At 32.7% G+C, this 65,514-nt stretch overlaps 2 protein-coding genes across 4 annotated transcripts; one reads left to right on the forward strand and one right to left on the reverse strand.

The window, feature by feature from the left end:
- Positions 1–1,519: 1,519 nt before the first annotated feature.
- LOC124457735 (apoptosis regulator BAX-like) lies at positions 1,520–41,551 on the forward strand. Of its 3 annotated transcripts, none has more exons than XM_047007925.1 (4): positions 1,520–1,638; positions 13,387–13,594; positions 37,025–37,303; positions 41,092–41,551. In XM_047007925.1, the coding sequence occupies exons 2-4, from the start codon at positions 13,547–13,549 to the stop codon at positions 41,209–41,211; spliced, it is 447 nt and encodes a 148-aa protein (XP_046863881.1). In that variant the 5' UTR covers positions 1,520–1,638; positions 13,387–13,546; the 3' UTR covers positions 41,212–41,551. The 3 variants fall into 3 exon arrangements, with proteins under 3 accessions (XP_046863881.1, XP_046863879.1, XP_046863880.1); XM_047007923.1 differs by lacking the exon at positions 13,387–13,594 and adding an exon at positions 32,028–32,234 and having other exon boundaries at positions 1,527–1,638; XM_047007924.1 differs by lacking the exons at positions 1,520–1,638; positions 13,387–13,594 and adding exons at positions 28,497–28,644; positions 32,028–32,234.
- Positions 41,552–42,026: 475 nt separating this feature from the next.
- Positions 42,027–60,378, reverse strand: LOC124457732. The gene is given in 17 exon segments (XM_047007919.1): positions 42,027–42,453; positions 42,856–43,052; positions 43,596–43,854; positions 44,410–44,541; positions 44,957–45,077; positions 46,005–46,159; positions 47,075–47,275; positions 48,312–48,743; positions 49,661–49,800; positions 50,581–50,828; positions 50,897–51,062; positions 51,065–51,133; positions 52,191–52,289; positions 52,292–52,382; positions 53,876–54,158; positions 59,566–59,617; positions 60,290–60,378. Coding segments are annotated over 16 exon segments (2,865 nt in total). The 5' UTR covers positions 59,589–59,617; positions 60,290–60,378; the 3' UTR covers positions 42,027–42,204.
- Positions 60,379–65,514: the final 5,136 nt, after the last annotated feature.

Below are 65,514 nucleotides of genomic sequence, written 5' to 3' on the forward strand. Positions count from 1 at the left end.
TATTGATGGAGGCTTTTTCGTTGGGGTCTCATGAGATTTCCACCGTTGATTGAAACTGATTTCTACTGGCTTTTCATGACACAATTGGCTCTCATCACTTCCCTCAATAAAACGAACATGGATTACCTTCCAGTTATTTATCTGACTCGTTTCAGTCCAAGATGGCCCTCTCTCCCCAGCTAGTACATCACAGCACAACCCGTCTTCCACGTTGAAATAGCGCTTGCATGCCTCTTTAATATTTTCGATTGTTGGTTCTCCACCAAAAGGAACACTTGCTAACGGCCCAATCCTTGCGTATTTTTGATACCTTCCTTCGACATGAGACGATAATCTTTGAACTGTGATATAGTCCATGTCCGACTTGGAACTTTTTTCTTCTTTTCTTCTCTTTTTTGAGATTCGCTCCTTAAACTTTGCAAAATCCTCCTTGAAATTTCGTTTTGACATAGTTTAGAGAAACAGCCTTCGGAATGGTAGCAATTTCAAAGTGTAAATAAATATAAATAATCAAAATTCAAAAATATATCCCACGTGCAAATATGGCCAATCATGTGCCAATCAGAGTTCCTTATGCGTTCCGCCATATTTATAAAGTATAGAGCCCACTTCATGTAATATGGAAATATAGGGTTTATGAGGTAAGAATTACAGGGAATTGTGGGCTATGGCACTCATAGGCCATGGCATATGATTGATTCAGTTTATTTTTGGAAAACTGAACTGATTTGGAGAAAAAGCCAAACTTAAACAAAACAAAACTGAAACAAAACTATAATTGAACTGTTAAAAAAATAATTAAACAAAACAAAACTGAAACAAAACTATAATTGAACTGTTAAAAAAATAATTAAATAAAACAAAACTGAAACAAAACTATAATTGAACTGTTAAAAAAATAATTAAACAAAACAAAACTGAAACAAAACTATAATTGAACTGTTAAAAAAGTAATTAAACAAAACAAAACTGAAACAAAACTATAATTAAACTGTTAAAAAAATAATTAAACAAAACAAAACTGAAACAAAACTATAATTAAACTGTTAAAAAAATAATTAAACAAAACAAAACTGAAACAAAACTATAATTGAACTGTTAAAAAAAATAATTAAACAAAACAAAACTGAAACAAAACTATAATTGTAAAATAATAGAAATGAAATAATACCAATAATGGAGTGGAAACACTAGAAATTACTATGGCACTCATAGGCCACCATACAGGAGACCATTTGTCTTTGTTTACTTGAATGCAACTATGTCGAATAACATATCAATATTATAAATATATATTATACTACAATATACTGCAATTACCTTTAAGTTTGGTTAGATCAATAGTCTGTTCAAAATACCACGACCATTTGTCTATCTGTTGTTTATATTTAAATTATATGCAGCGATATTTATCGCTCCCATACACGCAGAATCCACACAATACGAAAAATAAACCTCGGGTGTCGGAAATCATCTTCGTAAGAAGTTTCCGAATGCGCCTACTTTTGCTAGATGTCCGAGTGTGCCTTCCATTTCGGATAGGCAGAAGTTGAATTCGAACGTTATCTTTTCCATTTTCGATTATTTCAGATATGTGATTTATTTTGAAGTGCTGGTAGCGTGTTTTGATTATTTTCTGTAAGTACAATTCATTTTTGAATTAACTTTTGATCAATTGCTTTTACACTCCACATTATTGAAGACGGTCAAATCTATGTTTCAAGCACAACAAAGGACATTAGCCAAACCTATACGTATGGATTCCATTTTCTGTATCATAAGAAACTGTGATAGAACATCGTATTTATTATTATACCTCCTATATGTTTATGATTTATCAACTAAGCTATTTATTGATTATATTTTATAACTACGGTCTTAGTGTGTTTTGTGACAACTGACAAAAGCTATCGACCAACATAGTAACATGATCTAACCAAGATTTTGAAAGGCACATCTATTGAATCATTACCAGAGTTGCAAATTTAAATTTTAGTTGTAAGTACTTTATTTCTTTTGTTTGTATTCGCGTATTTGTGTGTTTAAATATTTTCCAAAGTAAGCATTAGTATAAGTCAACCACAACTTGAATATAAAATAGGATATATTTAATTAGCAATAGAGATATATCCAAACCTTACAACTTTGGTGAACAGACAATTTACCGTTTAATGGAGGTGTCAGCTTAATATGCATATGTAGGTTCATTGTGATAAAATAATTATGTGAAATGAAAGTTGGGACTCTATACACGTTCGCTTTATACAAGTTTGACTGTACTTACATACATGGAACTTATTGAATTTTTCTTTAGCTTTAAAAAAGTTTGACTGTACTTACGTCTTTGGAACTTGTTGAAATTATCTTTGGCTTTATAAAAGTTTGACTGTACTTACATCCATGGAACTTGTTGAATTTATCTTTAGCTTTATACAAGTTTGACTGTACTTACATTCGTGGAACTTGTTGAATTTGTCTTTAGCTTTATACAAGTTTAACTGTACCTACATTCGTGGAACTTGTTGAATTTATCTTTAGCTTTATAAAAGTTTGACTGTACTTACATCCATGGAACTTGTTGAATTTATCTTTAGCTTTATACAAGTTTCACTGTACTTACATCCGTGGAACTTGTTGAATTTATCTTTAGCTTTATACAAGTTTGATTGTACTTACATCCATGGAACTTGTTGAATTTATCTTAAGCTTTATACAAGTTTTACTGTACTTACATACATGGAACTTGTTGAAATTATCTTTAGCTTTATTAAAGTTTGACTGTACTTATATCTGTGGAACTTGTTGAATTTATCTTTAGCTTTATACAAGTTTCACTGTACTTACATCCGTGGAACTTGTTGAATTTATCTTTAGCTTTATACAAGTTTGATTGTACTTACATCCATGGAACTTGTTGAATTTATCTTAAGCTTTATACAAGTTTACTGTACTTACATACATGGAACTTGTTGAAATTATCTTTAGCTTTATTCAAGTTTGACTGTACTTATATCTGTGGAACTTGTTGAATTTATCTTTAGCTTTATAAAGTTTGACTGTACTTACATACATGTAACTTGTTGAAATTATCTTTAGCTTTATAGAAGTTTGACTGTACTTACATACATGGAACTTGTTGAATTTATCTTTAGTTTTATACAAGTTTGAATGTACTTACATACATGGAACTTGTTGAATTTATCTTTAGCTTTATAAAAGTTTGACTGTACTTACATACATGTAACTTTGTTGAAATTATCTTTAGCTTCATACAAGTTTGACTGTACTTACATCCGTGGAACTTGTTGAATTTATCTTTAGCTTTATACCAAGTTTGACTGTACTTACATCAATGGAACTTGTTGAATTTATCTTTAGCTTTATACAAGTTTGACTGTTCTTACATCCATGGAACTTGTTGAATTTATCTTTAGTTTTATACAAGTTTGACTGTCCTTACATACATGGAACTTGTTGAATTTATCTTTAGTTTTATACAAGTTTGACTGTACTTACATACGTGGAACTTGTTGAAATTATCTTTACCTTTATACAAGTTTGACTGTACTTACATACATGGAACTTGTTGAATTTATCTTTAGTTTTATACAAGTTTGACTGTCCTTACATACATGGAACTTGTTGAATTTATCTTTAGTTTTATACAAGTTTGACTGTACTTACATACATGGAACTTGTTGAATTTATCTTTAGTTTTATACAAGTTTGACTGTACTTACATACATGGAACTTGTTGAAATTATCTTTAGCTTTATACAAGTTTGACTGTATTTACATACATGGAACTTGTTGAATTTATCTTTAGTTTTATACAAGTTTGACTGTCCTTACATACATGGAACTTGTTAAATTTTTCTTTAGTTTTATACAAGTTTTACTGTACTTACATACATGGAACTTGTTGAAATTATCTTTAGCTTTATTCAAGTTTGACTGTACTTACATCTGTGGAACTTGTTGAATTTATCTTTAGCTTTATAAAGTTTGACTGTACTTACATACATGTAACTTGTTGAAATTATCTTTAGCTTTATACAAGTTTGACTGTACTTACATCCGTGGAATTTGTTGAATTTATCTTTAGCTTTATACAAGTTTGACTGTCCTTACATCCATGGAACTTGTTGAATTTATCTTTAGCTTTATAAAGTTTGACTGTACTTACATACATGGAACTTTTGTTTATCTTTAGCTTTATACAAGTTTGACTGTTCTTACATCCATGGAACTTGTTGAATTTATCTTTAGTTTATACAAGTTTGACTGTCCTTACATACATGGAACTTGTTGAATTTATCTTTAGCTTTATACAAGTTTGACTGTCCTTACATACATGGAACTTGTTGAAATTATCTTTAGCTTTATACAAGTTTGACTGTACTTACATACATGGATCTTGTTGAATTTATCTTTAGTTTTATACAAGTTTGACTGTCCTTACATACATGGAACTTGTTGAAATTATCTTTAGCTTTATACAAGTTTGACTGTATTTACATACATGGAACTTGTTGAATTTATCTTTGGCTTTATACCAGTTTGACTGTACTTACATCCGTGGAACTTGTTGAATTTATCTTTAGCTTTATACAAGTTTGACTGTACTTACATCCGTGGAACTTGTTGAATTTATCTTTAGCTTTATACAAGTTTGATTTTACTTACATCCATGGAACTTGTTGAATTTATCTTATGCTTTATACAAGTTTGACTGTACTTACATACATGGAACTTGTTGAAATTATCTTTAGCTTTATTCAAGTTTGACTGTACTTACATCTGTGGAACTTGTTGAATTTATCTTTAGCTTTATAAAGTTTGACTGTACTTACATACATGTAACTTGTTGAAATTATCTTTAGCTTTATAAGTTTGACTGTACTTACATCCGTGGAACTTGTTGAATTTATCTTTAGCTTTATACAAGTTTGACTGTCCTTACATACATGGAACTTGTTGAATTTATCTTTAGTTTTATACAAGTTTGACTGTACTTACATACATGGAACTTGTTGAAATTATCTTTACCTTTATACAAGTTTGACTGTCCTTACATACATGGAACTTGTTGAATTTATCTTTAGTTTTATACAAGTTTGAATGTACTTACATACATGGAACTTGTTGAATTTATCTTTAGCTTTATAAAAGTTTGACTGTACTTACATACATGTAACTTTGTTGAAATTATCTTTAGCTTTATACAAGTTTGACTGTACTTACATCCGTGGAACTTGTTGAATTTATCTTTAGCTTTATACCAAGTTTGACTGTACTTACATCCATGGAACTTGTTGAATTTATCTTTAGCTTTATACAAGTTTGACTGTTCTTACATCCATGGAACTTGTTGAATTTATCTTTAGCTTTTTACAAGTTTGACTGTACTTACATACATGGAACTTGTTGAATTTATCTTTAGTTTTATACAAGTTTGACTGTACTTACATACATGGAACTTGTTGAAATTATCTTTAGCTTTATACAAGTTTGACTGTACTTACATACATGGAACTTGTTGAATTTATCTTTAGTTTTATACAAGTTTGACTGTACTTACATCCATGGAACTTGTTGAATTTATCTTTAGCTTTATACAAGTTTGACTGTACTTACATACATGGAACTTGTTGAAATTATCTTTAGCTTTATACAAGTTTGACTGTACTTACATACATGGAACTTGTTGAATTTATCTTTAGCTTTATACAAGTTTGACTGTTCTTACATACATGGAACTTGTTGAAATTATCTTTAGTTTTATACAAGTTTGACTGTACTTACATACATGGAACTTGTTGAATTTATCTTTAGCTTTATACAAGTTTGACTGTACTTACATACATGGAACTTGTTGAAATTATCTTTAGCTTTATACAAGTTTGACTGTACTTACATACATGGAACTTGTTGAATTTATCTTTAGCTTTATACAAGTTTGACTGTTCTTACATCCATGGAACTTGTTGAAATTATCTTTAGTTTTATACAAGTTTGACTGTCCTTACATACATGGATCTTGTTGAATTTATCTTTAGTTTTATACAAGTTTGACTGTCCTTACATCCATGGAACTTGTTGAATTTATCTTTAGCTTTATAAAAGTTTGACTGTACTTACATACATGTAACTTTGTTGAAATTATCTTTAGCTTTATACAAGTTTGACTGTACTTACATCCGTGGAACTTGTTGAATTTATCTTTAGCTTTATACAAGTTTGACTGTACTTACATCCATGGAACTTGTTGAATTTATCTTTAGCTTTATACAAGTTTGACTGTTCTTACATCCATGGAACTTGTTGAATTTATCTTTAGTTTTATACAAGTTTGACTGTCCTTACATACATGAAACTTGTTGAATTTATCTTTAGCTTTATACAAGTTTGACTGTCCTTACATACATGGAACTTGTTGAAATTATCTTTAGCTTTATACAAGTTTGACTGTACTTACATACATGGAACTTGTTGAATTTATCTTTAGTTTTATACAAGTTTGACTGTCCTTACATACATGGAACTTGTTGAAATTATCTTTAGCTTTATACAAGTTTGACTGTATTTACATACATGGAACTTGTTGAATTTATCTTTAGCTTTATACCAGTTTGACTGTACTTACATCCGTGGAACTTGTTGAATTTATCTTTAGCTTTATACAAGTTTGACTGTACTTACATCCGTGGAACTTGTTGAATTTATCTTTAGCTTTATACAAGTTTGATTTTACTTACATCCATGGAACTTGTTGAATTTATCTTATGCTTTATACAAGTTTTACTGTACTTACATACATGGAACTTGTTGAAATTATCTTTAGCTTTATTCAAGTTTGACTGTACTTACATCTGTGGAACTTGTTGAATTTATCTTTAGCTTTATAAAAGTTTGACTGTACTTACATACATGTAACTTGTTGAAATTATCTTTAGCTTTATAGAAGTTTGACTGTACTTACATCCGTGGAATTTGTTGAATTTATCTTTAGCTTTATAAAAGTTTGACTGTCCTTACATACATGGAACTTGTTGAATTTATCTTTAGTTTTATACAAGTTTGACTGTACTTACATACATGGAACTTGTTGAAATTATCTTTACCTTTATACAAGTTTGACTGTCCTTACATACATGGAACTTGTTGAATTTATCTTTAGTTTTATACAAGTTTGAATGTACTTACATACATGGAACTTGTTGAATTTATCTTTAGCTTTATAAAAGTTTGACTGTACTTACATACATGTAACTTTGTTGAAATTATCTTTAGCTTTATACAAGTTTGACTGTACTTACATCCGTGGAACTTGTTGAATTTATCTTTAGCTTTATACCAAGTTTGACTGTACTTACATCCATGGAACTTGTTGAATTTATCTTTAGCTTTATACAAGTTTGACTGTTCTTACATCCATGGAACTTGTTGAATTTATCTTTAGCTTTTTACAAGTTTGACTGTACTTACATACATGGAACTTGTTGAATTTATCTTTAGTTTTATACAAGTTTGACTGTACTTACATACATGGAACTTGTTGAAATTATCTTTAGCTTTATACAAGTTTGACTGTATTTACATACATGGAACTTGTTGAATTTATCTTTAGTTTTATACAAGTTTGACTGTCCTTACATACATGAAACTTGTTGAATTTATCTTTAGCTTTATACAAGTTTGACTGTCCTTACATACATGGAACTTGTTGAAATTATCTTTAGCTTTATACAAGTTTGACTGTACTTACATACATGGATCTTGTTGAATTTATCTTTAGTTTTATACAAGTTTGACTGTCCTTACATACATGGAACTTGTTGAAATTATCTTTAGCTTTATACAAGTTTGACTGTATTTACATACATGGAACTTGTTGAATTTATCTTTGGCTTTATACCAGTTTGACTGTACTTACATCCGTGGAACTTGTTGAATTTATCTTCAGCTTTATACAAGTTTGACTGTACTTACATCCGTGGAACTTGTTGAATTTATCTTTAGCTTTATACAAGTTTGATTTTACTTACATCCATGGAACTTGTTGAATTTATCTTATGCTTTATACAAGTTTTACTGTACTTACATACATGGAACTTGTTGAAATTATCTTTAGCTTTATTCAAGTTTGACTGTACTTACATCTGTGGAACTTGTTGAATTTATCTTTAGCTTTATAAAAGTTTGACTGTACTTACATACATGTAACTTGTTGAAATTATCTTTAGCTTTATAGAAGTTTGACTGTACTTACATCCGTGGAATTTGTTGAATTTATCTTTAGCTTTATAAAAGTTTGACTGTCCTTACATACATGGAACTTGTTGAATTTATCTTTAGTTTTATACAAGTTTGACTGTACTTACATACATGGAACTTGTTGAAATTATCTTTACCTTTATACAAGTTTGACTGTCCTTACATACATGGAACTTGTTGAATTTATCTTTAGTTTTATACAAGTTTGAATGTACTTACATACATGGAACTTGTTGAATTTATCTTTAGCTTTATAAAAGTTTGACTGTACTTACATACATGTAACTTGTTGAAATTATCTTTAGCTTTATACAAGTTTGACTGTACTTACATCCGTGGAACTTGTTGAATTTATCTTTAGCTTTATACCAAGTTTGACTGTACTTACATCCATGGAACTTGTTGAATTTATCTTTAGCTTTATACAAGTTTGACTGTTCTTACATCCATGGAACTTGTTGAATTTATCTTTAGCTTTTTACAAGTTTGACTGTACTTACATACATGGAACTTGTTGAATTTATCTTTAGTTTTATACAAGTTTGACTGTACTTACATACATGGAACTTGTTGAAATTATCTTTAGCTTTATACAAGTTTGACTGTATTTACATACATGGAACTTGTTGAATTTATCTTTAGTTTTATACAAGTTTGACTGTCCTTACATACATGGATCTTGTTAAATTTTTCTTTAGTTTTATACAAGCTTGACTGTACTTACATACATGGAACTTGTTGAAATTATCTTTAGCTTTATACAAGTTTGACTGTACTTACATACGTGGAACTTGTTGAATTTATCTTTAGTTTTATACAAGTTTGACTGTACTTACATACATGGAACTTGTTGAATTTATCTTTAGCTTTATACAAGTTTGACTGTACTTACATACATGGAACTTGTTGAAATTATCTTTAGCTTTATACAAGTTTGACTGTACTTACATACATGGAACTTGTTGAATTTATCTTTAGCTTTATACAAGTTTGACTGTTCTTACATCCATGGAACTTGTTGAAATTATCTTTAGTTTTATACAAGTTTGACTGTCCTTACATACATGGATCTTGTTGAATTTATCTTTAGTTTTATACAAGTTTGACTGTCCTTACATACATGGATCTTGTTGAAATTATCTTTAGCTTTATACAAGTTTGACTGTACTTACATACGTGGAACTTGTTGAATTTATCTTTAGTTTTATACAAGTTTGACTGTCCTTACATACATGGAACTTGTTGAAATTATCTTTAGTTTTATACAAGTTTGACTGCCCTTACATACATGGATCTTGTTGAATTTATCTTTAGTTTTATACAAGTTTGACTGTACTTACATCCATGGAACTTGTTGAATTTATCTTTAGTTTTATACAAGTTTGACTGTCCTTACATACATGGAACTTGTTGAAATTATCTTTAGTTTTATACAAGTTTGACTGTCCTTACATACATGGATCTTGTTGAATTTATCTTTAGTTTTATACAAGTTTGACTGTCCTTACATACATTATACTTGTGTAAATTATCTTTAGCTTTATACAAGTTTGACTGTATTTACATACATGGAACTTGTTGAATTTATCTTTGGCTTTATACCAGTTTGACTGTACTTACATCCGTGGAACTTGTTGAATTTATCTTTAGCTTTATACAAGTTTCACTGTACTTACATCCGTGGAACTTGTTGAATTTATCTTTAGCTTTATACAAGTTTGATTGTACTTACATCCATGGAACTTGTTGAATTTATCTTAAGCTTTATACAAGTTTGACTGTACTTACATACATGGAACTTGTTGAAATTATCTTTAGCTTTATTCAAGTTTGACTGTACTTACATCTGTGGAACTTGTTGAATTTATCTTTAGCTTTATACAAGTTTGACTGTACTTACATCCATGGAGCTTGTTGAATTTATCTTTAGCTTTATAAAAGTTTGACTGTACTTACATCCATGGAACTTGTTGAATTTATCTTTAGCTTTATACAAGTTTCACTGTACTTACATCCGTGGAACTTGTTGAATTTATCTTTAGCTTTATACAAGTTTGATTGTACTTAAATCCATGGAACTTGTTGAATTTATCTTAAGCTTTATACAAGTTTGACTGTACTTACATACATGGAACTTGTTGAAATTATCTTTAGCTTTATTCAAGTTTGACTGTACTTACATCTGTGGAACTTGTTGAATTTATCTTTAGCTTTATAAAAGTTTGACTGTACTTACATACATGTAACTTCTTGAAATTATCTTTAGCTTTACAGAAGTTTGACTGTACTTACATCCGTGGAACTTGTTAAATTTATCTTTAGCTTTATACCAAGTTTGACTGTACTTACATCCGTGGAACTTGTTAAATTTATCTTTAGCTTTATACAAGTTTGACTGTCCTTACATACATGGAACTTGTTGAATTTATCTTTAGTTTTATACAAGTTTGACTGTACTTACATACATGGAACTTGTTGAAATTATCTTTACCTTTATACAAGTTTGACTGTCCTTACATACATGGAACTTGTTGAATTTATCTTTAGTTTTATACAAGTTTGAATGTACTTACATACATGGAACTTGTTGAATTTATCTTTAGCTTTATAAAAGTTTGACTGTACTTACATACATGTAACTTTGTTGAAATTATCTTTAGCTTTATACAAGTTTGACTGTACTTACATCCGTGGAACTTGTTGAATTTATCTTTAGTTTTATACAAGTTTGACTGTACTTACATACATGGAACTTGTTAAATTTATCTTTAGCTTTATACCAAGTTTGACTGTACTTACATCCGTGGAATTTGTTGAATTTATCTTTAGTTTCATACAAGTTTGATTGTACTTACATACATGGAACTTGTTGAATTTATCTTTAGTTTTATACAAGTTTGACTGTCCTTACATACATGGAACTTGTTGAAATTATCTTTACCTTTATACAAGTTTGACTGTACTTACATTCATGGAACTTGTTGAATTTATCTTTAGTTTATACAAGTTTGATTGTACTTACATACATGGAACTTGTTGAAATTATCTTTAGTTTTATACAAGTTTGACTGTCCTTACATACATGGAACTTGTTGAAATTATCTTTAGCTTTATACAAGTTTGACTGTATTTACATACATGGAAGTTGTTGAATTTATCTTTAGCTTTATACAAGTTTGACTGTACTTACATCCGTGGAACTTGTTAAATTTATCTTTAGCTTTATACCAAGTTTGACTGTACTTACATTCGTGGAATTTGTTGAATTTATCTTTAGCTTTATACAAGTTTGACTGTACTTACATCCATGGAGCTTGTTGAATTTATCTTTAGCTTTATACAAGTTTGACTGTACTTACATACATGGAACTTGTTGAATTTATCTTTAGCTTTATACAAGTTTGACTGTAATTACATCCATGGAGCTTGTTGAATTTATCTTTAGCTTTATACAAGTTTGACTGTACTTACATACATGGAAGTTGTTGAATTTATCTTTAGCTTTATACAAGTTTGACTGTACTTACATCCGTGGAACTTGTTAAAATTATCTTTAGCTTTATACCAAGTTTGACTGTACTTACCTCCGTGGAATTTGTTGAATTTATCATTAGCTTTATACAAGTTTGACTGTCCTTACATACATGGAACTTGTTGAATTTATCTTTAGTTTTATACAAGTTTGACTGTACTTACATACATGGAACTTGTTAAAATTATCTTTACCTTTATACAAGTTTGACTGTACTTACATGGAACTTGTTGAATTAATCTTTAATGTAAAATGTTTTAGCCCAATCTTACATGGTAAACTTTTGCTGGCAAAATTTGGAATGTTCCTAAATGTAATAAAAATTTTGGAAAGGTTACATATATTATTAAAATTAGGGAAAGTTTACATATATTACATAATTTATTATAGTTATATACATTTAAAACTGAAATTTTCCTGTTAAATTATTTTTTTAGATTTAGGCTTCATTTTAGATAAGATATTATACTTTATGCAGTATTAATTAATTTTTAACAATTCTATACATTGACTTGTTTGATCATCAGTATTTTTTATTTAGCAATTACAACTATTTATTATTACATATTGTTTATTGAAATATAGTTAAAGAATACCAGTCTTAATTGGTAAGACTTGATTTTAGCCCATTGAAAAGGTTTCAATTGTAGTATTTTCGACATGGTTCTTTGTGATATGCGGCAGTTGTCTTAATGCATTGCTATGGGCACTTATTTTCTCCAAAGATTTTCAAATATACTTCACAGTACTTAATTTCTTAGGCACATTCTTATGAATTAGTTATTACTGTTAGGAAGTTTCTCTCAACATTTACTGTTTGGAAGTTTCTCTCAACATTTCGTATTTTGTAAGAAGAAAAACTTGTTAAAATTGGCAGAATGTCATTTAATTTTGAGAAAAAATTTTGAAAATACATATTTATGAAAATGAACAAAAATAAGATTCATTGTTACGTCCTTTCAAAATACTCCTTATGTTTTGAATTCAGACCCACTCATACCTGTTGTGGCTATTCTTGCAATATTTATTAGGTTAGGTCTGACGAGCAGCGAGCTTAAAATAGGGGGAGTATTTTAGGTCATTTGACCAAATCTGGTATAAAATTGTGTATATTATCCCAGTGGTCATACCTTAGAAATTTTGTGAGCTAGACAGTATTCACCAATAAAGAATTTCTTTGGTAATGCTCTATGGAGTAATTTGTCAGTCTTGCAGGAGGGTAGGAACATGTTTGAAGTCAGGTTCGCTCAACAGTGATCGCCAAAGATGCAAGTCTTTGAAGATTTATAATTTTAACTTTTTACATGAATTTTTTCTGTAATTACTACTTAGAGGTTTTATCTTGTAGGTTGTCTCAGCTTCTAAAAGTTAGGGGGTATCCAGCCTCCCCCTCCCCCAGTGCTTTCTACGCCCATGATGTCCTGAGTGCTCGCTCTACCCTCGTACGTAGTTATAAAAAACTTCTTATATACTTATATCGTGCAACTGCAGTGATTTTAAGTTTACACATTTCTTTCATCCTGCGTTGTACAATCTAAACGTTAAAGTTTATGTTCTTTATATCATTGTTTTTTTAGTTTCTCTAAAACATGGATGTGCCCGATGGTGGTGATCAATGTCAAATTTTAAATCAAAGGCAAATAAGCACTGACTAAGTAGTGTCAGAAACACCGGACATTGTAACATTTTTTTATTGCGAATCATGTTCAAGCTCAAGGACATGTTGTACCGCCAGAAATGATAAATGCCAAAGTTAATGACGAAGTTGCTTCATGTTTACGGCAGGTTGGTGATTTAATCATTGCTTTAAGATACTGGGAATACTAATGTGTAGCAAAATAAATGTTGATGGCTAAAATAACCAAAAATTTTACAAAGAGCTATTTTTTAACCAAAATACCAACGCAATAGTTTTAAGAACTGTTTTAAAGCTAGAAGACATCATGTAACCATATTTTTATTACTAGTGTGTCAGCACAACCAATTATTTGCTGTTTAAGACGTGAATGTGCATTTTGTACTTAATAAGTAGCTATAAACACTGGGAAATTTTCATTATGATGTCGATGTTGAATAACATAACATTATTTTCAATTACCGCGTTTAATATTGTTCATGCAATAAGGCTATAGTCGCTGACCAATATACTTTTATACGTAATTGAATATACTTTTATCGAATATTTCTAGAAATAAATCTTGATCATATTTGAGAAATAGTGCGAGTGAGGGTTTTGCGTGTATATAGAATGATCAAACATTATTTCAATGGTAAACAAATGTTAGTAATAATCATAAACCTTGCCAATACATGCGGTAATTCAACTGTGAAATACGTAATATCTATCATTATAAAGATTTGCAATACGATCAATAAATTTTAAAATCAATAAATATTAAAGTAAATGTAGCTAAGACAAACGACATTGTAATTTAAACAACAAATACGAAATTTCTATGAGTGAGAATTATTCTTCTATTTACGACGCCAGTGAAGGTCAATAGAACTCCAAGATTTTGTGATTACCATAATGTTTATGAATAATTTAAATCATTCTGAAATAATTGAGTAATGTTTTTAAGTAAATATTCACTTGATTACAAGCTTTCTCAAAACAGTAGATTTGTTACAAAAGCTTGAAGTTATCGGGTTTTCAAGAATTCTACTGTAGCTCATTGGAATTTTAATGTATTTTAACGAATAGAGCATCGATGTTGACCCCGGTATCTTTAAACTACTAACATTGCTTCCTTCCTTTTTATGTGATAAGAAAATATTGCCAAAAATCAGAAATGAAGCAAATGCAAACACACTGTGGCCAAATCAACTCGCTACAATTCTTGATCAACTTGGTTTTACAGCACCTAACGATACATTTCGAGATATTTCTCCACTGTGATTGGCTTGCGGTGAGCATAATCTATCTCATACGACTCGAGAAATATAGCATTGGTGAGAAATTTAAGTTTGAAAGAACTATGAATAACGTTTACTGTAAGTCATTGTAAATTGTTAAAACGTGCGTTTCTACATATATTACGCATCGTACTATAAGTAAACTGGAGTTATAGCTGCACCAAGTTTTATCTAAGTGGCATTGTTGATCGAGATGTGTTGCCACATTAGGGTGTTTTTCGATATTGATTTATAATGTAATGAAACGTCGCGTATCATAATAGTATAGATTTCTCAAAAAATATAACATCCGGCTAGAGATAATCAATATTAATCAGTTAATAAAGAAAAGAGTTGTTTCAAATAACTTTGCCAACCAAGTTGAATGCTGAAAGCTCATTCTCTGATTATCTATTTTATATCTTTATTAACAAATTTTTGGCACTTTGCTGACTGAAATATATAAGTCGTAATAGATCGTCCTTATTTTTACACGAATAATTACGCGTATTTAAAAGTGTAATTATGATATAATCAAGGATTAGACGTACAGGAAACTGTCTGCAGTGTTGCCACAGTAGGGTGTTTTTCGATATTGATTTATAATGTAATGAAACGATGCGTATCAAAATAGTATAAACTTCTCTAAAAATACAACAACATTTGGCTAGAGATAATCAATATAAATCATTGAATAGAGAAAAGAGTTGTTTCAAATAACTTTGCCAACCAAGGGGAATGCTGAAAGCTCATACTCTGATTATCTATTTTATATCTTTAAAAACAAATTTTTGGCACTTTGCTGACTAAAATGTTTAAGTCGTAATAGATCGTCCTTATTTTTTACACGAATAATTACAAAAAGACTAATTGTATCAATGATTAAAACTATTAATCGTTTATAAAAGTTAATCTAAATGAGGATTTTTTGGATAAAATTAAACTGATAAAAATTATATTGCATTAATGCTATGAGGCGGTAGAAATGAGGTTACTTTTAGCATTGGCATTAAGGTGTCTCCTGATTAAAATTCCTCGTGAATTTTATAGAGCATAGCGCCAGTAGGGGCTCCAGGTTGTTCAGAATGGTGCGGACGACGCAACCGTCAAAGATTTGAGACCTAAATGTTAGTACCAAAGCATGCGCTTTTAGAAATATCTTAAGTGTAGCTATATGTTCACTATGACGCTATTCCATTCAGACAGGTTTCACAAAGATATAACTTTAGCTCTACGTATTTAAAAGGGTAATTATGATAAAATCAAGGATTAGACGTGCAGGAAACTGCCTGCAGTAAGTCCTTCTGGGAATACAGTGGTCTACTGCCAATCGAGTCATACCACGCAATAGTCTTGCAAGTGTGTAATTTAACTAGTTTAACAAGTACAATAGTGTTTTAAATATTTGCAGATGCAAAAGGCTATACACGCTGACAAATATAGATGTATAGGTATCTAATTTTTATCATATATTTCTGGAAACAAATCTTGACCATATTTGAATAATCGTGTTAGAATATTATGCGTATATAGCACACGATGAAATATTATTTAACAGTACCAAAATGTTTGTAACATTATTAAATATAGCATTTAATGCGGTCATATAGTGATACAACTATGAAATACGTGGTATCTATCTTATGTATGTTGACTCTTTTATACTTAAACTTTCATTTGCTTAATGATGTCTTTTTTTATAAAGATTTGCATTATGATCAATAAATTTTAAAATCAATAAATATTAAAGTAAATGTAGCTAAGAGAAACGACATTGTAGTTAAACAACAAATACGAAATTTCTATCAGTGAGAATTCTTCTATTTACGACGCCAGTCAAGGTCAACAGAACTCCAAGCTTTTGTGATTACCATGTTTATGAATAATTTAAATCATTCTGAAATAATTGAGTAATGTTTTTAAGTAAATATTCACTTTGTTTTTCCTTTTCATTGCCATCAGAAATTCATCATACAAATGATTACAAGCTTTCTCAAAACAGTTCATTTGTTACAAAAGCTTGAAGTTATCGGGTTTTCAAGAATTCTAATGTAGCTCATTGGAAGTCATGTATTTTAACGAGTATAGCATCGATGTTGACCACGGTATCTTTGAACTACTAACATTGCTTCCTTCCTTTTTATGTGATAAGAAAATATTGCCAAAAATCGGAAATGAAGCAAATGCAAACACACTGTAGCCAAATCAACTCGCTACAATTCTTGATCAATTTGGTTTTTCAACACCTAACGATATATTTCGAGATATTTCACCACTGTGATTGGCTTGCAGTGAACATAATCCATGTCATACGTCCTGAGAAATATAGCATTGGTGAGAAATTAAGTTTGGAAGAACTATGAATAACGTTTATTGTAAGTCATTGTAAATCGTTAAAACGTGCGTTTCTACATATATTACGCATCGTACTATAAGTCAACTGGAGTTATAGCTGCACCAAGTTTTATCTAAGTGGCATTGTTGATTGAGATATGTTGCCACAGTAGGGTGATTTTCGATAATGATTTGTAATGTAATGAAACGACGCGTATCATAATAGTATAGATTTCTCTAAAATTACAACAACATCTGCTAGAGATAATCAATATAAATCAGTGAATAAAGAAAAGAGTTGTTTCAAATAACTTTGCCAAACAAAGTGAATGCTAAAAGCTCATTCTCTGATTATCTATTTTATATCTTTAAAAACAAATTTTTGGCACTTTGCTGACTAAAATATATAAGTCGTAAAAGATCGTCCTTATTTTTACACGAATAATTACGTGTAATTGAAAGGGTAATTATGATACAAACAATGACTAGACTTACAGGAAACTGTCTGCAGTGTTGCCACAATAGGGTGTTTTTCGATATTGATTTATAATGTAATGAAACGACACGTATCATAATAGCTGAGATTTCTCTAAAAGTACAACAACATCGCCTAGAGATAATCAATATAAATCAATGAATATAGAAAAGAGTTGTTTCAAATAACTTTGCCAACCAAGGTGAATGCTGAAAGCTCATTCTCTGATTATCTATTTTATATCTTTAAAGACAAACTTTTGGCACTTTGCTGACTGAAATATTTAAGTCGTAATAGATCGTGCTTATTTTTTACACGAATAATTACAAAAAGACTAATTGTATCAATGATTAGAACTATTAATCGTTTATAAAAGCTAATCTAAGTGAGGATTTTTTGGATAAAATTCGTACTGATAAAAATTATTTTTGCATTAATGTTGTGAGGCGGTAGAAATGAGGTTACTTTTAGCATTGGCATTTAGGTGTCTCCTGATTAAAAGTCCTCGTGAATTTTATAGACGCATAGCCCCAGTAGGGTTACCGGGGTTCTTCAGAATAGTGGGGACGACGCAACCGTCAAAGATGTGAGACTTAAATGGTAGTACCAAAGCATGCGCTTTTAAAAGTCTTTAGTGTAGCTATATGTTCGCTATGACGCTATTCCATTCAGACAGGTTTCACAAAGATATAACTTTAGCTCTACGTATTTAAAAGAGTAATTATGATAAAATCAAGGATTAGACGTGCAGGAAACTGTCTGCAGTAAGTCCTTCTGGGAATACAGTGGTCTACTGCCAATCGAGTCATACCACGCAATAGTCTTACAAGTGTGTAATTTAACTAGTTTAACAAGTACAATAGTGTTTTAAGTATTTGCAGATGCAAAAGGCTATACACGCTGACAAATATAGATGTATAGGTATCTATTTTTTATCATATATTTCTGGAAACAAATCTTGACCATATTTAAATAATCGTGGTAGAATATTATGCGTATATAGCACAGGATGAAATATTATTTAACGGTACCAAAATGTTTGTAACATTATTAAATATAGCATTTAATGGGTTCATATAGTGATACAACTATGAAATATGTGGTATCTATCTTATGTATGTTGACTCTTTTGTACTTAAACTTTCATTTGCTTAATGATGTCTTTTTTTATAAAGATTTGCATTATGATCAATAAATTTTAAAATCAATAAATATTAAAGTAAATGTAGCCAAGAGAAACGACATTGTAGTTAAACAACAAATACGAAATTTCTATCAGTGAGAATTCTTCTATTTACGACGCCAGTCAAGGTCAACAGAACTCTAAGCTTTTGTGATTACCATGTTTATGAATAATTTAAATCATTCTGAAATAATTGAGTAATGTTTTTAAGTAAATATTCACTTCGTTTTTCCTTTTCATTGCCATCAGAAATTCATCATACAAATGATTACAAGCTTTCTCAAACAGTTCATTTGTTACAAAAGCTTGAAGTTATCGGGTTTTCAAGAATTCTAATGTAGCTCATTGGAAGTCATGTATTTTAACGAGTATAGCATCGATGTTGACCACGGTATCTTTGAACTACTAACATTGCTTCCTTCCTTTTTATGTGATAAGAAAATATTGCCAAAAATCGGAAATGAAGCAAATGCAAACACACTGTAGCCAAATCAACTCGCTACAATTCTTGATCAATTTGGTTTTTCAACACCTAACGATATATTTCGAGATATTTCACCACTGTGATTGGCTTGCAGTGAACATAATCCATGTCATACGTCCTGAGAAATATAGCATTGGTGAGAAATTAAGTTTGGAAGAACTATGAATAACGTTTATTGTAAGTCATTGTAAATCGTTAAAACGTGCGTTTCTACATATATTACGCATCGTACTATAAGTCAACTGGAGTTATAGCTGCACCAAGTTTTATCTAAGTGGCATTGTTGATTGAGATGTGTTGCCACAGTAGGGTGATTTTCGATAATGATTTGTAATGTAATGAAACGACGCGTATCATAATAGTATAGATTTCTCTAAAATTACAACAACATCTGCTAGAGATAATCAATATAAATCAGTGAATAAAGAAAAGAGTTGTTTCAAATAACTTTGCCAAACAAAGTGAATGCTAAAAGCTCATTCTCTGATTATCTATTTTATATATTTAAAAACAAATTTTTGGCACTTTGCTGACTAAAATATATAAGTCGTAATAGATCGTCCTTATTTTTACACGAATAATTACGTGTATTTAAAAGGCTAATTATGATATAATACTACATATATAATACTACATATATTGTGTGTCGTAATATAAAATCTAACTCAATGCAAGTATTATCCACACAAAGTATTATCAAAGTGAAATTGTTGATTGAGATGTGTAGTCACAGTAGGTTGATTTTCGATATTGATCTGTATGGCAATAAAACGCCACGTATAATAATAGTTGAGATTTCTCTAGAAACATAACATCATCTGGCTATAGATAATAAATATAAATCAATAAACAAAGAAAAGAGTCGTTGCAATGCAAACAATAAATGCACAAAAAAGTTTTTCTTTGCCTCAAATAATATTGCAAACTAAGGTGATTACAAAAAGCTAAAATTCTGACTATCCATTCCGTATCTGTATAACATTTTTTTATACTTTACTCGTTAAAATATTTTGAAAAAGTTGCTAAAAGTCGTTATAGATCGTGCTTATTTGTCGTATGAATGATTAAAAAACGACTAATATTGTATCAATGATTACAAATATCACGCGTTTATAAAGGTTAATATAATTCCATTAATGTTATGAGGTTGAGGAAAGGAGGTAATACTTTCAGCAAAAGTAATAACATGTTTCGTAATTAAGATTACTGATGCAATATATAGAGACATAACCCCATTAGCGTCGCTAGGTTGTTGAGAGTCGTAGAGACAATGAAACCGTCTAAGATATGCGACTTAAATAGGCCTTCGAAAGCTTGCACCCATAAAAAATATTTGATTGTATGTTTGATGCTATTTCTTTTGGGTAGGTTTTATGTTGTTATAAAAGCCACACCTTTCAGAGGAGCAATTTTTATTTAGATTTGTCAACACATGTATTCAAAGCAGTATTATAGACAACGATGCTGACTGTATTGACTTTGTTATGTGACCGTTTATAGAAAGCAACTATTTTCGTTTCAAATCAGTTGCAAACTACCACCTAAATCTTTTCATACTTTATGAAACCTTAAATTGGTCTTTGGAACAACTTTGGGGAAACACGTCCAGCATTTTACCCCCAGGGACGCTACGACCTAGCACATATATAACGTAAAAACTGTCGGAAAACCACTAGTCTATAAAAAAAACAGTCAAATGTCAAATAATGTAACAATAAACTATTAGCAATTTTAGCTTCAGCAGAAATGTTTCAACCAATTTAACACAAGGCCAGGTTCGACATAGTAACGCTAAAATCTTTCTTAGTAAATTGTAATCGAAAATTGTTTAATTATGCCAGTTACAATTGACAAAGTTTTCACTGAAAGTTAGCTAACTTTTGACTGAAGTTACAGAAAGTTAAACAGTTTGCTTCGTTTGTAAGTTTTTCAACATCTAAATTTAATGTATATTTGCTAAAATGCATGAGTACTCAAGAACACTGACTTTTTATCTCCTTCACCCGCAGTTAACAGAATCATCCAAACGTAAACTAAAAGATACATGATGTGCTTAATATAGCTATTAGTCATAATTGTAACTCATTTACATTTCATTTAGAAGAACTATAATACCAAGCATCGTTAAGACCATTCTCATATTTGCAAGTGTCCTTCAAGCAAGCATCATCTCAACACTTTGTTAATGTGTTGAGAAGAAGTGAGTTGATAACAGAAGTAAAATACAGAATTGAAACTGTAAGTAAATATAAAACATTGTATTTCTTTTAAAACTACATTATCATCTAAAGATATTTTGAATTTTATTCAATCTACTGCTTTCAACGTTATAAATCCATTTGTGCGTTCGTCGCTTTGTCGGAAAAATATCGTGAGTTGTTTTTCATTCGACATAAAGACTATAACAATGAATCCAAGCGCATATACATAGAGTATGAATGTAATGACACATTTCCTACAAAGATCAAGCAGAAGTTATTTGCAATAAGAAAATATTTGTTGGTGGCATAATCCTAAGAGAATGTTCTTATTTTGAGAAATATTAACTAAAAACATTACTGCCCAAATATTGACTTGTACACACGATATTCCCTGCCATGTGTTCAAGCGGAAGTAAACGTGAGCTCAATTTATGCGAAGTGAAAACGAAAAAAAAAATCTTTACAAAACTTCATAAAAGAATAATAAATAAAAGTCAAGACATAGTTGAAATGCTTGCTCACAAGCGACCTCAAATATCAATTATATCTCGTTCCAGCGACCGGTATTAGCAACTTGTACTTAGTAGAATGTAAAATCTATTTATGTCACTAAAAACTCTCCTATTTTGTCTATAACAAGGACAAACTTTCTTCACTTTGTCGCAGTAATCTTTGTATACAAAATAACTTCCCCTGGCTGTGGTAAAACCTACATCGGCATGACGCAAAGATGGCTGTCTGTACGGCTCAGAGAACATGCAACCAGACTCTCTTCTAGTGCAGTTGGCCAGCATTTCTCTGATTGCGAAAACGCTCAATTCCTGGCTGCTCTACAAAACCAGTTCTCACAACTTAGTTATCTCCTTCCACCTCCCAGAACTCCCTCTCCTATAGAAAACCTTGTAATCAACAACTATAAAATACGTTTATCATTGCAGCAATTTCTTCAAAAATAACTGTCTATTTTATTTTGTAGAAAATTGGACAGTAAATTATTTTAATTTTTTTCTAAATCCAGACATTTGTTGTTCAGTATATTCGGAAAGTTATTTTTCCCCAAATTTACTTCGTATGGGAAATAATATCAGAGATTTATCTGGAAATATCATTGATATTACTAAGTTTGAAAATTTTTACGATGTTTTAAAAAAGACAGAATGTCAAGGTGTGGCCAACCTAAATAATGGTACATGCATCCAGAAAGGGTGTTGTTTTTCAAAAGAAAACCGGTTAAGCTTTTTGTAGTAGTACAACAGGCTCTCGATAGGTTTTTTAACACAACTTTCAACTTTTTCAAGTTACCAAATAAACACATTGTCAAATTATATTCATTTACACTTTCAACCACTTTTCGATCGACATGCGTAGTTTTTTGATGCATTGATAATGACCAGTTTAATAAAAGCTTTTGTTATATAGCTGTAGTATCAATATGAATCTTGATAAGTTATTGTAGAACCAAGTTCTAAAACATCAAATTAAAACAGCTTTATTTTAGTCTAGTGTTGTGCATAACTTAAGATGTCTTGCAAATTGAAAATTTGTTTTTTGACTTTATGGGGGAAATAGTGTAGGGGAAAAATCATTGAAGATACTTACTATGCTAACATAGGGGAAATAACATTGAAGATACTTACTATGCTAATATGGGGGAATAACATTGAAGATTCTTACTATGCCATTATGGGGGGATTAACATTGAAGATACTTACTATGCTAACATGGGGGAAATAACATTGAAGATACTTACTATGCTATTATGGGGGGAATAACATTGAAGATACTTACTATGCTAACATGGGGGAAATAACATTGAAGTATGTGGTAAATAGTAAATAGAAAATAACATTCTTGTATGACGGAAATAATATGAGGGGAAATCTCATCAAAGATTCTCAGTATTTTAATTTTGACGCTGTTTTAATAAACATGACCATTAATTGTTATTATAAAATGTGAATACCTTCAGTTGGAAGCCACTCTTAACTCAGACTTTCTCGTTAATAGAGTACACGAAATATTGCTGCATTGAGTCGACATCATGAAATTACACATATTTGTTGCGCTAGTAGCTATCGTCGTCATGGTAAGAAGATTAAGTAAAAATTTTAAGTAAAATTTTTCAATGTAATAGCATGCACCATTAGGTTTAAGTCCACATGTTTTTTACAATTGTTTTTTAACTATAAAAGTAAATTCTCATGTTATAATTAAGATATTTATCATTCAGTTTTTATTTGTTCGTCTAATATCATTTAATAATTTCTTTGAATGTATTCGACTTATAGACACTTTCTGCTGATGCATTTTGCAACAGTAAGTATATAATTTTATTTTCTAACATTGACATGTGGGAGTTTTTGATCATTTCAAAAAGGGTTGTTGTTTCTTATTGTGTGATTGCACTTCCGTAGGACTTATTGATAGCGTTATAATAATTTTAGCTTTTGTCAAAAGTTGCTTTCATTGTGATCTACACAGATTTAATTATTAGGAAAAATTTCTCGGCTTTTATTTATTCAGTATTAAAACTTATATTTGTCAAATAACAAGAGCTCGTAGTGAGAGAGACAATTAAAAAATTCTTTTAAGAATAAACAGTGCTGTTTCATGATGGGTAAGAGTAAAACGCGGAAATGGAATGGCGGATTGACGGAAGCGGAATGATGGAAGCAGTGAAACTTTAGACAATGAGCGCATGTGAAAGTTAACAAAAATGAAAATTAAGTACTTATACTAATTCAGTCCGTGCGTATTTGCAAATTGCAATTGACTCGCGAATCGTTGGAGTCATAGTCTTCACAATACTCTGCAAATATATCATGAAAATAGTCATAACCAAAAAGCTCAGGATAGTAGACAAACGCAAGCTTTGCAGACAATCACCAATATCGATAATTTCTCGTTCGTGCGTATGGTAGAAAAATTTTAATTTAGTAGGAGCAGTATACTTATATTTAACCAGTTTAGTGCACCTACCGTAGTTTATTTATTGCTTGGTTTATTTTGCTCACAGTACGTTTTGGAGAGTTTAATGAAAGGCATAAATCAAATGAACATATTTCACTCTCCAGTCCTTTACAATTTACAAATATTTTTTGTGCAAATTTACATAATCTCAAATGACTACAGTATTTTTGCAAGGTTTATTTCAATAAAGTATTTTCAATGTTAGAATCGCCACCTTGAAAGTCTTCTTTCTAGCCAATCCATACAACTCAGTTATGTACAAATTACATTACATTCAGTTCAAATTCTCTTGTGATTTTACTTTAAACTAAGCTGTTCGATTCTTTCATGTTTAATTCAGTTATTTTGTTGGAATTCACAATTCTTGTGCATTAGTATTAGAATGTGCTAAGTTTTGCCCCCTGATTTTTGCTCCGGTATGTGGCAGTAATTTGGTAACTTATCCCAATCTTCGTTACCTGAGAAGCTCGGCTTGCAAAAAAAAGATACGAATTACTGTAAAATTCAGAGGACCTTGCAGTGAGTGTTGCTTGATTTTTAGTGTTTTATTAAATTTTGATTTAATTGAAGTATTAGTAATTTTAAATTGGGAGTATGGCAGGGAAGGTTTTGGGTGTACGTACTTTCATTTAGAAAATAAAACTCATATGACTTAAAACTTAACTCATATAATGAATTTATGGAATTTTAGGTTGCGTTTACCTCGATTTATAGTATTTTCTTACGTCCATGATGTTTATATGCATAGGTATAAGAACAACCCCGTTATACATGTCTCAGAACACATAGAAATTTTCTGACATTTGTTATGTCAATAGCACCTTTTTTCGCTGTGTAAGAGAAAGGAGGATTTAGTTGTGCACTAAATTTCATGACTCTTAACTTTAGTTTAACGGATAGAAATTGAACTCAATTGTTTTATAAAACTATATGAAATCTTTTCAAATATCTAATTTTCATGTTCTATTTACAGAGTGTTTGCTGCAGCCAGTGACCGGACGATGCAGAGCATACATCAAGCGATTCTACTATGACGTCAACCAAGGAAAATGTTTGCCATTTATATATGGTGGTTGTGGTGGAAACAGAAACAACTTTAAAAGTGAAATTTCTTGTGCAAGAAGCTGTAAACGTAAGTAACGATGTAATTTATGGAAAAATTAGCAATATATATCGCAAACAAAATGCATGGATACTGTAAAGCACTAAATAAAATAGTTCGATTATTAAATTAGTCTTATGAAAAATATCGATTTAACACAACTGCTGAAAATAGATTGCCAAAGAATTTTGAATCTGGCATGTAAAAACAAATTTGGCAATTTTTGCTTGGATTTTAATAAGCTCAGAATTTATTTAATATTCATTTGTGCAAGTTTAAGATGACAATTGTCCTCTTTGACAACTTTCGACATAAAAAAATTTCAAGTAACCTTTATTAACAAAAATTTTTAATGCACAAAAACATCTCAATGATGTATGAATTGAATAAATGGTAAAAGAATTTAAATGGGTTGAAGTAAGGTTGAAATAAAATAAAATTTATTTTTAAAAAGGGGTTGATTTTTGGCTAATGTTGCTCAAAAGAGTCACAAACATGGGCGCAAGTCAAAGCATATAAAACCTTAAAAATCATGCAATACTATACAATAATGAGCATTTAAATGATTCGTTTGACTTCTCCACCCCATCGCGAGAAAATTAAAAATAGAGCTACTATTCATCTTCGTATATTAAGATGTCAATGGAGCACTGTTAAGTTCTATTTTACGGGACACACCAGTAAATGTAAGCTGACGCCATAAAAATGTCGGAATCGGTCAACTACAGCCGAGATTTACTATAAGTTTGACCTAAGTGAAAAGTAAATAAGAGTGTAGGAGGGCATTACGACTAATAGGTCTTGGTTCATGACATTGCTGTGTTTTTGCGTTTTGTTCATTGATGTCTGTATATGAAATATAATATAAGATAAAATTATTATACGTAAATGCGACATTTTTTTACTTTCAATGGATATTGTTGCACTATACAAAAATGCACGAAATACCTCTGTATACATAGATCTTAATGATAAGAATTACATTGTTTTTTCTCGAAAGTAAACTCTGCAAATGTGCTCTTTTTAAAAAATGAAACTTCCCACAAAAGCTTAACTTGGTGCCTACGCCCCTGGCTATCTATCACTATATAGCAAGCAAAAAGGATTTTCGGTGCAAATCTCCTCTTACACAGTAACATTTTCCTTCTGTGCTAAAAGGGGAATGGAATTTGCTTTGTTTCAACATGCGTTTAAAAGTGTACCCAATATTTGTTTGTCTAGGCACTTACGTGAAGCCACCAAAAAAAGGGTGAAATGAAACAGGTAATAATACATTTCAATATTAAACTTTTATATGACAATAGTTTCGATTGTTGAATTTAATACTTAATTTTTTAAGAAGCCAATAACATATTGCTATTTCTTTCTTTTGTTTGTATTGCACATTATATATTTTAGCATGAGTCGCGAAACATCCACAAAATTAATAAACATAAGTTAATGCTTAAGGTGTAAATACAATACATTTTACATTTAAAAAAAAGCTGTGAAGTTAAGATATCTTTGAGACTTTTTCCACAAATTTTTGTAAAATATTATTGAGGTTTTGGTTAAACTGTGTTTTCCATCATTGCTTCTAATTTAAAATTGAATAAAAAAAACTTGATCATAATTATTAGCGCGCCTAGCAAGAATTCAGTTTAGTAAAAAAGTTGTAATTGAATAAAAATAACTTTAAGGGAATTGATGTTTTAATGCAATCTCCACAAAAATCCATTAAAAACATAAGTTGTTACAGATACTGTGATTTCTCATTCCGAATAATGGAAATTTTTGAAGAAAACGTCATTTGTTTATTTTTTGTTATTACTGTTTAGGTGGTGCGTAAATGTGTGTTTGGTGTTCCCATTGGCTTTGTCAAACAGATATCTTGTAGTGTTTACAGTATTCTTTCATTAATAGTACAATATGTTAGTCTTTTCTTTTACTAATAAACACCATTTCTCCAAAAAATTTTTTTGTTTTATTGTTTTATAAAAGACATCAAAGATATTTGGATCTGGCTCGGTCTGGGAGCCAAGTTATCGGGGGGGTCGTAGCTGGGGAGTGTTTTTTCAGTAATTAGCAGATATTGCATCTAATATTTTAGTCATGAAGTCCTTGACCTCAGATTGAATTGGTTAATATTTATACTCCTCAGAAACTGCTAAAGCAATAGGCTTGCACAACCATGTTGCACTCACTCAACAATCATTTAAAACGGCTAATTTTTTTTTATCTGTTAGCTACAAAAATTTCTTGTTTGTGCAGTGATGAAATACGACCAAAGCACTTAGAAGTTTGGTTTTTCTAAACACGACATCCACGAGCTTAAGTTACGCCATTTTAAAAATTGTTTATTTTCTTAGATCATGGAAAATGCAATTTATGGTAGTCATGGGACATATCTAGGGTGAAGCAGCCCCCTCCCTGTTCATGTTTATCATAAAATAATTTCAAATTGACAGATATAAATAATTTTCTTTGCCGTGCCTTAATTAACATCCTCCCCCTATCCTGCCTACTCCCATATTTTATGGATAAGATTGCCCCCCTTATTTGGCTCACACCCCCTATTTTGCTTCCAAGTAAAAGTTTGTTGCTGTCTTAAAAATACTTTCAACCTGAAACTGCCATTTTTATTTTTGGAAAATCTTGGTCAATCACGATTGGTTATATTAGATGTACTGTAAATGGGCCAATGAACAACTTTAATCCATTTGATGCCGCCACATTGGAATGTGAGGTCGTATTAGACCCCTTTAATAAATGCCCTTCCATAATTGATTTTTAATACATTGACTTTTAATACATTGTGTTATCAATTGTGCTGAGAAATTGAATAGTTCATCTTAGTTTTGCGTTTGTATGTTCTTAACAAGGTAAAAAGTTGAAATAATGCAAATAATTCTGTCTATTATATGATTCGTATCTTTTCAACCTTCCCATTTAGAAATTGAGGCTGTTAGAAATTATCATACAGCCCGCGTTTTTGCTATTTTTTGATTCGCTCCTCCATTGAAATTTGCGGCTAATGTGCACGGAGAAAAGCATTTCTGAAAAAGGAAACACTGCTGGTTATGCTAATGAGAGTCAACAACAAGTATTTCGGACAGGCAGAAGTTGAATTCGAACGTTATCTTTTCCATTTTCGATTATTTCTGATGTGTGATTTATTTTGAAGTGCTGGTAGCGTGTTTTGATTATTTTCTGTAAGTAAAATTCACTTTTGTATTAACTTTTGATCAATTGCTTTTGAACACCACATTATTGAAGACGGTCAAATGTATGTTTCAAGCACAACAAAGGACATTAGCCAAACCTATACGTATGGTTCCATTTTCTGTATCATAAGAAACCGTGATAGAACATCGTATTTATTATTATACCTCCTATATGTTTATGACTTATCAACTAAGCTATTTATTGATTATATTTTATAACCACGGTCTTAGTGTGTTTTGTGTCAACTGACAAAAGCTATCGACCAAGATAATAACATGATCTAACCAGGGATGGCATTTATTCTTTAATCATTTTTTCTTTAATCTTCTTTAATGATTAAAGAAGATTTGAATCAAAACTAAAAATTGTCTTTAATGTTCCTTATTTATGCTCTTACGTCTGAAATAGTGTTTATCCAATGTCACATTAAAATATTAAATAATAGCGTATTTTCTCCGTGGTTCACTTGTGCATTTACTAAGTAATATGAGGTTGTCTTGATGAGAATACAGAGCCTAGTGACTCGTTAAAGTCTCAAGATGGTGGCACAACAAAGTAAAAAATTTATATTTCATATTTGCATTTTAGCACTATTGAATCTTTAGCTCAGGAATAAATATTTCCTTTTTGACAATTTGTTTGAAATTTTGTTAAAGTTTTAATGATTTTCTCAAAAAGTTTTCTTTAATTGTCTTTAATTGTCTTTAATTGAATTAAAGAATAAAGAAAAAAAATTTTTCAAAAAAACCTTCTTTGATCCATCCCTGGATCTAACCAAGATTTTGAAAGGCACATCTATTTTTTATTTTGAATCTTTTCCAGAGTTGTAAATTAAAGTTGTAGTTGTAAGTACTGTATTTTTTGTTTGTTTGTATTCGCATATTTTTGTGTTTAATTATTTTCGAAAGTAAGCATTAGTATAAGTCGAGCACGACTTGAATATAAAATAGAATATATTTAATTATCAATAGAGATATATCCAAACCTTGCAACTTTGGTGAACAGACAATTGTCAGCTTAATATGCATACGTAGGTTCATTGTGATAAAATAATTGTGTGAAATGAAAGTTGGGACTCTATACAGGTTCGCTTTATACAAGTTTGACTGTACTTACATACATGGAACTTGTTGAATTTATCTTTAGCTTTATACAAGTTTGACTGTACTTACATATGTGGAACTTGTTGAATTTATCTTTAGCTTTATACAAGTTTGACTGTACTTACATATGTGGAACTTGTTGAATTTATCTTTAGCTTTATAGAAGTTTGACTGTACTTACATACATGGAACTTGTTGAATTTATCTTTAGCTTTATACAAGTTTGACTGTACTTACATACATGGAACTTGTTGAATTTATCTTTAGCTTTATACAAGTTTGACTGTACTTACATACATGGAACTTGTTGAATTTATCTTTAGCTTTATACAAGTTTGACTGTACTTACATTCGTGGAACTTGTTGAATTTATCTTTAGCTTTATACAAGTTTGACTGTACTTACATATGTGGAACTTGTTGAATTTATCTTTAGCTTTATACAAGTTTGACTGTACTTACATACATGGAACTTGTTGAATTTATCTTTAATGTAAAATGTTTTAGCCCAATCTTACATGGTAAACTTTTGCTGGCAAAATTTGGAATGTTCGTAAATGTCATAAAAATTTTGGAAAGATTACATAGATTTTTAATATTAAGGAAAGTTTACATATATTACATAATTTATTATAGTTATATACATTTAAAACTGATATTTGCCGGCTAAATTATTTTTTTAGATTTAGGCTTCATTTCAGATAAGATATACTTTATGCAGTATTTAATAAATTTTAACAATTCAATACATTGACTTGTTTGATCATCAATATTTTTTATTTAGCAATTACAACTATTTATTATTACATATTGTTTATTGAAATATAGTTACAGAATACCAGTCTTAATTGTTAAGAATTGATTTTAGCCCATTGAAGAGGTTTTAATTGTAGTATTTTTGACATGGTTCTTTGTGATATGTGGCTGAGTTGTCTTAATGCATTGCTATGGGCACTTATTTTCTCCTAAGATTTTCAAAAATACTTCACAGTACTTAATTTCGTAGGCACATTGTTATGAATTAGTTATTACTGTTAGGACGTTTCTCTCAACATTTACTGTTAAGAAGTTTCTCTCAACATTTCGAATTTTGTAAGAAGAAAAACTTGTTAAAATTGACAGAATGTCATTTAAATTTTGAGAAAAAATTTTGAAAATACACATGTATGAAAATGAACAAAAATAAGATTCATTGTTATGTCCTTTCAAAATACAGCTTATGTTTTGAATTTAGACCCACTCATAACTGTTGTGGCTATTCTTACAATTTTCGTCTAGATTTGGTGTGACAAGCAGCGAGCTTAAAATAGGGGAGTGTTTTAGGTCATTTGACCAAGTCTTCTATAAAATTGTGTATATTATCCCACTGGTCATACCTTAGAAATTTTGTGAGCTAGAGAGTATTCACCAATAAAGAATTTCTTTGGTAAACAAAATCAGCTGAATGATTTTCATTTATTGCCAATACAATATTTTTGCTTTTGTCTGATTTTTTATCCATGGCAATTTTTATCATAAAACTACTGGGACTATTTTCCCCAGTAAGCTCTGGGCTGGTCCGAATAGTGATAAATTTTTGTGGAATGGGCCTTTCCTCTCATGAAAGGACTGAGATATGGAGCTTCAGTAAATTGTGAGACTGTTTTTGGATTTTGGATTGTGTTACATGGTAGTTTTTATAAACACACGCTGCTGTATGCAAAATGCTCTATGGAGCAATTTGTCAGTCTTGCAGGGGTAGGAACATGTTTGAAGTCAGGTTGGCTAAACAGTGATCGCCAAAGATGCAAGTCTTTGAAGATTTATAATTTTAACTTCTTACATGAATTTTCTCTGTAATTACTACTTAGAGGTTTTATCTTAAGTTTTTGAACAAAATATTAGAATCATGAAATATTAAAATCTTGTTAGTTCTTAATTCATCCTCAGTGAAGAATGCGTTGGAAATGGTTGACAAAAAATGCTATTATAAATCTAATGTGAAGTCCATAAAATTTAATTTGGCTCGTAGTTAACATTTAGAGGGACTCATGTCTCAGCTTCTAATAGTTAGGGGGTATCAAGCCTCCCCCTGCCGCTGTGCTTTCTACGCCCATGCTGTCATTAAATGTCCTGAGTGCTCGCTCTACCCTCGTACGTAGTTATAAAAAACTTCTTATATACTTATATCGTGCAACTGCAGTGATTTTAAGTTTACACATTTCTTTCATCCTGCGTTGTACAATCTAAACTTTAAAGTTTATGTTCTTTATATCATTGTTTTTTTAGTTTCTCTAAAACATGGATGTGCCCGATGGTGGTGTTCAACGTCAGATTTTAAATCGAAGACAAATCAGTACTGACGAAGTAGTGTCAGAAACACCGGACATTGTTACATTTTTTATTGCGAATCATGTTCAAGCTCAAGGACATGTTGTACCGCTAGAAATGAGAAATGCCAAAGTTAATGATGAAGTTGCTTCATGTTTACGACAGGTTTGTAATTTAATCATTGGTTTAAAATACTGGGAAAACTAAAGTTTAGCGAAATAAAAGTTGATGGCCAAAATTACCTAAAATTTTACAAAGAGCTATTTTTTTAACCAAAATACCAACGAAATAGTTTTAAGAACTGTTTTACAACTTGAACACATCATGTAACCATATTTTTATTACTATTGGGTCAACGTTTTGGTTGTAAAACATTTCTTTTTAGGTTTCTTAGGTTATTTTGACCATCCACCATGCATTAGCGTCGCCAGAATGATAAATGTAGTGGGTAGGGCAGTTATTCATAAATGCATGCGATAATGCGCTGTAAACAAGAGATTTTTATTGAACTTGTTACGGCATACCTTGCATATATGAATATCTCCCCTTAATTATCGTTCTGGTGTTGCCACTGACACCATGACAATTGCTATCTTTAAAATTATTTTTAAAGTGTAGTGGTAGTGCTTTCTCACATTTGTGACAATCTTTTAAAATAAGTGAGAATTTTCGGGCATGTAACATTTTACGGCCATGTTATGAAGTGTATTGATAAAACTAATTCAAATACAGTATTATTACATGATTATTTCATAATTTTCAATATGAACATAATAGCCCAACATAAGACTTTTAAAAAAGCCATCACAATAGTAAAATAAAGAAAGATTTATTAATAACGTTTCGTCGTTAACTTAAGACATCTTCAGATTATTTGAGATAAATTATATACATGAGGTTTTAAATACAAGAATATATTTCAGGCTGTCAAATTACATGTGAGGGGAGTAGGAAGCTTAGTTGACGAAATTAAGTGAGAATGGCGGTATATTAAAGAAGGTGAAGGGGGATTGAGTTGCCTTGGGTGTTAAGAGAGGTTTAAGTTTGGATATAAGAAGGCTTTCATGAATCATAAGGTCATAATTGTCGTAGGAGGAAGAGAGAATTGTGAAGTCATTAAAATCGGCAGAGTGAGATGTATTTCTTATATGGGAAAGAATCTCTGGCCACGATTATTTCATGATGTTATATAGCAAGCGTCACTTCCGGCTAAATGGCGCGTTTTGATTGGCTTAGAAACATTTTTGCCGGTCATTTATTTTCCCGTAGTCGATCACGGTCAAAACGCGTAATTTTACAGTAAAATGTAAACAAACTTCGTAATGCACACAGCAAAACGCAAAATAAACGAAACAAAAAACCTTTACGAATGTGAGTCAAAGGAAAAGCACTTGTAAAACAGCTTAACTGTCCAAACGATACAATTTGAAACGGTTTATTCTTTAAAGTAAATGGTTTGAACCTGGGAGTATCGTTATATGTTTGTAAATGATGATCGTCCAGGTTAATAAAGTCCTGAGAAGGACTGTTTTTGTTGTTGTTGACTGACGTTTCGTCAACCTTAGCGGTAGTCATCTTCAGAGTCAAATGAAGTCGACAACCTTAGCGGTCAAAAAAATTACTCTGAAGATGACTACAGCTAAGGTTGTCGAAACGTCAGTCAACAACAACAAAAACAATCCTTCTCAGGGTTTATTCTTTATGGACGAAACCTGAAAAAGTGAGTTATTCGAAAACAGTTTTCATTTGATCTATAAATCAACATACTTATGACTTGTATTAATTACATACCTAAACAAGATTAATTTTACTCTTCAATGATGAACGGTGATCGAATAAAGGCAATTATTCGGCAAAATGTAAACTAATTCCCTTAAAATCCCTTTGTCACGTAATTGTTTATTGTTGTTAGAGATCTCCTAAAATGTAATGAACTTTCTTTTTAATAATAATGTTTGCTTTTTTGGGATACGTCAATTAAAGAGCGTATGTGCAGTCGTTTTTTTTTCTATTTGCAAAACAGTAGAGTGAAGTTAAGCGAGGTGTACAACGTGATCAAAATGTTTAGCCTTGATTTTAGCATGAGATAAAATATCAACTGCCTATGTACACACGTTTAAGTGACCAGCAAAAATTCAACCTCTATTACAGTACCGCTCGCGTATTTGTTAACATAATTTTGCGTATCGTTCTCGTATCATACGCGTATCGTTCTCGTATCATACGCGTATTGTTCTCGTATCATACGCATATTGTTCTCGTATCATACGCGTATCGTTCTTGTATCATACGCGTATCGTTCTCGTATCATACGCGTATCGTTCTCGTATCATACACGTATCGTTCTCGTATCATACGCGTATCGCTCTCGTATCATACGCGTATCGTTCTCGTATCATACGCGTATCGTTCTCGTATCATACGCGTATCGTTCTCGTATCATACGCGTATTGTTCTCGTATCATACGCGTATCGTTCTCGTATCATACGCGTATTGTTCTCGTATCATACGCGTATCGTTCTCGTATCATACGCGTATTGTTCTCGTATCATACGCGTATTGTTCTCGTATCATACGCGTATTGTTCTCGTATCATACGCGTATTGTTCTCGTATCATACGCGTATTGTTCTCGTATCATACGCGTATTGTTCTCGTATCATACGCGTATCGTTCTCGTATCATACGCGTATTGTTCTCGTATCATACGCGTATCGTTCTCGTATCATACGCGTATCGTTCTCGTATCATACGCGTATTGTTCTCGTATCATACGCGTATTGTTCTCGTATCATACGCGTATCGTTCTCGTATCATACGCGTATTGTTCTCGTATCATACGCGTATTGTTCTCGTATCATACGCGTATTGTTCTCGTATCATACGCGTATTGTTCTCGTATCATACGCGTATTGTTCTCGTATCATACGCGTATTGTTCTCGTATCATACGCGTATTGTTCTCGTATCATACGCGTATCGTTCTCGTATCATACGCGTATTGTTCTCGTATCATACGCGTATCATTCTCGTATCATACGCGTATTGTTCTCGTATCATACGCGTATGGTTCTCGTATCATACGCGTATCATTCTCGTATCATACGCGTATCATTCTCGTATCATACGCGTATCATTCTCGTATCATACGCGTATCATTCTCGTATCATACGCGTATGGTTCTCGTATCATACGCGTATCATTCTCGTATCATACGCGTATCATTCTCGTATCATACGCGTATCGTTCTCGTATCATACGCGTATGGTTCTCGTATCATACGCGTATCATTCTCGAATCATACGCGTATCGTTCTCGTATCATACGCGTATTGTTCTCGTATCATACGCGTATTGTTCTCGTATCATACGCGTATTGTTCTCGTATCATACGCGTATTGTTCTCGTATCATACGCGTATTGTTCTCGTATCATACGCGTATCGTTCTCGTATCATACGCGTATCGTTCTCGTATCATACGCGTATTGTTCTCGTATCATACGCGTATCATTCTCGTATCATACGCGTATGGTTCTCGTATCATACGCGTATTGTTCTCGTATCATACGCGTATGGTTCTCGTATCATACGCGTATCATTCTCGTATCATACGCGTATGGTTCTCGTATCATACGCGTATTGTTCTCGTATCATACGCGTATCGTTCTCGTATCATACGCGTATCGTTCTCGTATCATACGCGTATCGTTCTCGTATCATACGCGTATTGTTCTCGTATCATACGCGTATCGTTCATCGCGTATCATCGTTCATCGTATCGTATCATACGCGTATCGTTCTCGTATCATACGCGTATCGCTCTCGTATCATACGCGTATCGTTCTCGTATCATACATGTATCCTTTTCGTATCATACGGGTATTGTTCTCGTATCATACGCGTATCATTCTCGAATCATACGCGTATCGTTCTCGTATCATACGCGTATTGTTCTCGTATCATACGCGTATTGTTCTCGTATCATACGCGTATTGTTCTCGTATCATACGCGTATTGTTCTCGTATCATACGCGTATTGTTCTCGTATCATACGCGTATTGTTCTCGTATCATACGCGTATTGTTCTCGTATCATACGCGTATTGTTCTCGTATCATACGCGTATTGTTCTCGTATCATATGCGTATCATTCTCGTATCATACGCGTATGGTTCTCGTATCATACGCGTATTGTTCTCGTATCATACGCGTATTGTTCTCGTATCATACGCGTATCATTCTCGTATCATACGCGTATGGTTCTCGTATCATACGCGTATTGTTCTCGTATCATACGCGTATCGTTCTCGTATCATACGCGTATTGTTCTCGTATCATACGCGTATCGTTCTCGTATCATACGCGTATCGTTCTCGTATCATACGCTTATCGTTCTCGTATCATACGCGTATCGTTCTCGTATCATACGCGTATTGTTCTCGTATCATACGCGTATCATTCTCGTATCATACGCGTATCGTTCTCGTATCATACATGTATCCTTTTCGTATCATACGGGTATTGTTCTCGTATCATACGCGTATCGTTCTCGTATGATACGCGTATGTTTTTCGTATCACACGCGTTTCATACGCGTACCGTATGTTTACAAATACGCGAGCGGTACTGTACAACTTCCGACTCCACTTTTACAACAATATACACTACATGGTGCGCATGCTTTAAATCCGCATTGTTGAGTGTGCTCTTCAAACGCGCTAAATAATGTTGAGGTACGCTTTGGTGACCATTGGTCAAAGAATAAGTTGAACCCTATTGTGTTGTGCTGTTCAATGGCACCCGACATGCATAAACAGGGTGTGCAAATGTTATACACTATACAAGTAGTTTTGACATGTTGCCCTTTATCATTGAGGATTATGTTGTTTTCTATTTCATCGCATCGCTTTTCATAGTTTTTATTTTCTTCATGATCAAAGGACATTTTATTAAACAGGTTGGAGATGACCTTGAAAGAAATTTTAGCCTTAATGAATTGATTGGTAAAATTAGAGTCACGCCACAAACTGCGTTTGATACGTTTGCGGACGTTGCAAAGCTGATATTTTCCGACGGCGTGTACAACTGGGGACGTGTTGTAACGCTGTTGTACTTTGGATTTAAATTGGCGTCATCTGTTGCCAGCCAGTTACCTTTGCTCAAGTTGGTTGTTGACTGGGTTGTGAGGTTTGTTAAAGAAAAATTGGTTAACTGGATTGCTGAACATGGAGGATGGGTGAGTACAGAATTCAATCTTAAGTTTGCTTCGTTTAGTTTACTATCTGGTCAATTCAAAACTTAGTGTAAAATCCGGCAATAGTAAAATGTTGAATAATTTCTCGTGGTGTGCCATTCTTGGCGATGAGTACGTTGTATTGAAAGTTTAATTAATGTTATTAATTAATTTTATGCTCATAATATTAGTATTATAATTATTATTTAATATAATTTAATATAAATATTAGTGTTTTTAATAGTATAGTTTTGAGTGCAATTACGAATAAACATGCACAACTGAATTTTTTGAAGTCAACAGCGAAATTTTGAAAGCCTTCCGCTTTTTGCAGTGTTTAAAAAGTCACGAGTGCATGTTTAGCCTTAACTGCACAAGTAATTATACCACATCACAACTAAAAACATTTCACTTCACACTAATTCACAATGACAATACACATTTCCTGTACACACAATACAATAACGTAAGAACCAAATAACAAATATGGCTAACCTGACGTTTACTCCTCATTTGACGCTGAAGATGACTACCGCTAAGGTTGTCGAAACGTCAGTCAACAACAACAAAAACAGTCCTTCTCAGGACTATACCAACCTGGACGATCTACATTTACAAACAAGTAATTATACCATTACTTAATGATAATATACTATGAGATATTTCTTTACTGTACCTCTTAATAACTCTGTCTCGTTTCGTAACTCGTCGCTTCAAAAAAGCCTTCATACGCGGTCATTTTTTGCGCGCTTTGATGGCCATTTTAAGGGACCCCGAAAATGGCGGCTATAATATGTTTGATTTGACTACATAAGTACAGCATATAAATACGGCATGAATATCGTAGCAACAGTCAAACTTTCAACCATAAATGCTTCCTATAAATAAATATGATCACAAAAGTCAATAAACGAAACAAAACCTCTACTGAATACGCATCGGATGCTTATACCACGAAAGTGCCCGAAAGCTCCCGTATGAAAACATCAACCTTAAAGCCTAGTTTGCACTATTGGTTTAACGCGACAAACGCGACAGCGATTGACTTTAATCGCAATAATCCCATATGAGAACGTGGTAATAATCGCAATAAACGGCGACTAACAATCGCGATAAAGTATCAACAATTTTTTATCGTGATAAACCAATAGCGGAAACCAGGCTTAAGCGCGCACTAGAACATTAACCCCAAAACAGCATTTGATGTTTTGTTTTTATTCTTTGCATTCTTTTGTAATTCTTGTTTTTGAATTTCAAACGATTTCAATTGTGTTTTCTTGTTGTACTTACATCAGTTGCCATGTTGTTTTTTTTGAATTGAAAAGATGTTTGTTTGGCTTAGTTGGAAGTCATTCGCTTTTTTTATACTACAGAAGGGTGTCCGTCTGGACGAATGATCCGTCTGAGTATAAACAGAAGACGAATTATCTACTTGAACTATATATAAACGAATTTAGCATTTTGGGGATTTAGGAGCGAGTCACGAAGTACAATAGTTCGTCCACATTCCCTATTTATACTCGCAGATGGATGATGCGTGTGTTTGCACACAGACGAACTTGAAGACAAACTATGTTTAGCTTGCTCAAGTTCGTCCAGACGGGTAATCTTTGTCTCTAGTATAAATCGGGCCATTTAAATAATTTATTGTATAGAAACGAAACTTTTTACAATTATTGCTGTACTCTTCTTTTGACAATTGCTAAATCACTTGACATTCATAAAAAGGTTACCATCAAAACCATTCGTTCAGGCATCTGTTAAGATTTTAGGCCGCGTTCCAGAAGGTTAAAATGTGCTTAAAAATCGACTTTCGTTTCACACATCTAGAAACTAATAATTTCTTTCATACGGTCGTATAGAGAATAATGTAAACAAAAGTAGTCAACCTGGCCCCGAGCAATAAGTGTGCACAATAAACAGAAATTTACGTTTTTTGGTCGTGACGTCATCGATAGTTATAGAAAATAAAAATTTGCAAACTCGAAAAATTCTCACTACCACTAGATAGACAGGCATGAAAGTAGTAAAAAAGTGTGTTACATCGTTTACACTTCAATCACTCCTTAACGAAGTAACGACGAATGGGTTTTATAAGGACGCTGACTCAGCATTTTAATGTCTTGTCTTTTACCACAGGCAGACCTGCCAATCCCATCGGTTTTATCAGATTTCATCTTAATTTTAGACAAAATCTTCCGATGACCAGATTTGCAATCATTTTCGTCCGATTTTACTACAAATTATAAAATAAACACAATGAAACGTGTGCGCTGATTGGTCTAGAGCTGTGTTTGCATTAGCCTGTGCAAAAAACATCTGAGCTCAACCAATCAAATCAATCAAAACAATCAATCAGTCAAAGCGAATTTGCAAATCGATCATGAATACATTTTGAGCTTATACAAACCTCGGAGACGTTTGTGATAACTCTCGAGCATGTGCAACGCTCGACCTTCAGTCTTGGGCTTGCACTGAGCTGCTCTCGAGTTTTCCCAAAGGTCTCCTCGGTTTGCATAAGCCCGTGCAAACACAGTAAACATCTTTTATTTCTTAAGTAAAATAACTTCTGTTCTGTAAGATTATCTTAACTATTATGCTATAAAATCGGTTAAAAATGGTTTCAAATCTGGTTATCGGGAGATTTTTTAAAATTAAGATGATGTATGATAAAACCAGAGGATTGGTAGGTCTGCCTGTGGTAAAAGACAAGACCTTGAAATGCTGAGTCAGCATCCTTGTAAAAAGCATTCGTCGTTATTTCGTTAACGAGTTATTAAAAGTAAACGATGTAATACACTCTTTACATCTCTCATGCTTGTCTATTTAGTGGTAGTGATAATTTTTCGAGTTTGTAAATTTTATTATCGGAATTTATAACTATCGATGAAGTCATTGCAATAAAATGTAAATATCGGCTTATTGTGCACACTTGTCACACTTTTTAACGATAATTCCGTTGTAATTTGTACAAATCAATGTTTTTTATGATCTTTGGCTAGAGATATAAACATGTAGAGATGTGTAAACGAGAAATGGCGTCATTCTTTCACAAACAACTAACGAATTTTGACAGCAAGAGATATGTGTAAACACCCGCAAAACTGCAATGGAATTTAAAACGGATCAGTGTGATCGCAGTCAAATTCTGCAGTCTTACGTACGAGTTGGGACACCGGAAGTAAAATTGCCTAGAGTCCTCCATTTTTGTTCCAAAAGCCAACAAATATAAAGCATTACTTGGTGGAAATAAAAAATTTTATTGTTGTGTTTTCTTATTCATGAATAGACAACGATCTCTGCTTTCAGTAGTTTATTGATGTCTTAATAATAGAAAAGCATTTATTTAATGCAGTGGATGTAATTTATACGCCTTTAATATCGTTTTTGCGAGTATGTTCCTATTCTTCGTCGCTTTGATCGGCACTATTATAACGCAACATAAAATCATTGAAATCATTTTTTATATAATTTGTCTCTAAGTAAAAAATGGTTATAATTTGCGCTTTTGGAACAAAAATGGCGGCTAGATGTCCATGTGACCATATCTACCGAATCAACTTAATCATAATGCCAAATTCGAAGAACAATACGTGTCACAACTCTTATGAACACAGGGCTCTGTCTGTAACTTATACGAAAACGGAAAAAGTTAAGATCAATGTAGGTATGCATGGCGTTGACAAATGGAACAATTTACAATGTATTTATGACATGCATTCAGGAACGATCTTTTGCTAAATATCTTCCTCTAGTGTGTTATTATATTAATGACTTTCATTTATATTTAGACGGCAATCAAAGAGTATGCAATGGCGACTGTCCGCGGTGCATCGAATATTCAGGTCGCTGGTGTATTGTGTCTCGGTGTTTCTGTGATCTTAATCGCTATTGGTCGGAGCTCATCGTAACAATGTGTTCGTTCGACTTTAAGCCTCCAGCTACCGTAAAGGCATAAGTTGGTATTAAATTTCACTAAATTTTTAAAATCAAAGACTATTTAACTCTGTGTAGCGTTTACAGTGATTGTTTGTCGTATATCTTGCCAAGTGTTTAGCTGTTAATTGCTTTTTCTCGAAAAGCTTGACTCTGGATGATTTATTTTTAGTTGAAGATTGTATGTGTCAAAGTTTTATGGTAAATGGCGTTTTAAAATATCTATCAAAGGATTTGCAAAATCATACATTAAGCAACGTTGTATTTATTTCATTGAAATTTGTTCACCATTAAAAGCAGTCTTTGCGTGTCAAATTTTTTTCCAATGAATAAACACACGAAATGAGGCCGCGATGACTTTAATGGACTTGACCAGATTTTGTAGCTCTAGCAAAACTGACAATAAAAACACGATTCCATGTTGTATCATACCTCACAAACTTGAACACTTTGAAAATGAGAGAGTATTTTCAAAAACAATTTATTCTTATCACTTTTCATTCTCAAAATATTGTAGTTCATGTAATGTCTCCTTGACACAACTTGTGACGTCACGTTGCATAATGAAATTTAAAAGAGCAGGTATATTTGCTGAGATGTTACTTTAACCAAACAGAGTTCGCTTCGTTGTGAAGAATTAATGGTTTAAAAAATTGCCCGATCATTTCAACAAAAGTTGCCTTGAAACTAAAGGATGTTTGAAACTTTGCAGCGTTATTTTTCAGATCTCACTCACGTTTACTACGTACTAGACTTCAGTTTTCTTAAGTAGACCATACTCTGTGGAATGTAAAGTTTCCTCAAATGCATTTAATTGTTCTCTTCCGATACAAAATTAAAGTAGTAAATATATCAAGCTACCAATACCCTAGTACAAAAAGTTTACGCGAATCCATTTCAGCACATCTAATGTCTCATTACTCTAAAGGTAATTTAATATAAGAAATAAAAGAGAAAAGTTTATTTATCTAAGCACTTGCGTTCAAAATTGTATTATCGAACCATCCCGTGTTATCTTTCAAAATGATATCCATTTCGCGGCTTCTGTGTTTTTCACCGATGAACTTGATATGATAGGTAAAATCAGTTTTGGTCAGCGGATTTTTTGAGGTGTTTGCCTGGTCTACTGGAAGTTCAGTGAACGTAACTGGGAAGCCATACCAAAGCAGCCAATCATCTTTCTCACCACTCATTGGAGTGTTGACAACCTTCACCACCTATATTAATTATTCTCACGATAAAAATTCTCAGAGGTTTCATGGGGAAGAAGGTTTCACAACACACGAGTGCTAAAAGGATTCTGCTTTATGTTCCTAAGAGCACAAGTTAACAAGATTTACATTTAAAAGGAACTGAGCTTTCTTTGTGCTGATGGTAAATTTAAAATTGAGCTCAAATGCCACGGAGAGAACTTCTAATTGAATGTCACTCATTTTGTGGTACACTTTGAATTACTTGAATTATTAGTGCAACACAGCCATATGTATTTTTAACGATGCATTGCCAGAAGTAAATGAGTTTATATACTTTATGAACTGAACGCTATTGTCACTTAAGAAAATAATTTTAGTTATATGTATCAGCTATTTTAGATTATTTAAGAATGGATAAAATAATACCTGTTGAAAATCTGGATGTTTGGTGATAATGTGAGAAATGTAAATATTCCCATCTTCGCCATACATGAAATACTCGTGATGATCTGGATATTTAAGATCTGGGTCCGAGGGTGTTGGGAAATGATTAACACGTGGCATGTCCAACACTCTGAGTGTCACAATCTCCTTGTTAGCCGTTTGCAGCTCGAAGGGCAAACCTTAAAAATATTTGGTCGTTTAAAATTTATTGTAAATATTGATGATTTGATTGATTATGTAGTATCTCTGCTAAACCACTAAATCCTTAAAACATAACAATAGTTTTCCGTAACTAGAATTTATTAGTTACAAGCAAAAAAACACAATTCCAACAATCATCAAAAAAAAGTTGATACGCACAATTTGCCCAGGATTTTCCAATCCAACAAATATTTAGAAAACACGACAAGCAGTCTTAGTCCAACGACATCGTAAAAATTGTGTAAAAATAGGGACAGTTCAGTCGAATAGTCACAATGCCCAGTTCAGACGTATGAAAATGAAGCGCCACTTTATTCTCAAACCCGTTCACTCATTCCAAAATCAATTTCAAAGTGTAGCAAAGATAGCTTCCACTACATAACAGAGCTTCCTAGTTGATGAAGGCTTATCAAGGAAGGTTTTATGTGACGTCAAAGCGACCACGTTGTTATGTTGCATCAATTATAAATAAAAATGCTAATAGTAAACAGATAATTTCTTTTCACTATTGACATTCTTACCTCCTTCAGCATCTAAAAGTAGCTGATACAGAACTCTTTCATTTGCATCTTTGTCTATTACAAACAAATCACCGTTGGCAATGTATGGTCTCATTATGTCATAATCTGAGTCACTGATGCCAAATTTCGTCACGCATTCATATTGATGACCAACAACATTCAATTGACCAACATAGTTTGCATAAAAGAACCATCCGTTTTCAATGCTGTGCTGCAAATCTCCACAGTAAAATTTATGCCTAGATACAGGATCGTTTTGCTAAAAAAATGTATGTAGATTCAATAATTTTGAAGGTTTTTATTTGCAGTATTCGCTAATTTACTCCAACTATGTATATTACCATATTATTCATTTCTTTAGAAAATTTTTTTCTTACAGTCAGTGAACACATTCACATATATGTATATAACGCGAGTAAAAAGTCGGGCTGGCTACACTACTAATTATACGTGCTAGCCCAATCTCTCAATCTTGTTTTCTTTCGGATAAGCTTTTCATCGTAAGACGTAACTATAAAAGTTCGCTCACATTTCACATTTCAAGAATTATTCAACGTCTATATGACTTTTACAATTAAATAAGTAAGACATTCATTTTCTTGTAACATTGAAAAAAATGCAGTGTTACAGTACAACAATTAGAATAAGAGTTAATAAATTTGCCCCACGCTTCAGAAATTTTTCCGGGTGGCCCTAGTACTGTACAGAATTTAAATGACTATAGCTACGTAATTATTTACTAATACTCAGGATCGTTTTTATGGACCAAACAAAATTTGGTTTGTTTTTCGAAATTAACGCAACAATAACTTACCCATCCATAAGCAAGAAGACAACATTCACGATAAATTTCACCAGCTTCCCAAACAAAGTTTCCACTTGCTTGCCATGGGTTCATAACAGTATTGACCATGCACCCAAATTGACTTTCATTGTTCTGTGTAAGCTGGAAAGATAAAACAACATATGTTTAATGTGATGCTGCTATTTTCGGAACTGTAAAAATATAGTAGTTCTTAAATTTTTGCTGAATATTCATAGGAAAACATTGTTTAAAATAACTTTTACTTTCCAAGTATTCTCATAGTTACAAACTAAAATAAATTTTTGGAAAAACACGTAGCAACAGTGTTTTTAATCCCACAAAAATAAATAGAACTGTCTGCATGCTCTGAAGTTGACGTCTTTTATCTATGGGCTATATGGGATTGGTGTTTGCAAATTTCTCAGAAATTTATGCCTTTTAATGGCATTTTATATTAGAAGAAAGCATTTACGAAAAAATATGTTTGCCAAAAAATTTTCGACAAAGGAAACGACAAGGTGTTTCATTCAAATTTTTACAACTTAATTAAACTTACACCAAGTTCTTCTTTCTCAAACTCTACCAAAGCAGGGCCAAATGTTTCTGGTTCCATGAGAGACTGGAATATTACCAATGGAACTCTATGGTTGTCTTTACCAGCATTTACTGAAAGCAATCTGTCAAAAACACGTTCAAAAGTTAGTCGCACATGCGCACAGCAGGGTATCTGGTGTACATGTCAAATTATACAATAACTGCAATAAAATACGTGAGCTGATTGGTCTACAGCGGAGTTTCACAAGCCTGTGCAAATCGATCTGAACACAATCAATTAAATCACTCAAAACGAATTTGTAAATCAATTATGAATAAATGTTGGAGGAAAAATTAAACTTTTGTTTTAAATTTACCTGTTTCGCATTACTGTGATTTCATAAAAGAAATAACAAATTGCTTTTGTATTTCCGCTTGCTTAGGCAAGTCACTGAGACGTTTGTGAGAATTCTCGAGCAGGTTCGACCGCCGACCTTCATCTATTGCTTACACTGCTCTTATGTTCTCCCAAAGGTCTCTCTCAAAGACAAAATAAATTATGACTGCTCAAGTTTAAATACAAGTACTTTCAGAAAAACACTCTAATTAATAGTTTTTAATTCCTAGATCCGCCACGGCCCACTGTAAGCATGCATATGTGCAAACACATTAAACACGTCATTAGACGAGACCAATCATTCCTGAACATATTAACATGTCATTAAACATTATAAATTTCTAATGGCCTGATGATTGTTTTAAAGTTCACAAGCAATAACATTGTTATGAAAATAAACTGTAACTTAATACAAAGAAATGATGCGTTCGTAAGAAATCGATAAAAAAATTTTCTGGCATTTTTGGCAGTTGCTTGATTTTCCTTAGTTATAATTCTGTTCACTTTTCATTTAGGAATTCATTAACACAAGTTGTTGTTGCAATTTTCACTTCTCTGTTACGAATAAGACACTTCAACGAAAGATCCGATGTAATTATTAAAAAAGTTAACAATGATTTTAAAAATGATACAAAAAGCATTTATTACAACCAAATTTTGATCACCATCATACCTGCCAATCTTTTTGGAATATTCTGTTGACATGTCAACGTCAGGATTCAAAACTAGTTCAGAAGAGCCGCTTTGCATTATCTTGAAATTTACTGCAAATTTGTTGATCATGCAATCCGGTCCATTTCGGTTTAACAAATCCATTGCAACTGGGTTCTTGAAAAAAATAAAATGCTTTTTATGTAACGGTAGCAACGCTCACACACGATTCTATCTGTGCTATACACTTTCATCGTTTTGGTATCTTAATTTAATTCTTAAATCTTCAAATTTAAGACAATTCTTCGTACTTCTAAGTCATAAAATAAAATAAAATGTAAACAAAACTTTCTATTTTAGCATAGTTTATCCGATTTCTCGTACACATCGCTGTTATTGAAACTTCAGGAAAGTAGACTGGTGACGAGCTTGTTTTGCCTTCATTTAGTACTTGTTAAGACAATTGTTGTAAACAAAGAAAAACAAGAAATGTTGAAGAAGGATATCATAAGCATAACCACAAATAATTGAATAAATCGTGCAATTTCAGAATGTTCCGTAATTATTTATCAGAGATATTCGTAATTACAGCATATACTGGCAATGACGACAGTTAATAAATACGAAATAACCAATTTAGCACCAATATTTTTATTTTTATACACACACCATACGTGTAAGCAAATTTTGAAATAACATACACGGCGTTCATTCACGTTCTTTCCCGTAAATAAAATGAAAAAACTTGTTGCAATTACGAATTCCGTCCACTTTCCCCTAATCTCCCCTGTATTTGTGTTGGTTTTTTAATTTTATTGTAGCTAATGACAGCAGAAGCATAACTAGTTGAAGAGAAAAAGACGAAAGAATGGAACACGATAAAACCCACATTACATGGGAATCAAGGGATTGAATTATCACGAGCTCTTCGTTTTACTTTACAGTGAACGTGCTCTAAGAGAATCTGTGCATGCACTTACACAAATAATAAACGGTAGCAACGTAAACGTAAAACATTCCCCTCCCTTGCAACCAAACTTTTTATGAAATTTTTCTAGCCTTGTACGTAGAGACCTTTAATAACTACGATACCTTACTGATTTCCTTGTCGGTCTTTCCAATTATTTCATTTTTAATAGCGATCTTGTCTTCTTCGCTGCATCGAGTGTATGGTTTAATAACAAAAGGATCGGTGGGTTTTGAAAGATGCAGCCACAAGCAGTAATATATCTTTGAACTGTAGACACACTGACCCAGTATGCGACCATATCCATACATATCCAAGCCAATAACCTTTAAACACACAATGGATAATTACAAGATAATTATACAACACATCTTTTGTTCATCGTGAGTTCGACATTTTGCAAAATTATATACATAAAACCATTTGATGGGTCAAAATGTATAATATTAGTCCAGAAAACATTATTAATCCAGGCCAAAATCCACTGATAAGCCCTTAATAACCGAGCTCGAGGCCTTTACGAAGAATTATCGGACCGAGGTCTTTTTGTACAGACAGAGCCCGTAGGGCAAGGTTTGTAAAAAAAGACAGAAGTCCGATATTTCATTGTAAAAACCGAGAAAGCGAGGTTATTAAAATTTTTATTATATGGCATTATTTGACCTGAAACGTAGCTTGCTTTCTTTCTCGTCTTTGCTGTTTTTTACCAGTTGGCTTTCACTTTTCTAGTTTTCGTCCATAAAAAAAATCGTTTCAAAATGTATCGTCTGGATAGTTAAACTGTTTTCTAAGTGTTTTTCCTTCGAATCACATTCGTAAATGGTTTTTTGTTTTATTTTTCTTGCGTTTTGCTGTTTGCTTTAAGAAGTTTGTTTACATTTGACTGTAAAATTATGCGTTTTGGACCGTGGTTGATTACGGGAAAATAATGGACCGGCAAAACGTTTTGAGCCAATCATAGAGCGTCATTTGGCTGGAAGTGACGCTTGTCATATAATAATAAAAAAATACAGTCGAAAGCGTATATGTAATTGTAATATTAGCCTCCTTCAGTCATCAATCTTCCTTCGTCTTTGCACACTAGTGCAGCAAGGATTCTGTGCACCAATAAAAATCATACATCGATTTATTCTCTAGGTTTAGTGTCTATTCATATTGTGCCGCTGTATAAATCAAAAGAAAATGTGAATAATTATTTGCTCATTTTTCGTATTAGTTAAACGTATGTGGCTAAGTTTCCAACGTCATTTTGTTTTTTGATTAGCCTTTTTATGTCAACTTGTTTGTCTAACATAAAACAACCTGACAGTTATTGGAACAAATGTACTGTATATGGTACATGTTACTATCCAGCGAACATACCTGATGTGAAAGTAGTACTCCTGCACCTGCAGCACCAGGTTTTGATCCTTCCAGGCCATTTACTCCAACAGAGAGATCATCAGCGCTGTGAAAAACCTCTGGTGCGGCAAGCCTCACAAACTCTTTCATAGTACCATTACGATAGCTCAATCCTCCTGCTGGGTAAGGAACATATCCGGTCTTGTGTGGATCACTAGTGACAGTATCAGCAAGCTTCATAGCATTCAAATTGTCTATTGCATATTGGCTAAGAGGTGCAATAGGGTTAGTTGCTCTCAAAGGTGACGCTTTTGCAGTTTCACTAACGCTCGTTCCTCGCCTTTCTTTTCTTCTCTGTGCAATCCTTTGAACCGCAGGATCATCAGGATCTATAAGAATGGTTCTCATGTATGCTCCCCAAGCAGCATCTGCTAACACGGCAAAGTTCAAACCCTGGAAAACCAAGATTGATTTGACAACTTTGCGTAAGCATTTATACATGTATTTAATCAAATTTTTCGCATGAATAAAATCCAACACAAATGCCAGGTGAGGCAGAGCACACTAATTCACAATGACCAACACAAATGCCAGGGATACAAAAAGGGACACGGGCGTTGAAGTAATGTGTTAGCACAGTTTACATAAACAAATTTTATTTCAAGTGAGATTTTTATAGTGAACGTTGCACAAGTATTAATGGTCAATACGAAGACTGAAGCTTGTATACTTTTTACAAGATCAAAAAAATGAACAATTTCTATTTTGTTAGCTTTTTCATTGTAAAAATTGGAGAGCTTCTATTTTCACAAATGGTCTAAATGTAAACATACAATTTTGTGTATTTCTTAAAACATTTCGATCTTATTGAAATTTTGATCGCTATTTGATTTACATACACAGCCACTTTATATATTTTGGAAAATTAATCAAAAATTTAAATTGCATGACGCTTTTTTACGTAATAAAGCTATAGTTTCCTCTATCAGCATTTTCATTTATTTTTAAGTTTAATAAAACAATAATGTAGACTAAGGATCATGTACGATTTCAACTTGTTTCATCTTTGCTAAACCATCATCAAGTGATAAGACAAGTGTTGATTTGCCAATTTAGAAGTTTCGGCAGTAGCAGATTCCGCGTTCGTCAAAGTAAATTATAGCTGCTCAATTTTCAATTCAAAGTAATTTCAGAAAAGCACTATTGGTTTTCAATTTCTAAAGAATATAATTTTACCATTGGAATTGTCTTTATCGGGTTTAGAAATGTAATTACATTCTAAAATGCGATGCAGTAATTTGCTTTGACATACACTAGATCTGCCACTAAGTTTCCGTGCAATTGCAAGTTTTTTAAACTGACATGTTTACCTTTCTTTTGTACTCCTCTCTTATTTCGAGTATTTCAGTTAAAGGATCTATTGCACTCTCCTCAGTGCTACCAATAACAGCTGTGACCGAGATCACTGGAATGGAGCCAAATACGCACTTGTCAAGTTGATCTCTTAGATCTATATAAAGATGAAATAACTTAGCATGTACATGTCTGGTTTTGAATTATAGAATGAGTTTGAAAACCAACAAGTAGTAGTCACATATATTTCGTGAAAAACGAATGACAGGTTTAAGACGCTTAACGCAATGGTTGATTTGTGTTCGATAGGGGAGAAGTCCCGTGACGTTACCATGCTTCTCAGTCTGAGGAAGAGAGGGCGAGATGAAATTGCAAAAGGTGTATGAGAGCTCAACATTGGCTTAAAGGCATGCCCCCTTAAAAAATGTTTTTTGTGGGTTTTCAAAAACGCCATTTTTCACAAGCATGTTTTATGATAATTCAAAATCCACAAGTTTTTTGAAGCACAGCTTTCCGAAATTGATGCTCAAGAGTTGCTGTCAATTTTGTTTTCGTATGTACCAGTTTACACGAAGCAACTATAATTAAATGGCTTTTCATATTGGATTGATTGTACACCCCCTCCCTTTATTTTCTCTTCACAATTTGAAAAATCTCAACACCCAACTTCAGACTAACGGGGAGAGTCCCCTTCAGTTCCCTCCTGATGGAAGCCAATGAAGCAGTTGCCTCTGTATGATTTACAATTGAATCACAATACTAAACAATTTATTGAGATATAATAATTGCTATCTTTATAATTTAAAATACTTTTTGAGCTGCATGCATCTTTTTATTTCAATTTAATGTAAAAACCATATTATACTTGAAAGTTGGTGCTTTTAAGCAGAGCAAGATCGACTAATTTTTTTAATTAAAAATTTTTTTGACAGCAAACCTTTTACATCCTGTCTTGCCAGTTCATCGACTTTAATATGGATCAGATTGTCCTCGCCAATTCCAAGAACTGTGGCTGCTTTTGGCCACGAATAATGACATGTTGCTGGTACAAACACGTGTGGCGCCGCTATGTTATGTACCTGATGAAAATTAACTATACCCATGGATGTATAAGCGTATTGATGAGCGAGTTCAGAAATTTTATCCAATGATAAACCAGTAGCCGTTGCCACTCCATCTGCCATGCTAAAATGTAATAAAAACGTCATCTTGCCTTTATTTTCTTATCCTAGAATGCATGTTTCATTTCCTACCTGCAGGCATCATCCGTATTAAGATTCAGCATCTGCCAATTTGAGCATAATTGCAGCTCCCTCATGACATAGTCATTGTCACCATCAGGTTTAGGGTGCTCTTCTTTTGGAACCAAGATTTGATAAGTCCTTGCGCTAGCAAGCTCGGACTCGTTCATTACAGCCGTTTTAAACTCAAAGGGTAAAATTTCATGTTTCTAGCTGCCCACATTGCCTCAATATTAGCAATTGACCCACCTGAAAAAATTTAAATATTTTCTAAAAAATGGATGAATGACTTTTGGTGTCTGCGTGTTTATTGTTCTGTTATTATGCTCAAAATTAATATTTTTAGACATTAATTTTAAGAACATTTGCAATGTATTTCGCTGATAGTTCGAAAATTTATACGTTCTTTGCTTTTTTGTGACACAGAAGTAGGTTACCTTGCGCGGGATGGAAGATAATAAAGAGGCACTTGGATTGAAGATATATTGAAGATAACACACTAAAAATTTAAGATTCCTTAAAAGTCTATAGTTTTGACGACAACGTTTAAGCGAATAACCAAAGATTACGTTTAAAAGTAAAAAGTACGTTTTCTTATTTTTACGTCCCGTTTGGCGCAAAACTCTTTCTTCTATGCGCAAAAATCCTATGAAGTTAAAATTTTCAACCCAATATAGGCAATTAAAGTCATTAAATATATGTTAAGAAAGAAGGAATAAGTCAATTATTTTTAAGACCTTCCAAAATTAACAGATATCCTTAAATGGTCTGTTGCTAATGAATTTTGCTTGTTATTAGGAATTTTATATTCTTTACAATTGATTTATTGACATAGACTATACCTAACACAATTTATTTCTTTCAGGGTCTTCGCCACAAGATTGCACTCTGGGAGGGCTATGATTTATATTTACTAAATTTAATATGCGTCTTACTTTGCCTCATGTTAGGCTAACATATGTCAATGACAGAAATATCTATATCACGGGGGGAAAAGTAGCCCTCGACCCCGCCCCCCCGTTTGGCGCTGTGACTGACCATCTGCTTAAGTGTATATCAATGTAAATATGCGTATAGGCAACCTGTATATAAAGTATCATGTATCATTGTGTTTGACAAAGACTTTAAAACAAAGTCGTAAATTTACTTTCAATTTTACGTTTCTTATTTTAATTCAAATATTGAATTTCCGGATGGCTATTTCTTCCAAATCTTCTTTTTAATATCATCCAATAATGCTACAACAAGTACACTGCACTACATCTTTTTGTCAACAGAGCAACTTACATTGTATAAACATGCTTACCACAAGTTATGTGTCCCCATGGCTCAATAACTGGATCATCAAAACCAATCATGTCACAAATCTGCTCAGCAGCGAGGATTTCATAAGGTGTAGTAATAGGGAAGCTGTAACATCCACGTTGTTTGGATTCCATACCATTCCCGAAATATAACCCAGAATAGCTGGCATTGAAACATCCCAGTTCATGTGACCCTTAAAATAATTAAAAGTTGGATTTTAATGCGTTCGCGTAAACCAAGAAACTGGTAAGTAAGGATGTTTACTGTCATCTTATTGGCTCTTACATGCAAAAGTGCATATCTGCCATACATGGGATTTATTATAGGAGTGATTATGCACAAGAAATTATATGGTTGTGATTTCTTTACAATAATAATTTAAAGACAACAAAGTGCCTATCAGGCGTCCTCGGCAAGGCAATCTAACATAGAGCAATACATGTAAGTAAGTCATGTATCATAATATGTTTGATTAATGGCACACGTTAGCAGATCCAAAAAAGACTTTCATTGGCTCAAGAACTTAGTGTCAGGCACAAATGGAGAATTTCTGCAAAAAAGGTGACAGAGGGGGGTACTAGATGTTTACATTTGGAGGGGTCTAAAACAACACTAAATTCTCTTTAAGTAATTTAAAATCATTTTTGTTATAAGTTTGAGCATTAGGAAAAGAATTAAAGGTTTCATAAGCTGTCTGTTTATTTGATATTTTTTCCCGCCTAGAACATCTTTGAAATTTCTCTTAACAAAATTTTCCAATGTGTTCGGTCTACACGTATGTATTCCCGTTGTGTTAATTTTCTTCGTTTTATCAACGTAAAAACTAAAAGATGCCTAAAGAAATAAATTATGATGTTTTAAGTGTTTCGAGATTTACGTAGCAGGATCAAACTCTTGCTACGCCATTGTCAACGTTCAATGAACGTTTCATTGATTTATGCTTATTACTTAATAAAAATCGTCCTGTTTACATTGCAGACGCGCTCTTAAAGTATTTATGACATCAAATTGTACCATAGTGTTTTTTTAATTGCCTTGTAAAGGCAATGAAAAATAGCTTAAAGACTTCTTTAATGGATTGTGTTATTTTATTTCTTTGTGACATCGTTATTACACATACTGCGTGGTAGCTACATCTGACGGAGACAGAATACGTAGTGAGGACGTTGTAAACTTCATAATTTTGGAGGGTTGGGGCGAGGGGGGCTATACTCGTGCATGCTTTGCTTGATTTCAAAGTAAAAAAAAGGTTAGATCATGCATATTCTTTGATTGCAACCAACCTCCAGAGAATTATCGAACAATGTCGCTCGCCCACGACGGCTGGTGACCACAATAGCAATAAGAAAATATTCTTTTGTGTTTGACCACCAACATGGCTGCCGTGACGAAACATGCTATTCGCTTAAACAATTCAACCTCCCCTCATTATCGATGTACCTACCCAGCCGTATGTGTGCACTTCACCACACTTCAAATAGACAGAGCCAGGCTCGGAACTAGAACATTCATTCTTTTAAGGGGGATCTATTCATGCCTTCATTTGTGTCCGACTGATTACTTTTGGAAGCTAATTCGCTTTTCACTTACATCGATTACAACGATAGTACTGTACTGTCTGTACATTGTTGTAATGGGAGACTATAGAACAGATGACAATTTAATGAAGTACCACAAAAATTCTACCTGAAAACGTGCGCTGAAAACAGGAGTACTCTGCTCCAACTCGCTGTTCATTGTTTTGAGTTTTTCCTTGAGTTCTTTTTTCTCATATCTGTAAGGCAGAGAGGCCTTCTTCTTTTTGGTTACATACTGTGGGTCCGTTGGCCAGTACTTTCTACGATTTTGCTGATGCTGAGTGATTGTTTGGCTGATAAGTTTGTTAAATAACTCATGATTTTCTGCTCTCGGTCCAATGAACCAAGCTGCAAGTGCATTGGCTTGATTTTCGTAACGGTCACCGGTAGCTCTAAGTACAAAATGAAAATTGTATCATTATCAATTATAAAATAAAAACAATAAAACGCGTGCGGTGATTGGTCTAGGGCCGTGTTTGCATTAGTATGCGCAAAACACATCTGAGCTCAACCAATCAAATAAATCAAAACAATCAATCAGCCAAAGAGAATTTGCAAATCGATCGTGGATACATTTGAGAGGAAAAGTTGAAATGTTTGTCTTTTTCGCATTATTGTTAATTTATAAAAGAAATAAATGATTTTTTGTTTGACTGGCTTATGCAAACCTCGGAGACGTTTAGGAGAATTCTCGAGCAGGTCTCGGGTTTGCACTGATCTGCTCTCGAGTTCTCCCAATGGTCTCAGTTTGCATACGCCCGGGCAATTACAGTAAACATCTTTTATTTCTTAAGTAATTATACTGCATTATTCAAGTTCACAAAAACGGCTTTCAACTCTATTTTTTGTAACATCTTTTATAAAACTTTTTTGCATATTTGTTAGAAGGAACTTTACAAAATACAAGCAAATTATATCAACGAAAAGTACACTACCAAGTGGTAATTAACTCATATCGCTAGAGCTTTATGAATTATAGATATCTGCAAATTGAAATTCAAAAGTGAATTAATTTACTATAAATTTTGGGACAGCTCAAACAAATGTGACGTACGCAAGGACAAACTTTTTTTCGATATTGCATACACCTGTACGCAACGTTTATGATGTAGGCTACAGCAGATATGCTTCTGATATTGAAGAGCTTTCATACAAAGTTTCGGACGGACGGAATCTTTTACAATCAACAATGATCAATATTGCAACTGTTTCTGAGTTCTGAGAGTCTTACAATCCTTTTAAATTGTACAATCATGTAAAGAGAAGAATGGGAAAATTTAATATGAACATGAAGTGAACTAATATGAAGAAAAAAGGAAACCATAACATGTTTAGTGTCAACGTGTAAAATGCAAAGTCTAGCACTTCAACTGTCTTTATTATGCATTCTTCTTAACTCTTAGTTGCAAATGAAATACGGAAATCATCGTATAGAAAATTATTCGTATAAGAAGTGCAGCATTGGTCACGTTTTAAAATTAATTGCGAATCATTAAACTGTAGACAAGTGCTTAAAAGTTTAAACACTTTACACGATGTAGGCAAATTTAAATTACTGAATAGTCTTTTGTGTTCACTAGAAAATTCTTCATTTATATATCTCCCCTGAAGATGTGAAGTGCTTTGAGAGGATTAAAATACAGACCTTTTATGACGTAGACAAAAAGAATTGCTTCCACGTGGAAGCACACTATCCTCGAGATGTCTCGTCCTATTAACCAGATAGAGCTAAATATTGGTGCAATATCAATTTGCTTCAGTCTGTCTGTTATTTAACAGTTTCAGGTCGATTTTTTATAGAATGCACAATAAAGTAGAGTCTTTTGAAAAGTCAGAGTTTTATGTCAGGAACCCAATTATATGTGGCATAAACAACGTAATTTTCAATACAGTAAGCACTGAAATCACCCAAGTGATCAATATCATCAATTATATCTCATTTGGCGACAGAAGTAAACAAACTTGATTAATCGCATATAGTACTCATTCCCACTGTTTTTCTTGGAATCTGGTCGAAGTTCTCCGGTGAGAAAGAATGTTAAGTATATAATAATTTTTAATCAAGTTTTTCTGACTAATTATAATATCGGTGTGGGTTTAACAGAACATCGAAAATAACAAAGAATTTAAGCACATGGTGCGGGTCCAGCAATGGACAAGGAATACTATGAACTATTTGCTTTTTGCACTCAACGTTCAAAGACTAAACATAATTTAATCACAATCGACACAGATTCATCAGCAATGAGGTCTTATCAAAATGTTATCAAGACAACACTGGCAACAAACTACATCGGCATAATATTGTCTTGTCAATATTGGCTGTTTCTAGATATGTAAATATGCGTTCGTTCACGATCGATTTCTTGGTTGAGAAAACAAAGTATCATACTCTTGGAATAGCTTTTTAAACTGTTATAAGATTTAATTATTATCCCCAAAAATGTTTTCCATCAAAAAAGCAATGAAATTATCTTTAAATATTGTGAAAGGAAATAAGATTAAATGCACGGTAGGTATTTATGCTGGAATCTCACCACTATGGTAATCACATTCGAAATAGGATATGCGTGGCACGAAAAATTCAATGGAGTGGCTCTACTGTATATTCATTCCACTGTGGTGGGAGGTTAATTAAATAAAAAGAATGCTCTAAACATGGCAAGCGGTCAAAATTTCTATTTATGGAGATAAACATTAAAATAATTCTTGCCAACGCAATGTTGAAAGTTAAAAGGAGACGCATGTAAAAAGCTTTTGTCTATCATTTATATCAAGCAATTGGCTGTCATAGCATATAAAGTTCCCCAGACTTGTCTTGTAGGGATTCATCAAAACGAATTTCCAATTAAAGATTTAACACGAAACATGTTAGTTATGCATTACACCAAGTCCTCACTGTACCTAGCATTTTTTGCTGACAAGAGGCAAGGGCCGCCCTTGCCTTGCGATAATAACTTCTAATTACTTATTACAGTTGTTACACTGCCAACTAGGGTTTGCAAGACAGTATTCAATAAGCCTCGAGCAATTTACAACAAAATAATCATTCACCGTGTCGCCTGGAGTTTATAATAGTTTTCATGTAAAATTTTCTTTCGACTCTTACACATGCAACAAGGTTAAACAGAATACCAAGAAAACAAAATTAATTTTAAGTGGCATGCTGGCTGTATTTCGTTATAAAATTAGTTTTCTGTTCGAATTTTTTGTATATGATGATATTTATATTGCTTCAAAATCTTCCCTAGCGCTTTTCGAACTAGGTACTTATTGTCATAGACTACTTAATGCAGAATAAATTCAGGCAACATTTCACTTGCGGCATTTGATATGTTCAACGGGATGTTTACAAGACATCTTGAAGGCATTTATCCTCCAACAGCAACAATTGTGAACAGTGCACTGAAATCAAGAGATCGATTGACCTAGAGACGTCAAAATGGAGATATCTTACTAATTCAGCTTCTTTAAAGCAGATTAAAAGCCAAAATTTGCAACATAACGAGCATGTTAAAATTGTCACATAAACAATTTGCGGGGTTGATATGATATCCTTTAAACACTCCAGGCATAATTTCATGCAGTCTTGCACTTGCTGCTAACCGCTGCCAGTGATCTATGAAAATATACAACACCGCCTGATTTTGTTGCAAAGTTAAGTCGTCCTACAGTCAATTGTTTATGCCGTTACACTGCGTCAACATATAAGTCACAGCGTCTTCACACATAAAATATCTTTGAATTATTATCCAACAGAAGGCGATAGACTCCTTTTAACCGGTTGACAGACGATGCGACGTACAGGAAATATATTTATATACAGAGCGATTTAGAAAATGAAATGCGCAACAAAAACAAATATTTTCTTGCTTCTTGTTAAAAGAAGGCAAATCTATCATATGACTAGTTCTAACAATCTTGCAACGTGCGGGGTAGTTTCAATTGATCAAAATAATTTCAATACATGTTTATACTTTGCATGGGGGGTTTAGAATTTTTGTCAACAGGTTACAGTAATCTATTATGGAGATGATACATATAATTGTTTTAAAAGTACGACGTACATTTAAAACGGTACAAACCTCGAGAACGAATGAAAAATTCAATACTTTGCAGGCCAACGCTAGGCTATAAACAATAAGCCTGATGTAAACAAAGTACTTAGATCGACGCGGTCGATGTCTTAAAATATGATCAACTCGAATGGCCCGCTCTCTAAAACGAGGCTAGCTTTCGTTCCCTTTATGTCATTTTCAACTTTCCCTTCGTGATATTTTCTCAATAGCTTCATATCGAACGTTTTAAGCTACACTTATTTCATTATCAGTTTCACTCTAGATGACGTACAACACGCTCGACCCACAACACGCCAAAGGTTTATAATCGGTTTAATTCCGGTAAACTAACACCTTGTAGCCAATCAAGAAGCATTTTGACCGGTTTACATTTAGATTACTGAAAATTGCAGGCGACTATCAAGACAATGTAAATGTTCAACGAATATTATTTTGTCCTACATTGCTCCATAAGGCCCGGTTCAAACGTCATATTTTACATGCGCCGAATCAAATCTGAGTTTTAGTCGACCAAAATAGTTTTGAGCGTAGTTTGATTCAGACGACGAATTTAATAGTCGCGCTTATTGATTTTGCCCAACAAAAGGACGAAGATTAATTGTATGTTAACATCAACAAAATCGTTTTTTTACATTTGAGTTCACGCTAATTTCATTAATAACCCTCTTTGCCGTTTTAATTTCGAAAATTTAATGCTTTGCTTGAAAAAACTTCTAACTTTTAATTTGTGTGCATGTATGTCAAGGGTTTGCTCAGTCACCCAATTAACCCCTCCTCTCTCCAGGATTTACGACCCTGTTTCAATGTTTCATGAAGAGGGCACTCGCGTGTTCAACAACAGAGATGATGTATCCAACAAAAGCCAACAACATGGAGATTTTGAGCACCTTCGCTTCGTGAAATGAATGAAGAATTTCATTTCAAGAAGCTAACCATCCTCAACTGAAATTGCTTTTCACATGGGTAAAGTTGACAGTTAAGGCTTCCTTCGTGAGAAACTCGCTGCTTTGATTTTCGGTTTATACCTTGATTTTCATCATAAAAAATAATCTCGGCGGAAATAAGTTAATTCCTCCATTTTTTTGCATCAACCGATATCTAAAGCAGCGCTTGAGATAGACGCTCCAGTTATCATAGAACTCGATGGTCTATATCAGCTCTTGCATTGTGGGGGGTTTACAAAACTTTAATTTTATTCCTAACGTTGACATGATTTTCATATTGAAATAAGTTCGGGATGTATCACAAAGTAAGAGTGCACTTGACCCTTTCAAAAAAAGCCATGCTTAAAAGCAATATTTGCATGCTGCCTTTGTTTAACTTTGGTGGTAGACAATTGATACTCGTCAAACTTGTTATGTTGTCTGAGGAATTTTTGAGGAGTATCACTCTGTCTGATGATTGTTTTGACATAAAACAGAAATATGTTTTATTTCTAATAATTTGTGTTTCAGTCTTTGAGTATTTAGTGTAAAACTTGGAATGTATCCACTTCGGAAACTTCCCAATTTTAGACAAAGCATTCCCGTTCTTCCAACCTGCAACCGAAATAAAATCGCAAGGACAGCGAAATATATTTTTCTTAGAGATAAATAACGTTTCCACTAAGATTATACGCATGGTGCACATTAAACGCATTGTGCTCGTAAAAAGTGCTGAAATAGCTCGAACTATTCATGAACTTAATAGTTATTGTAATAAGAGAGGATAATTATCTTACGAGTCGTCAAAATCCTCTGTCATCTTGAAATCTTCACAAGAGAATCAAAAGACTACAAAACAACAAGAAGAAGATCGATTGATGTCACATAAAACAAGAAGGCGCAGCACGCTCGCTGTTATTTTGTTATTTCTTTCCCTAATTAATCTGCACACTGTCCGGAAACCAAAAATCATCTGGTATTTATAAAAAAAACCCATCAAAGCTAGGAATTCCTCAAAATCAAGACTAAAAATTTTGTTGCAAAACTTGCAGGTGTGGTTGTCAATTCGCTAATTAATGCCTTCTTGAAATTACAGCGAGGAGTTAAGTTTCAGCTAAACTATAATCAATAGAATATTTGATAGGTGCTCCGTTATGGGCAACATAACAATTGTTGATTTCTTGTTGATGCGAAAGTCAACTCTGTGCGCGCAAGCTTTTAGTTATATTCAATATTGTTGTCCTAGCTTATAGACCTGCACAGATCATCAAATGTTGTACAATTTATAAAATAATGACTGAAAATGCTGTTGAGTTTGCTGCAATCAAGCAAGCAATTTTATTAATCCCCAGATGTAAATTTTACAACCGATAGCAAATTTTTCTGCAGGAATACAAATAACATGCCCAAATAATTATTACTTATATACAGACGATTAAATTGATACACATATAATCAGTGTTATGCATGGTTCTCGTAAATATATTTTGCAAATTATAACAAAAGAGTAGGTTTACTTACATCTAAAAGAAAAATATTTCTTGAACGCGAGTGATAGAAACAGTGCTGCGAAAGGCTGCGCTGGAATACACCCCAGTTTTGACTTGTCGCTATTTAAATAAAACAATCACATGACATCAACATCATCACCAAATTCAATTACGTATTTCCGTTTTTAGGACGTAAACATACTGCTTTTGTAAGAGCTCGTTTATACAAACAAGAGGAAAAGCACTGTACATGGAAAAAAATTTATAGTATTGTTAGTATTGTGCTTTCTTTCAAAGCAAAGCCTAAGGAATAAACAGTTGGACCGCTTCGATGTGCAACATGCTGCTCTATACTAATTAGTTCAGTGGTGCGGTTAGCCATTTTCATCGTTCCTGTACGTCATAAAAGGCAAAGATATATTATATTTAAACTTAAAATTTAATTCAAAGTATGCAACTGTCTAAAGTGACTTTTTCTTAACTTTGCAAGTGAAAACAATCCGAGAATTTAGACTAAGAATCCCCACTTCTGAGATCATATGCAGACAGGACTGCATGGTTAATGACAAACATTAACATTATAATACTTACACAATACATAGCTTTTAGAAAAAAGCTGTATCTGTGATATCCACATAATGTAAAATTAAGATTTGAGAAAGTTAACCCATCGTTTACGTAAGTATAAAGTAGTCATGTTAGCAAAAATTCTTCAAGGATTTCTGACCTTCAATGCTCTTCAAGTTGTGCATTGTTATTTTATATAAATTGATGTGATGGTTGAATGATTATTGAATGATCTGATGAAACTTCTGTTATTTGCTAGAAAATATTTCTTTTTGTTTCTATTGGATTGGATTGAGGAATATTCACGATCAATAATACTGCAACATATTATAAAGAATATTTTGCGAACAGATTTAATGACTCTACTTCACATCCAGCAACAAAGAGCCTTTATCCTGTGTCAAAGTCTTTGACGCGTAAAAATTAAACAGAATGGTTGAAAAGATTGTTGACTTGCTTCGAAACGAATTGTAAACTTTAAAGGATGCCCTTTCGCTCACTTATATTTATAGTAAATTACAAACGTCATCTCCGTTAAAATTCGTTAAAACGTCATCTCGGTTAAAATTTTGTATAAAGATTGAAGCCGGATATTGGTTCATTTCCATAAGTTTTGATGGTTCCACTTTACGACAATTTTGAATTTCAGCACATAATCGAGCTTTTGCATTTTTATTATTTTCACTTATTGCTCATTCACATCAAATGGAAAGAAATCTGTAAAACATTTGAATCACAGGGAAGTGAGATTGATAAATTATATGCAAATGAGGCATTTCCGGTTTCAATTTTCCCACCAGATCACCAGATGCGCTAAATTAGTGACAGCTTCCATCCGCTATCATAGAAAAACAGTTGGAACCTTCTTTGCAAATTACTGATATATGCTTAACTAGATATATGGATGCCATCTGGCATTTTCATCGTTGATTCGTTCCTATTGGTCAGAAAATGCAATTTACTGGCTGCTTCAACGGTAATAATATTCGTTATATATTACGCATATATATGACAAAAAAATGAAGGAAATAGAAAATTATTCATGCTTAGCAAGAGTAGGGATCAAAACACTAACCTTGCGCAGTAAGGTCTTTTTATGCAAAACTAACTCGATTTTGGACTTTTGTTATTCCTTAGCGTCAGAAAAACAACTTGACCATTCTGTAGCATTCATTTTGATTTTTACTATAAAAATCTCTCATAAAAATGTAAATAAAAAGAACACTGAGAGAGAAGTGAATGTGATCGGGCCTTTTCATTGAGGTAAGGTATATAAATCTCCGTGATAAATTTCTATAATAAGCATTTAATTGGATAAGTTTTCTAACTGTTTAAAGTAACAAACGCATCTTTTAACCAAGGTAACAGCCTAAAATCACTGTATTTCATAAGGAATACAGTCTCAAAGAACGCTTTTGAACTCCTGTTGAAACTTGGCGACTTTAGTTACACAACAGCATTTTCAATCCACTAATCACTTGATTTGAAATATTTTATCCTATTGACTATATTAGTTTTGGGGCTAGGGTTAGGTTAAGAGTAGGGTGAGCGAGGTTAGAGCTCTGATTAAATGTACTCAATGCACAAAAACTGACTGAGGAGGAATTGATATCAAAGACGACAAAAAAGACAAACATGTTTATTTCAAGTTTTGTGTAGTTATATTTAATTTATCAAATTAAAAGTAAATATAGATAAAGATGCATGTCTTCTTCATTGATTTACTGAAATGGCTGAGATAATTTAAGGCAGAGTCGATAGTTGATAAAAAAGAAAATAAAGAATTGGTTGTCAAGCTTCGTGAACGTCGAGTCATTTAATTGTTTCTCTGGCCTCTGGTGGTAAATTGCAAAAATGAAAAAAAGAGATTTGAAACTATTACACAAGACATCCAAATTCAAACCACTACTGAGCATAAATTACTAAATTTAAAACTTTACCGTAATAATTAATTTTATCAAAACAAATTTCTTGCGCTACCGAATGTCTTGCATTTTCCAACGTATAAAGGTCATCAAGACTATCGTATCTTTCCTGTTTGCTTGTTCATGCTCTCTTTCTGTATCTATCTCCCTTGGACCCCGCTTGGTTGCATGCATATCATTATTATCCCCACTTATATTAAACACTACATCTCTCCCTTTAATAATTTAGTTTCTTTCTTTCTTTTACATGGTGACGTCTTTGTATATTGTATCTCGAGTAGATATTCTAGTGGATATTGTTTGTTCGTTTGTATGCTTGGTAGCGGCAGTCAGGTTATTTTACATAGTTCTATAGTGTCTTTATGCATTCGCTATTCTTTTCTTTTTACTTTTAACTAGGATAACGATTTTCTTTTCTTCAGATTCAAAAGGTGAGTCTGAAGATGACTACGCTAAGGTTGTCGAAACGTCAGTCGGCAACAACAAAAACAGTCCTTCTCAGGACTATACCAACCTGGACGTTCTACATTTACAAACAGGTAATTAGAAGTTGATGATGGTCAATTGCCCCTATGTAGCTGATAAATCTTTTTACCACAAAAAACCATCAAATGCTCTAGGTGAACAAGGTTATCAATCTTACAATATGTTTGATAAAAGTTGTCAAGCTTACAAATTAACCAATGAGTTTAAGGTATGCCCATTGGGCAAGTAAAATTTAGGGACTTGCTTTTGCATCTAAGAGATGGACAATCAACTTTAATGATTGAAAGTCACTCCTTAGCCGTCAACCAGGCTGTCTTAATAATTTATCTCTTTTCGATGATGCAGTTAGACTTTGTTACAGTAATGAACAAGTGGCTAGTCACAATGATGAGCAACTGAAAAAACTGCCAAGTCCTATTGCTAACATAAATGCAGTTCATTATTCAACACAAGCCAAAAAGATTCCTACCAATGAAATTTCAGGGCTTGAACCTCTTAAGGCTCATTTCCACTTCATTCGCGATTCACAAACCGCATGCAAACATTCGTCAAAAATAATTCTATACATATTTTCGCCCGCTAAAACCGAAAAACGGCTTTGCGTTTCAAAATTCGTTTTTTTAATTTAGATAATGAAAAAATGAAAATTGGACAGCCGCTTTGTTCTCATTTTTTCTAGTGCTGGAAAAGCGAATGGTCCTTTAATAAAATTATCTTATGTTCTGTTTTGTTTTAAAGAATAGTTTATGAAGTCGAATTGCGAAATTCCTAGCACGCACAAACGTTTTTCGTTTTCTTCAAGCTGAAAAAACGAATGGCCCTTTGGTACACGCATTGTATAATGCTTTAATGAACATTTTCACGTGTCATTCATTTGTGTCCTACACATTCAAACAAAGAATATTAGATTACACAAAAGAATGGAGCATAAGAAGCAATCAAATGGTACGTATCTGTTAAATTATACCTGGCTTTGTGAAAGGACTTAGTTACATATTTATCCATTTTACACTCTGACAACACATGATGTTAAGCTTTAAATATTTTATATTTACATTGCAGTTATTAACAATTGCTATTTCGTTATTTAGCATCAATTGAACTCGTTTGTTACCTTCACCCCGTATTACCAGTCAAAGTTTCATCATTTGGCAAGTGCAAATATTACTATGCTACTTTGCAAACCAGTGAAGGTGAAAAGAATGCAGTTTGTTTCTCTCCTGAAAAACGAACAGTTTTTGTAAAACATGAAGCTGAGAGGAGTTCTGTAAAAATATCTAGATTTCGTATAAATTCCAAGTATGGAAAAGAAGATGTTATGATCGAACAACTTTAAAAGTTATTCCAGTTTCAGAAGAAGTTGGATTCCAGTGTACAGATAGCACACCATCAGTGGTTAGTTTATTGTTGTCTCTGAATGAAATATCACCTGACCACTCATTACTGTCAAAGCCAAAACTATCAAGATGGAAGGTAGTAAAAAAATTACAACTAAAGCAAATGCAAGTTCTTCATTGGTCAAGCAGTAATTTGTAATTGGAGACCCAACCACATCAGTGAAACTAATACTTTGGGAAGAGTTTGTTCATGCTCTGCAAGAAGGCTTGACATATGTTCTTAAAAACGTACGACTAAGACGTGATATTAAAGGTTCAATACATCTTAACACTCCTAAATGTGGCCAGTTCTCATTTGAAGATGCTGAAGATTTTGAAAGATGTTGTAGAAGACATGCAGATATTTTCTACCTCAGAAGTGATTGCTAGCATAGTTGGTGTCGAATCTATTTCGTGTTATCAATCATGCTTTAAATGTAGGAAGAAAACTGCAAAGCTTCATGCAATAACATTAAAGTGTGAATCTTGTAACATGGTTCAAACTCTGAACCATCTAAAAAGCAATAGCTCATCGATGACTGTTTGCCCATTCTGGTAAAGAAGAGACAGTCAGCTTGGCAGTCTTTCATGAAAATATTAAGTGCCTGGTTTAAATTATGGCTAAACCATTATCATTTTTTTCTATTACTCCTGAAGAATTAGCTGTCAAGATTTTGAATTTACCAGAACTCTTTATAACATATGACTCTCTGCTCATAAAACTAATAAATGTTTCTGAAATTTACATTTGACTTTATAATTAAACATTTATTAACCTCTATTATAGTTAACAAGAACGTTTGCAGTATCTTTGTATTGACTTGTAAAAGATATATTACAATTTGTTTGAAACACTGTTGAATTTTGTCTTGCTGGATAGGAAAAGAATATTTTCTATGATT

The sequence above is a fragment of the Xenia sp. Carnegie-2017 genome, unplaced genomic scaffold, assembly GCF_021976095.1.
Source record: "Xenia sp. Carnegie-2017 unplaced genomic scaffold, XeniaSp_v1 HiC_scaffold_6, whole genome shotgun sequence".
In the NCBI taxonomy this organism is placed as follows: domain Eukaryota; kingdom Metazoa; phylum Cnidaria; class Anthozoa; order Malacalcyonacea; family Xeniidae; genus Xenia; species Xenia sp. Carnegie-2017.

What these genes read in the sequence shown, in the direction of transcription:
- LOC124457735 (XM_047007923.1), top strand. Translation starts at nt 32,040, where the DNA reads ATGGATGTGCCCGATGGTGGTGTTCAACGTCAGATTTTAAATCGAAGA. An exon ending in TTGCTTCATGTTTACGACAG is followed by an intron (nt 32,235 to 37,024) that starts GTTTGTAATTTA and finishes TTTATTAAACAG; the next exon opens with GTTGGAGATGACCTTGAAAG. An exon ending in TTGCTGAACATGGAGGATGG is followed by an intron (nt 37,304 to 41,091) that starts GTGAGTACAGAA and finishes ATTTATATTTAG; the next exon opens with ACGGCAATCAAAGAGTATGC.